This window comes from Dermacentor variabilis, chromosome 3 (genome assembly GCF_050947875.1).
Source record: "Dermacentor variabilis isolate Ectoservices chromosome 3, ASM5094787v1, whole genome shotgun sequence".
In the NCBI taxonomy this organism is placed as follows: domain Eukaryota; kingdom Metazoa; phylum Arthropoda; class Arachnida; order Ixodida; family Ixodidae; genus Dermacentor; species Dermacentor variabilis.
Window position 1 is genome coordinate 37,885,458 of NC_134570.1, and position 72,089 is coordinate 37,957,546.

Sequence of the window (72,089 nt, forward strand, 5' to 3'; positions counted from 1 at the left end):
CTCATCTCGAACCGCTTTCTGCGTTCGGCTTCGGCTGCCGCCGTCTCCTTAGGTTCGGTCGCACTGCTTCCACTCGCATCCGCACTACGCGTGTTCCCCTTTGCTCTCATGGGTGTGAACTTCGGCCTCTCAAACTTCGAGCCAAATTCACCCTTTTGACCGTCCTTAGCTCCGCGAGCCCGACGCGTCACAAACTCCTCGGCTAGCTCAGCGGCTTTAGCCACCGTACAAACGTCTGGCCTATCCAAGACCCAGTATCGCACGTTCTCCGGTAACCGACTATAAAACTGTTCTAGCCCGAAACACTGCAGAACTTTATCGTGGTCACCAAACGCTTTTTCTTCTTTGAGCCACTCCTGCATGTTTGACATAAGCCTATACGCAAACTCTGTATATGACTCACTTTTGCCTTTCTCATTTTCCCGAAACTTCCGACGGAACGCTTCCGCAGACAGCCGGTACTTTTTTAGCAGACTCGATTTTACTTTGTCGAAATCCTCTGCCTCCTCTCTATCCAAGCGAGCGACTACGTCGGCCGCCTCGCCGGGTAACAAAGTGAGCAAGCGCTGTGGCCACGTTTCCCGAGAGAACCCCTGCTTCTCGCACGTTCGCTCAAAGTTAACCAGGAACAAACCAATGTCCTCTCCAAGCTTAAACGGCCGCATCAGGTCAGTCATTTTGAACAATACTCGTTCTCCTGCACCGTGTGCCTGACTTCCATTACGAGCGCGTTCCATCTCTACCTCGAGACGCTTGATTTCCAAAGCGTGTTCGCGCTCTTCTTTTTTCTCTTGTTGCTCTCGCTCTTTCTGTTCTTTACGTTCACGCTCTTCTTTTTCTTTCTGTTCTTTAAGTTCGCGCTCCTGTCTCTCTTTTTGCTCTTTAAGTTCGCGCTCCTGTCTTTTTGACCTCTCCTCAATGGTCTCAAGGCATTCCGACAGCTCGTCATCGTCAGCCTCTAACTCAAGAATAGCCTTTAGCAGTTCTGGTTTTCTGAGTTTGTCTGAGACATCCAGACCCAACTCTCTTGCAAGCTCCAACAATTTCGGTTTGCGCAACGACTTCAAATCCATGGCTGCTCTGAATGCTGCTTTCTCTACTGCTTACTATTGTCTTGCCGCAAACTAACCCGGCAGCAACGACAACCACAATTACCAGCTCTGTTTCTGACACTAACAAAAGCCTGGCAAAGCTCAGAAGAAGAAAGTCCCGCACTCACCAAACCTCGCAGTCAAGAGTTCAGCGCAGTCGTTCCGCTGCAGGCAACCAGTCATCACACAGGGCTCGTTGCACTGCTCCCGGATCGTTGTTGAGCTGCTCAGCATACAGTCAACTGCATCTCTTCGCTGCTGGCCTCCGTTGTCGCGATCTCACCGCTGGCAGACAGTTATTTGAAGTCGGAGGCGATCTCACCGCTGCCAACCAGATGTTTGGGATCGCACCGCTGGTACGATCTGTTGGGAACTCGGCGCTGACGCCCGTGGTTGTACCTGGGTCGCAAGCCCCAAGGGTAGCGTTGGCCTGGCGGCCTGGGGTACAACTGGAAGCATCCGAAGGTCCCGGCAAAGCATGAGTCGACTGGTAACAACAAAACAACTTGTTTATTTTAACATCGCAAAGAGTTGGCGGTCAGGTTGACCGAAGAAGAGAGACGGGAGAGCACTTTACTCAGCAGAAGAAATCGGAGCCCCCCTTTTGGCGTCCGGGGGCAGCTGTTTTTATACTCTCGCAGTTGAGGGCAAGAAGGAACCCCTCAATAGACGAGCACGTGAATGTACAATGGGCTAATGGTGACGCACACTGTCGTAGCGCTGCCGTAGCACAATGTCGTAGCACAATGTCGTAGCACAATGTCGTAGCACACTGTCGTAGCGCTGCCGGTCGGGCACAATGACTGTAATGAGAGGATGATCCCTGCTTTCGCATCGCCTGGTTCGGGCACAATGACTGGAAGGAGAGGGTGATCCTTTGCGGTCGCATCGCCGCAGTCGCGCCTGGAAACACCTGGCGATGAGCGTTGCGGCGACGACGATCGGGCCAAAATGTCTGCCGCCCCGCCGCAGTCGCGCCGGCAAAACCACGTGTCGCAGGCGAAACGCAACACAGGCTACTCTTCTTCGTTACAATCGCCCTCCGCAGAAAAAGGCGCCATCCTGGCGGCTTAAGGCGATGTACGCACCTAAGGCGATGTACGTACCTACGCCGCGGCGTAGGTACGTCGATGGCGTGAGGGGCTCTACGATGTAATTGACGAAGGAAGTTTGCTCGAGAACGCGGTAGGGTCCTAGGTACTTTGCGACAAGTTTTGAGGAGAGGCCGGGTGTAGTAGCGGGTACCCGAAGCCATACGAGAGAGCCAGGCAAAAAAGTTGGTGCAGAACGGCCGGCAGCCGGGATTGCTGCTGCCACCGGTCCTCGGTGGAAAAAGAGCGGGCAAGCTGGCGGCATTCCTCGGCATGACGAGCAGTTTCAGATAGCGGAGTACTTTCGGACGCGTCAGGTGTATATGACAGAATGGTATCGAGAGTAGTAGGAGGTTCTCGTCCGTATAGGAGAAAGTAAGGGGAAAAACCAGTAGTTGCTTGGGCCGCAGTATTGTACGCATACGTCACGAAAGGGAGAACTTGGTCCCAGTTTGAATGATCAGAGGCGACGTACATGGAGAGCATATCGCCAAGAGTACGGTTGAAGCGCTCGGTCATGCCGTTAGTTTGCGGATGGTACGCTGTACTGGTGCGGTGAACGATTCGGCATTCGTGGAGTATAGTGCCTTCAAAGCATCGGAAAGAAAGGCGCGGCCTCTATCGCTCAGAAGTTCGCCAGGGGCACCGTGGCGCAGAACGAAATGTCGTTACAGAAACGATGCAACGTCGCGGGCGGTGGCAGTCGGCAGAGCAGCTGTTTCAGCATAGCGGGTCAAGTGATCCACTGCAACAATAATCCAGCGGTTGCCTGCTGGAGTGGATCGAGGGTAGCGGTCCGTATATGTCTATACCAACACGATCAAAGGGCCGACTAGGGCAGGTGCCTGGACGGCCTACGGTGCTTGGACGGCCGTTTCCGTCACCTGGGTATCGGGAGAGGACCGAGTGTTTAAAAACCGCTGTTGTGCGGCTGCTCAGGACACTTTCTCTCAAGCAGTCATGTTGGACTGATGTACTTTCTCAAGCAGTCATGTTCGACTGATATAAATACTGTAAATAAACCTATATTCCTCGTTCTCGATGAGAAGCAGTCCTTCCCTTCATCAACGTCCTCAGCGTGAATAAGTTGGACGACGGCATGGGCCAGCTACCTTCTAATTCATGCCCGACTCCAATCTTGACAACGGATCACGAGCGATGGGATTGAACCCCCAATCATAACATGGCGTAAAAGATCCCTTAAATTTCTCCGATGCTGAGCAGAGTCGAACAGTCAGAAAAGTTCCCCAAGGACAGCAGCCAGACGCGTTATGCAGGCTGTGCCACAAATGCACGGGGTTCATGCTGATTTCCAACGAACGCCTTTCAGACCATCGCTATATTAAGCTGCGCCGTGAATGCATATGCACCCCAAAGGTTCTACCTTTGTCTAAGAGTATACACTCTTAAGCAAAATTACAACTTTTGCCACAAAACAATAATGGTCATCTGTCGTATCCGCATTTTCTTTCTTTAACGCGGCGAGCCCGGTACTTCCCTGCAATGAACGGCATGTGCGTTATCAGCATGACACAGCATTCCCGACAGGAAAGTAGCGGGCACGGTGTTTTTTAAGAAAGGAAACAAGGAAACGCAAGGAAGGCATATGACGATTATAGTTGTGTGGCAGATATACACCTCAAAGAGTGTACCTCTGTCTAAGAGTGTAGTGCGGGCTCTCATGAGTATCTTCATGCGTGGAAAGTGCGCGTTCATGACATTCCGAGATCTACAAACGGTAAATGTTTTCGCATTCCCACACGTAAGCAGTCTTTAGTGTCTCTGCCAAATAATTTTTTTTATTTGACGCAGCTTTTACATAAACGTAGAGCGAATTCAAATTCCCCAACTTTACGAAAAATTCGTTATGGTTGGCAGATACGCTAATAGCATCTCAGAAGAAAGAAAGAAAGGTCTGTCTGAATAAACAGAAAACAGGCACATACGCCGAAAGGCTGCGTGTGCTTGCTGGTGAAGGTTGTCAATACTTTCGGGCGTAGGGAAGACGTGACCCGGTTGAACTATCTCGTGTTTCATACAAGTCATCTGAAAAAAAAAAATTCGCACATGGTTAAAGCGTGTATTTGTCACCAAAATTTGGAACCCACATTCACGGCTTGAAACCCCTCACATTCGTAGCACGCCAAACCACCGCCATAAGACGCGACAGCTCGAAAGGGTTCTTGCCTTCTACCTCTGTTGAACCACGGATCCAGGAAGCGTTAGGCCGTGTCACGCGCTTCTGACCTCGTGCGGCATTCCTCGAGCAAAAGCGCTGGAGAGATCGACCCACTAGAGAGGGTGGCCCACTATAGCGTCCCTGTTCTTCCCTACAATTACACGGTGAACGAGAATGCAGCCGTCCGGCGACACACTAACAGCTCCTCACTAAAGTGCGGATCACAGTACGGCTTGAGGCGCTCGACGTTGACAATGTCTCGTCCACGACGGCGCACGTCCAAAGACGGTTCAAAGGGTTCGATCACGTAGTTGACGAGGGATACGCGTTCCAAGACATGGTAGGGCCCTTCTTACTTGGGTAGTAGTTTTGAAGAGAGACCAGGTGCACCGGAAAGAAGCGAGAGCCACACAAGCGCTCCAGCAAGGAATGTGGGCTCAGAAGTGGTATCACCGGGAGTTTTCTTATGGCGCTCTTGGTCATTGGAGGTAGAGGCCCGAGCGAGATCGTGGCACTCTTCACCATGTCCTAGCGTGACAGACATGGCCACACATTAGTGTGTATCCGGCCGGTATGGTAGAACACTGTCGTGTGTTTGCCACGGGAGCCGACCGTACAGTAAGAAAACGGGTGAAAAGCCGGTAATGCTCTGAGTAGCGGTGTCGTACGCGTAGGAAACGAAGGGCAGAATGATGTCCCAACTTGTGGGTTCGGAGGCGACATGCGTGGCAGCCATGTCGCCGAGCGTACGATTCAAGCGTTCCGTAAGGCAGTTGGTTTGAGGATGGTGCGCCGTAGTCGTACGATGAACAAAGTGGCACTCTTTAAGAATGGCTTCAACTACTTCGGGCAGCAAGACATATCCGCAATCACTGAGCAGTTGCTGAGGTGGCCCAGGACGCAGGTTGATTCGACGATGCAGGAAGGAAGCAACATCACGTGCTGTAGCTGCCGGGAGGGCGGCAGTTTCGGCGTACCGCGTGAGGTGGTCGACTGCCACAATGGGCCAGTGGTTTCCATCCGTTCGGTGCCGTCAGGTCTGCTACCGTACCAGCCTCACGTTCCCCAGATGTTTTCTTGCATACCGTCGATAACGCGCTTACGCCAGCTCAACGCGGTCAAGTTGTTGAACTTATTCAACCTCTTTGTTGGGCGCACGTCAGCGGTTGTTCACCGTATTGACACCGGTCCCAATGCTCCGCTGCGCCAGCGTTCATACCCTGTTCCCAAAGCCGAACGCCGTGTCTGTGACGAACGCGTTGACAACATACTGAAATGTGGTGTGATCCAGCCTCCCACAGACCTTCGGCGTCTCCGGTTGTGCCGGTACGGAAAAAAGATGGCTCAATCAGAATTTGCGCCGATTACCGCCGGCTTAGCAAGATTAGTCGCAAGCATGTAAATTCTCTACTGCGCATTGACGACGCCCTGGATTGCCTGCAAGAAGCAGAGTTCTCTTTGTTGGATCTGCGCTCCGGGTACTGGCAAGTGCCGATGGCTGAAGCCTGTTGCGAGAAACGCCGAGACGTACTTGCGAAACGTCTTTATTCCATCTGGCCTACAGTCCGAGTCGGAGCAACGAAGCAAACTGTCACCTCACATCGCAAATGCTCAGAACACACAAGTCCCCCAATCACAGTCAATGCAACGCCGCAGCGCGTTGGATGCAGCGCTACCAAGCCTTCGATGAAACGCCGCCACGCGTTCGATGTAACACCACTCCACAACTTTTCTACGAGTGGCTCTTTCGCAGCACTTGCGCAGCATGCGGGAAATTAATTTCGCGATGCCTTCGAGTTCTCGTCTCTATTCAGAAAAGCCATCAAATTATCGGCATGTCCGTATCGCACGCGGCTTCCGACAATTACCAAATATGCACGTAGTGATTTCACCCGAGTCACTTTTCCTGGCAACCATTTAATAACTTGACCTTGAACTGAGCGCACCAAAACAGAATCACCGACAGAAATTGATCGCGGCATGTCGCGCCGATCGTCTGCAGGCACTTTCAGTCTCGGCCTTGTCCAGCAGTTCCCTCCTAACATTTGGTGGGCCTTCTTTCGGCCTTCTTTCTGAAATATCGGCCTTCTTTCTGAAAACAATTTTGTGACTTCGGTAATTTATACTTCTCAATATTTATTTGTTTATTTGCTTATAGATACATGGATTCAGAATGGTTATACACGATCAGAGAAACTCCTTGCTTTTCTACGTTTATAAATTTGAATTGCTTATAAATTTACGAAGAGCAAGTATAATAATCTTCACAGTATGTGCAAAAAGAGACACAGACGAAAGTACAGCGATGGAGAAGGGCGTTCTTTTTATTTTTTTCCCGCTCACTATGTAAAGTATACGCACAAGCTGGCCCCACAGCAAGTCCTATTACGAAATAATTAACGTCACAAGAAAGTCTGAAGCCACTAGCATAATGATTACGCAAATCAATGCCCGATCCATTATTTCAGTGGACGCTGAGCGATCACAGCGCCAGAGATCCATCTGGTGACTATTGCAGAAAACTCCACTGGAGTGAGCCAAACAAGACGCCCATGCGGTGACCAGTGTCACGGCCGTCTTGAATGCAAAACAACTCCCGTTGTGTGGGTCTCTCAGTCGTGCTCACATAATTTCATCGCAAGTCGTCGACGATCGGAAAACCAATCCACTTACAACGTGCCACTACGCGTAGTTTAATCGCAATTATATCTCAGAAACGCCCGCATGCGCGAAATTAGCTTAAGTGAACTTATCTTTTCCTTTCTTTCTGAAGTTGGGTGGCGAAGCTTCGATCATATACGCATAGAGAACAATGGGCAGAATTCGCGCACTCCGTTTGTTTTCAATAAGGAAGCCGGTATTCGCACACTTGTTTCAAATGAGCTAGGAATATAGTGGCCTAGCAGATAGAAATGCAATTTTTTTCTTCCACAAACGAATTTGCCCAGAGGTGATCTCCAAGCGGCAGTTTCTACATAGGGTGGTTCGTCCTCCTGGACGGCGTTTTGTACCGCTTTAATTTTCACGTTGTGGTTCCTTCCCTTTTCTGTGTCATCCCTCGAAGCCTTCGTTCAGTCGTTCTCCGCGAGATTCATGACGCACCAATTCCAGGCCATTTCGGTGTCACTTGCACCTACAACTGTGTCCAACGTCACTTCCACTGCGCCAGCCTTGCTCGCCCTCTACAGCGATACGTTGTGGCGTGCGAGCCCCGTCAGCAACGAAAAAAAAAAAAACAGCGGCGTTTCCTGCCGAGCCCCTTCAACCCCACGACATCCCTGCTGAGCCATTTTTTCGAGTGGTTTTAGATTTTCTCGGGTCATGTCCGTAATCCAAGTCCGGCAACAGGTGGATCGCTGTGGCTACGAATTACACGACGCGCTACGCAATTACCAGAGCGCTTTCGACCAGCTGCGCAAGTGACGTCGCGTATTTCCATCTCTGCGACGTCATATTAGTGCATGGCGCCCAACGACAGCTCAGGGATCGTGGTTGTACCTTACGTTCCCATGTAATTGACGACATTTCGCCGTTTTGCTCTACAAAGCACCAACTAATCCCTTCGTAACCTCCTGATGCCACTGGCAGGAGTAATTGAACTGGACCATCACCGACATGCCGCCCAAGTACGTGTTGCCAAACCACCGTTACTGGCCCGTTCGCTTATAGTTCCTCACGCAGCGAAGCTGCCGGTTAATCACCGTATTATCTTTTGTCCGGTCTCGACCCTGCGTTGCCCTTGGACGCTTCGCTTTCCTCGGATAGTGCTACGAGGAGCGTCTGTGCCCGCAACGCCATTGCCCATGCTGACCACGCCAGGCAGCTGGGCCGCACTCGTCTGTTGGCATCGCAAGAAGATCAAAAGCGCGTTTACAATCAGCGGCGACGTGACGTACAGTTTTGACGAATTTCCCTCGTGCTAATTTGGTCCCATTTTCCGTCGACTGAACTTGTCCTACGTTGAGGTGACGAAGGGAACGACGGCGGTACTCAAGACTACGAAAACTCGACACGGCACCCGTTTCTACATGACACTTTTAGCAGTTTTTGTAATACCGGCATCTTCCAATACCATCCAAATCTTGGAATAGGGGCGTCGACCCTGCGCAGATGGGGAAGACGACCGTGATGACGGCCGACCACATCTGCCACCGCTAATTTCTAACCAATTAGAGCAAATAAAGATTTCCTCCTCCAAAAAATCTTGGCCAATCCTCCGCAGTGGGTACCCGCCATTGAAGAAGGATATCCTATCCTATTTTGGCAGGACTCTATTCTGTCTCCACAAATGTTTTCCATTTTTAAATACATCATTTGTATCTACAAATGTAAATTTACATTTGTAAATAGTTTTATGCACGTAACGGGTATAATCATATAGTCGGTCACTCCTATATTTATGATAGAGGGAAGTATTAAATGCATTATGGTTTCCGAATAGCAATTTCTTGGCAGCAAGGAATACCTGTGTCTGTATATTCTCTATCAATGTTCTTGTGGGAACCAGGAATATGGAAAATAATGATACAAAGAAGCCCTAGTTTTTATTTTTAATGAACTTTTCCTGACGTCAAACTAACAAATCCTTTTGTAGGAAGAAAGCACGAGATGGTAGTGCGATAATTGAAGAAAATGTTTTATCTATAATGGCTCGTCCTTGCACATTGGAACGAAGCTACACGAATATACCACCAGCCTAACCTGTGCCCTGAAACATGATTTGGCTGTGATTGTTCTGAAAAATGTCATGGCCAGAATAGTTGTCACCACTACAAGGTTTAGTTGTAAAGAAGGCTAGAATAAGTGACCTTCCACGCACTCAAGCTTTCTTTATCTGTAGTTAATATAACAATTTCAGGCAAAAGGCACATATGTGATTATGTGTTTGCCCCCAAAAGCTGTTATGAACTGTATTTGCAAACATTACCTATAGAATTCTCACCATGCTTACATAGCATTCCTGAGTGCTAGCATCACAGTAACTTCTGAAACATGCAGTGAAGTGCGCATGTACCTGCTAGAGAACGCTATACTGCAACTTCATATCAAGGGCTATTCTATTGCTCATCACATGCTTACGCCCCTTAGGACAAGAAGTAATATACTGCCCATCACAGCCTTACACCTCACTGGCTAGAACATAATGTCTTACCGATAACATTTTCGAGTGGGAAGGCGTTACTGCGGATTAGAAGACCCGTATTAAAGGTCCAATATTCTATAAAACCAGCTTTTTGAAGGGTGCTACGTCATTAGCTATAGAGGCTAAAAAGACCTTGAAGCCATCATTTGCTCAAGGGCAATAAACCTCACGCAGAAATAAACAGATTACGAAACCTTTTTTTTCTCACTTTATTTTTTTTCACCTGTCACTCTTGTCAGGTGACCAGCTGATCACTTTCTCCGCATCATCAGGATGCAAAGCTTTGAACACAGAGGTCACTGTGGTTGTTCTCCCAGAAAAGAAGTCCCCGCTGCGCCGTCCAGCATCTTGCACAAAGGTCATGGCAATAAAGCGGCTGACCGCAACTGGAAAACACAAGAATTTCTTTAATTGAAGAGGTTTTATTCACAAGGATTGCCAATAAGTTTTTCTAAAAGGAAATGGTAAGCGTAGCACGTGTTGCCGCATTTTTTTCGGCATAAAGGAGACTAAACTAAAGGAATCCTGAACCACCTCTCGGGCTTGACGAAAAAAAAAAAAACGCACACCGCGGATATTATACGTTGCTGTGAATATCTCAGCAAAATTTTGCAGCCATGCGGGGCGCTTGGAGATTGCAAGCGAAGCGCGAAGTCACCTCTTTCTCACAGTTGATCCATTCAATAGAGGACTGCTCCTCACTCCACTCTGGGCACTTTATTTCGTAGTATAGCAGATTCTCATATGCTACTGCCATTGACCAATAGGTGATATCAATCGAGAAGTGTGTTTGGATCTGTGTGCTTCTTTCTACTGTCTCGTTGCGCATTTACCGACGCAGTTTAGTAAACAGGCTAAAACAGCCGAAAATCTGCTTTAGAATTTCCATAATTACGTGCTTCAGGAAGCCGACTATCTTCTGGTTACGCTCGGCCCCTATCACCCGCGAAGAAATTGAACATTGCCCACCCTGCCTATCGATATGATAGCTGTCGGGTCTCGCTTTTTTCGATTAATTTTGAACACTGAACTACCCTCGCACAACGCGAAACTTAAGGTCAGAACGAATGCACTCTTTCCACCGCGCGCTCACTCCTGGCTCCTTTGCAGGCTTCATTTCGCATTGAGCTACCGACAGTGCTTGAAAATGCGCAAGTTAGATGTAGCCACTATCCGTTGGTCAAATTGGCGCAAGCCTGACCGACGAGACGTTCATTTGAGGGATCGCCAGCTGCTTGTGCGCAGGCGCGAGTAAGAGCGGACGCGAGGGAGAAAATCTGGGGTATTTTGCTCCCTAAATATCTGTCCCTAGGCGTGCCGCCGTTGCAAAGTGGGATCGTTGGTTTACGTTTGGACGATTGCTGCTGGCGTGGTAAAGTAGGTGAAGCAGCGGGCACTGACGGCCGATTTGGCGACCGCTTTGTCAGACAGATTGTCTCGCACCTGCGACGCTCGTGCAAACTCACTCGCGGCGGATCATAGCTTTCTCGCACCTAACGGCAATGTGCCTTGTAAATAACATCACAGATATTTCTGTGGGAGCAGTAGCGACCGTAGTTGAGCCCGGAACGCACATATTTAATATCTAGACAGCAGAGCGCGTCAGCAACCGCGGTTGAACGCAAGTGGCTGAGAGGCCGCCGGTGACGATGACTGATTCAGCACCGGCGCCGCAGGCGCGAGAAGGTCTGTCTGACGTACCTTCAGAGGCAAAGTTTTGTCTGGTGTTGCAGAAGACGCGGGGCGCGGTAGTGCTGAACTTAGCGTTCACCGCTTGACATAATTATATTTACTCATTCGTGTTTTCAATAACTGTAACAACGTGTCATTATTTCACATTATTGGCGGCGACTCGAGTACACCAAAGCGGCAGCGGGGACACCAAAGCTAGAAGCCGGACTGGTCTGCGGGTTGGAGCTCGCAGAGGCCTGCGCGTGCCAGGGGTGTATATAAGATCGGCTGTGCACTATTGCGGACAGCCAATTTTTTTTATGCGAACTGACCCTGGCATGCTTGGGCCTCCGCGGCCCCAACCCACGGGCCGCCCTGCTTCCAGCTTTGTTACCCCCGCTACCCCTTGGGTGCCCTGAATATCCTGCGCCGCCTGCTTTATTATAACCTCAAGTGTTCTCCTGGGGCATCCATTTGCCGATTACGTATGCCATCCTGGAGCAGTTCTTGTAAAAAATCCAATCTATCGCCGAAAGTCACGAAAAAAGCGACCCGTGACTTTAACAGCACCAGTCATAACCTTGCCCCTTCAGACACAGCGATCTCCAAATGGGGCGTCCGTGCCCTCTGCTTCACCGCGCGGGCAGCCACCGGTGGAGCGTAAACAAACTTGACCGCACTCCGCAATGCCAGCATATCTAGGGGACAAACGCGCGCTAAGAAACCTCCTCCGTAGTGCCTAGGCAGAGTCATATATTCAAGGAGCAAAAGCCCCCAGATTTTCTCTCTCGCGCCCGCGCTTACTCGTGCCTGCGCACAAACGACTGGCGATCCCTCAAATGAACGTCTCGTGCCAGACCCAAGCATGGAAGCGCAAATGTGCACTCAAGCCCTGTAGTGTCCAAAAGCAAACGTTGCCCATACGCACTACATTCCCACGTAGCTGCAGTTTGCTGTATAGCGTTGATACCGCGGCTGTCGCGGGGTGCCGCGATGAGTGTGCTAGCCGGGTGCACTGCGGCTCGCTGAGGACAACCGCGTCGTAGGTGTCAAATTCGAAAGTAGTGGCGTCTACGTGAACGTCGAAAATCAAAATTTAACTGTGCGCCAAGGTGAGGTACAACAGGCGGAGCGCTGTGGGTACGCAGCGCTCCGTTGTAGCCTTTGTTGTGCAAGTCATTCAAGAATGGAAGGAAGCACCGCGAAAATCTGGTTTCCAAACTGATAGCCAATAACATGTTTCTGCAGAACGCACCGAAGTAGTTATTGCGGCTAAGTATTGCTGAAATACTACGTTTTAACTCCAACTGCATTTCTCGCTTTCAATACAAAGTGCTTCAGGGCTTGTTCGAGGTAGTCAAATGTACTTTCTTATTCTACATTTTACATCAAGGCTGTCAGTTCAACAAGAAGCACTTGAAACTATTATATTCCGAATTTCACGGTTTCCTTAAAGAACAACAACCTTCATATGGTTCAAATTAAGTGAGAATAGGATTACAGTAGGTGGTGATATGCTGGCAAATTTTCAGGTGTGTTGGACATGTAATGCCTACAATTGAATTTTGCTAATCCGCCGTTTCCTGGCTGCTTAGAGACGTTCTAAACGATATCCGTAAGAGGGAAGCCCGTTGCGCTTGTTTGAAGCTTATCCCATTTCCAACAAAATGAGAGAACCGAGAGCAGGCACGTACCCGGGGGGGGGGGAGCAGGGCAGGGGGCCCGCACCCCCCCCCCCCCCTGAAATCAAGTGGCATACCCCCTTCTCCCCACCCACGCCACCACTCCTCACACATTCCTAAAGCGCCACCAGATCAATGTTGAGACTTGGCAGCTATTCATCGGTCAGCATTTTGCTGCCTTTTTCACTCCTTTTGGATGGCGGTAGTTAGCGGCATCTCTTGGAATGTGAAAGCCAGTTTTCTCATAGATTCGGTGCCCGCGCGATTAACTGGAGATGCGTTCAGTTGTCACCATCTATTTAACTGTCACGCGCTATGCGCGTGACAGTTGGATAAAACCGTCATAATATTAATATGACGGTTCACGCGTCTTTGTGGTGAATGGTGCGCGTTATTCATATTTGTACTAGTAGAAGTACCCTCCCTCATTTGCACAGAAAGTTACCTTGGGTTTAACACCCAAGCCCTCTCGAGTGAGGCTAGCTTACCAGGACTCTCTGAGGAATTATCAGACATTGTTTAGGATATTATCGGTCTTAGTGAGATTAAAAGAACTGGTGAGGCATGTACGTTGCTGAATAACGGACCTGTCCTCTGCTATAGAGGTCTTCTAGATAAGAAGCATTACGGGGTAGGATTCCTAATCAATAAGGGTATAGCTGACAACATTGACGAATTCTACAGCATTAATGAGAGGGTAGCTGTAGTCGTAATCAAGCTTAATAAAAGGTATCGATTAAAGGTAGTACAAGCATACACTCTAACATCCAGTCACGATGAAGAGGAAGTAGATCAGTTTTATGAAGATGTTGTATTAGCGATGAGAAAAGTGCAAACTCAGTATACTGTAGTAATGGGCAACTTCAATACAAAAGGGGAGAAAAGCAGGCTGGGGAACAAGCAATAGGCAACTACGGCGTCGACTCTAGGAACACAAGAGGAGAGGTGCTGGTAGAATTCGCAGAAAGGAATAAGCTTCGAATAATGAATACCTTTTTCAAGAAGCGTAGCAACAGAAAGCGGACCTGGAAAAGGCCTAATGGTGAAACAAGAAATGAAATTGATTTCATACTTTCTGCTGATCCCAGCATAGTATAGGATGTAGAAGTGATAGGTAGGGTAAAGTGCAGTGATCATAGGTTAGTAAGGCTAGGATTCACGTGAATGTGAAGAGAGAACGAGCAAAATTGGCCAAGAAGAAACAGGTCAACCTTGAGGCAATAAGGGTAAAAGCAGACAAATTCAGACCAGTACTTACCAAAAAATATGCAGCCTTAGAACAGAGGTGATGACATGGTGATGGCTTAGAGATGATGACATAGAGCTAATGAATGAACCCGTAACTAGGTTGGTTTCAGAGGCAGCAATTGAAGTGAGAGGCAAGGCAGCACGGCAACCAGTGGGCGAGCTTTCCCAAATAACGAAGGACATAATGAAGAAACGAAAAAAAATGAAAGTGTCCAACTCAAGAGATACGATAGAATTCGCAGAACTGTCAAAACTGATCAACATGGCGAAAATAAGTGATATTCGAAACTATAACATTGAGAAAGACTGAAGAAGCCGTAAAAAAATGAACGCAGCCTGAAATCAGTGAGAAAGAAACCCGGCATAGGACAAACAAAGATGTATGCACTAAAAGATAAGCAGGGTAATATCATCAGCAATCTTGAAGATATAGTAAAAGCAGCGGAAAAATTCTAAGCTGACCTGTATACAGTACCCAGAGGAGTCAGGATACCTCACTTGGAAACAGTAATGAACAGGATACAGAAACTCCTCCTATAACTAGCGATGAGGTCAGAAGGGCCCTGCAAGACGTGAAACGATTAAGAGTGGTAGGAGAAGATGGAATAACAGTCGGTTTAATCAAAGATGAAGGAGACATAATGCCTGGAAAACTGGCGGCTCTTTATACGAAGTGTCTATCGACTGGAAGGGTCCCAGAAAACCGGAAGAATGCAGATATTATACTAATCCACAAAAAAAGGACACGTTAAAGAATTGAAAAATTATAGGAGCATTAGGTTGCCCCCAGTATTACATAAAATATTTACCAAAATAATCTCCAATAGAATAAGGGCAGCACTGGATTTTGTCAACCAAGGGAACAGGCTGGCTTCAGGAAGGGATACATTACAATGGATCACATCCATGTCATCAATCAGGTTTTTGAGAAATCCGCAGAGTACAATAAGCCTCTCTATATGGCTTACATAGATTACGAAAAGGCATTTGATTCAGTAGAGATACCAGGAGTCATAGCGGCACTACGTAATCAAGGAGTACAAAACACTTACGTAAAAAGCTTGGAAATATGCTACATGCGTGTGGTATTTGTTTGTTTGAACGAGGCGCGTGGGCGCCATCACTCCAGAAAAGAGGAGGAAGAACGAACTGGCCTCGCGCTCGGAATCTAACCGGTCAGCGCTGCAACCGTTGTAAATTTAACCTGTAAATAGTTTCTCGTCTTACTGACTCGTCCTTCGCGTAAGAATATCTGCACAGGTTCTACAGCTACCTTAATTCTACACAAGAAAAGCAGTGAGATTCCTATAGAGAAAGAGGTCAGACAGGGAGACAATTTCTCCAAAGCTATTCACTGCGTGCTTACAAGAATTCAAGCTATTAAACTGGGAAGGCTTAGGAGTAAAGATCGACGGCGAATATATCAGCAACCTTCGGTTTGCCGATGACATTGTTCTATTCAACAACAATGCAGACGAGTTGCAACAAATGATTGGATACCTTAACAGAGAGAGTGTAAGAGTGGGGTTGAATGTTAATATGCAGAAGATAAAGTTAATGATAAATAGCCGGACAAAGGAACAAGAGATCAGGATCGCCAGTCGGCCTCTAGAGACTGTGAAGGAGTACGTTTACCTAGGCCAATTAAACACAGGGAACCCGGATCGTGAGAAGGAAATTCACAGAAGAATAAAAATCGGTTGGATCGCATACGGCAGACATCGTGAGCTCCTGACTGGGAGCTTACTGTTATCATTGAAAAGTAAGGTGTGCGATCAGTGCATTTTGCCAGTGCGGACATGTGGGGCAGAGATTTGGAGACTGATAAAGAAGTTTGAGAGCAAGTTAAGGACCGCACAAAGAGCGATGGAATGAAGATTACTAGGCATGACATTAAGAGACAGAAAGAGAACGGTTTGGATCAGAGAGCAAACGGGTATAGACGATATTCTAATTGACATCAAGAGGAAAAAATGGAGCTGGGCAGGTCATGTAATGCGCCGGTTAGATAAACGTTCGACCATTAGGGTTATAGAATGGGTACCAAGAGAAGGAAAACGCAAGCGAGGACGACAAAAGACTAAATGGAGCGATTAAATTAGGAAATTCGCGGGCGCCAGTTCGAATCAGTTGGCGCAGGACAGGGGTAATTGGACATCCCAGGGAGAGGCCTTCGTCCTGCAGTGGACATAAAACAGGATGATGATGATGATGGTGGTGATGATGATGATGATGGAGCAGGTGCCCCCCCCCCCCCGAAAAAAAATCCTCGGTACGTGCCTGACCGAGACAAAAGGTTTTGCTACTCGGTAGAGTTTGGTTCCCCATACGTAGAGTGCACCACATATTAGTCACTTCTTCATCAACCACACTCGCCGCCGCATCACGCAACTCGAACTGAACGGACGCGTGCACCAATTCAACACATACGTAGCTGACCCCGACAACTGCTATCGAGGTGTGGTTCACGGCATTCCAGCGGACACACCCATGGAACATTTAATAGTCAACATGCGAGTACGGACACACGGAGTTCAAAGCGAATGAGCTCGGATGTTAGGCAAGTCATCCACGGCGCTCATCACGTTCACCGGTGGCTCCCTTCCCAAATGTATTTATTACATGGGAGGAGAGATTCAACTCCATCCATACAAGCCCACTGTTCAAATATGCACGGAATGTTTCCAAGCGGGACACCGACCGGATGTGTGCTCCCACCCGATCAACATCTGCAAAATATGCGTCCTGAAGGATCCCCCCGCCCTTGGACACGACTGTGCGATCAAATGCGCCGTGTGCAGGGTGGCAGGTCACGAGATTGGCAGTAACCAATGTCCACAGAAACTAAAGAACATTCGTTCCAAGAACACCAATCGTCAGTCCCGCTCACGAAAGCGAGTAGGCCAGAAGAAACCGCGATGGTTCAGCTCAGAGGATGAGGAAGAGAGCCATAGCCACAAATCCACATCTCCTAATGTCCAGCGAAGTAGGAGCCCATCCGGGGAGCCGTCCAGGGCTGCACAAGCGCCAGTGCCCCCGCAGCGCACCAGCAGTCACGAAAGCCTCAGGTGAGCTGGGCGACGGTTGTATCTCCCAATGCTCCGCAACACACACCAAACACACAGCGAGATCCCGGTTATGAAATACTTAAACAGGAAAACGCGCAGCTACGCGCACAACTTCGAGACGAGGAACGCAAACAACAGCGATCCGACGAGAAAATTAAGGAGCTAGAGGAACGCCTCACACGAAAAATACAACAGCTAGAATCAGATCGTAGACAATTGGCCACAGAACCAACACACATCACCGCAAATACGAACACTCGCACATGTAGTGAACCAAAATCACCAACACCAACACCGCAAACGCCAAATACCGAAGCGCCACCCGCAATGGCCCAAATCCAACTATTATTGGCAGAAACCTCTAAATCACTAATGCACAAGATGATAACCCTCGTGAATCAGAAACTCCTCGATTTCCAATCACAAATGCTGGTAGAATTCGAGAAGCACAAACAACAAGTGACGGAGCAGCTAAAGACCGCAGCCCAAACCACAACGACTAAGAAACGTGCAATAGCAGTCGGCGCCGGATCGGCCAAGACCAAGACGGCCCACCGCATAATTGATACGGACGGCTCGGACACCGAGATGTCAAAAGCATAAATAACGAGTGGGAACCATGGCTACTACACTTAAAGAGAAAACAAAACCAAACAACCCAGAACAATTAGAGATCTGGCAATAGAACTGCCGATCCTTCGCTAGAAAGGCGGCAGCCCTCCAACAGTTTATTAAAAGCTCTCAGGTAGCTCCGGACATAATATGCCTTCAGGAGGTTGGGCCCAAACCGGCCCGACTACAGGGCTATTATGTTCTGAGCGACCCCTAAAATTCTAATGTTGCCACGCTGGTGAGCAAGACAATCACGGCACAAATATTCCTGCCCCAACGTACCGGGGAAACAAATCCCGTAACGATCAGCGTGCTACCGCGAAAAAGAGGCAAAGCACACAGCATCATAACAAACATTTACAGCCCTCCCAAAAGCAAAGGTCTGGACCTACCCCAAATTTTATCGGACAGTAAGACCATAGCAGGCACCAAAGACCGGATTGTGATATTGGGCGATTCCGACGCGCCACATACAATGTGGGTCTACGCATCCACACTCCCTAAAGGAGCCCTACTTGAAAAATCGGTTGAGAACCTCGGCATGCAGACAGCAAACCACATAGGCACGCCCACACGCACAGTTAACAGCGTGAGCAGGGACACAACACCCGATCGCGCGTACACGCTAAACATCAAAGACGCACAGTGGGCATCGCTAAACGAAAACTTGGGCAGTCATCATGATCTGATTCGTATTTCACTCTCGACCCCCAAATTACGTAGAACGATTGGCACAACGAAATTAACCAACTGGTCAAAATATATGGAGCTCCAACGGAACCTCGACGCAGCAATGACTCCCGACAACATACAAGAATGGACAAAACTCATCCAATCAACACACAAGGACACTACCAAAACCATAGAGCGCACGTCGGATGCCCCCGTGGTAGATTCCCACCTAGTAAACTTGTGGGACGAAAGACACAGATTAGTTAAGAGTCGGAAAAAGCAACGCCTCAACAAACAGCTACGTGCCCGCATAACACTTCTGGCGGAGGAAGCGCAACGACACACAGACGAATTAGCGAAAAACGAGTGGGCTACGTTCTGCGGGTCCCTCTTGGGGACCTTGGGAACGGCTGGCACGTGGCGCATCCTTCGTGGAATGCTTGACCCGGATAGCACACGCACGGAAAACAACAAACGACTCCAAATCATATCGGACAGTTTCCCAGGCACACACGCGGAACTACTAGAGAAACTGAAAGAACGATACATCGGACCACCACTAAACAAAGATGCCCCAAACGAGACGCGACCATACCTTGGAAAGGCGAATTCCAAATTAGATGAACCTTTCACATATGCAGAAGTCTTTGAGGCAGCTCAAGCAGCCGCCAGAAACTCTGCTCCTGGCCGTGATGCCGTCACGAACGCGATGCTTCGGAACCTGGACGCTAGAGTCTTGACTAAAATCACAGAACTGTTCAATGAGGACAGCTGGCTCAAAGGCCAATTGCCCCAGAATGGAAACGCGCTAAAATTATTATGATCCCCAAACCTAAAAAGACCCCCTCAATAGACGCTCTGAGGCCCATTTCTCTCACGTGCTGCCTGGGTAAACTGTACGAACGAGTAGTACAAATAAGACTGCAGCGGTACCTTGAAGAAATAAGATGGTTTCCAAACACCATGATAGGGTTCCGTATGGGGTTATCCTGTCAAGACGCATTCTTACTGATCAGAGAAGAAGTTATAGCTAACATCGCCGGCGGAGAGGAAAGACTAGTGCTCGCACTAGACCTCAAGGGAGCATTTGATAACGTTTCACACAAAACAATATTGGAGGACGAACATACAACTACGTGCGGGCTTTTCTCGCCAACCGCACCGCCACAATAGGAATCGGTCAAATCACTTCCCAAAAGTTCAATATGCCCAGTAGAGTAACACCCCAAGGGGCAATAATCTCTCCTTTGCTGTTCAATATAGAGATGTGTCGCCTGGCGCGACAGCTGGACCAAATCCCCGATTTGGGTTACACACTGTACGCGGACGACATAACGCTGTGGGCAGCAAGGGGCTCTCTGGGACACAAAGAACAAGTACTACAACAAGCAGCCGAGGCAGTAGACGAATTCTCGAGGAGCAGTGGCCTCAAATGTGCCCCCACAAAATTGCAGGTCATTCGGGTACACTCGAGGGGCTACATATCCAACGGACCTGTCAACATCGTTGTGGAAGGACATACGGTCCAAGAAGTTAAGGCGATGCGGATCATGGGTTTCTGGCTCCAAAGTAGCGGGAACACATCCCACACCATCAAAACATTGAAAACCACCGCAAATAACATTGCGCAAATGATCCGTCGCGTATCTTATAGGAAAGTGGGCATGCAAGAACACGACACGCTGAGGCTCATCCATACACTAGTGATAAGCCGAGTCACGTACGGCCTGCCCTACCACTTCCTTAGTCGCGAGGAGGAAAGGCAGGTCGACATCATAATAAGATCAGCATACAAAGCGGCCCTCGGACTGCCCAAGGGGACGTCCACAGATCGCCTGCTAGCTTTAGGAGTACACAACACATTCGAAGAACTAAAACAAGCCACACTAATCTCCCAGAGGGAACGCTTGAGCTACACTCACGCAGGACGGGCCCTACTGACAAGGGCACATATTTCCCCACACCCACAATTTATCAGCGAGCACGTATTACCACTGCCAACCTCAACACGAGCTCGAATAACAGTAGCCCCCATACCCAAAAACATGCACCCTGAATACAATAAAGCAAGGCGAAAAGCACGTGCACAGCATATTACAACAATGTATGAAAATCCCACGTACAACACAATATACACGAACGCAGCCGCGTATTCGAACGTACGCTCGAACGCCAGTGATGCCCAAAAGAACATCAGGAGGTACGCAGTGGCAATCGTCGACACGAAAGCACAGTAACAATTTACGGCATCCGTCAAGGCAGGTACTCCGGCGGCTGCCGAAACTTTCGCCGTGGCAATGGCCCTCGCTCACGCGGAAGGCACCCAAAAGAGCGTCACCATAATAACAGACTCGCAAGAAGCATGTCGCCTTTTTCTCAGGGGCCACGTGACCAAAACATGTCACTCAATAATACCGACGAAATTCGCCCATCATCACCGGATCCTATGGTGTCCAGGTCATACAGGCCTTGAGGGGAACGAACTGGCCGATTCGCTAGCCCGAGGTATTATTAACCGGGCCAACTCGACTGGGACGGTCCCAAGTAGCCACTGTATTGACTAATCCAACGAATGCCCGGGAGATTCTCGCTCATCAGCGTGCAACCAGGAAAAAGTACCCTCCCCCCCAGCCACAACTCAGTGGAGAGGAAGCCGCCAGCTGGCGCAAAATTCAGACTGGGGTATTCCCCCACCTTAAATTACAGAATGCCATGTTCCCCACTCGCTACAGGCCCGACTGCCTGTGGTGCGGAGGCATACCAACACTACAACACATTACTTGGGATTGTGAATCACACCCGTTTGATAAAACACACCACACAATGGAGCAATGGGAGGCACAGCTAACCAGCTCAGACCTGGCGGGACAACAGTCCTTCATAAGGCAGGACAAGCGGGCGGCCGAGGCCAGCGGGGCCTTGGACTAAAGGGTCTCCGACCACTGCACGTAAATCGTTTAAGCCAATAAAAGTTTCTCTCTCTCTCATCAACCACAACATGCACCTTCAGCAAATTGACAAATTATTTACTAACAAAAATCAGCGCCCTCGGCTGTTTTCTTTATTTTCTCAGTCTTCATCTGCAATTGAAATGCAAAAAAGCTATTCGAAGCAGCTTTTGCTTAAACAAAGAAGTGAGTATTATTTACACTGATTATTTACCCAGTCTTCAAGCATGTGTGGACTCAAATGTACGTCGCGCAGTTCGAATTAAGCCACCAAATAAGATGAAGGTGAAGCTGAAAAAAGACAAAATTGCAGTCTAGTCGCATTCTATTTGCAAGCAATGGCGCAGATAACGTTTATAGTGTAAATATGAGCGTTGCCAATAATTATGGAAATTAGTACTTCGGCGCGTTCTGCAGAAACCGAGTTATTGGCAATCAATTTCGAAACTGGATTTCCCTATTAACAAGCTTTGTAGAAGGTTTCTCCTGTATCTTCTGTGAACTTATTATGAAGCGTCGTTTATATTTGAATGAAATTAGGGGGAAGAGTTGAAGGTGTAGTAAAAGTTTGAAGCGTCTGTAATTATTACAGCCTCAGCAGTCAGTTACGTAAGCAAGGGCTGTGGAGCGGTCGTGGTTTGGCTCACCGCCTCACTGCAATGCACACAAGACCAGTTGGTGCCGGATTGCCTATCTTATAAGCCACGCTCGCTTCTATGTAGGCGCAGTTGGCGACGTCTGCATTTAGGTGTGCAGAATGTCGAACGCTTTGTAGGAACCGGTGAGCACATCTGAGTGTCTGTCTCCGGTAACGCGACGTCCAAGGAAATAGCGTGAATGAGCAGGCAGCAGGGCCTTAATGGAAAAAAGAGAGCTGAGAAAACAAATTTCTTTTTTTCGCTCCAGCGGTCATAAACTTACGCCTTGGATCACATTCGGTTTTGTATTATGTTAGGCTCAACAACAAACGTCAAAACAGTGACCACATTTTTTTTATTTTGTGCAGCACTTCTGCGGGACATGCACATTCTCTGCCAGCAAGAAATGTCAAAATACTGAAAAGCACTTACCCTCATTTGGTGAGTTGGAAACGTTTCCACCAACTAGTTCGACGTCCCTACAAAGTTCATCCAGCCTGCATGTCCTGGTAACCCGCACCCAAAACCGTTCTTCCTCCGTGTATAGCAGGACCTGTAGAAAGAAGATTTCTTTTAGCATTCTCGTGTCTTACTACAAGATGTCATAAGTAAATGCCCATATTAGCAATATCTAACGTACGTGAGCATAGGAAGTAATATAATGAAATAGCAAAAAATTAAGGCTAAGTGATTTCTGTTGGTGTCCGCGGAAGCCGAGGCTCGCAAGCATTGCAGGAACACTGAAAATATCCGCGAAGAGATCTGCAAGTAGCGCATACTTGTTGGTACTGCCACCGTAGCTACAGATCGGCGCTACGTAATGAAGATGCGGTGGCGCTGCCATAGGGAGCGACTTTCACACGTGGGCACGTGCTACGCCGGCGAGCGGGCGCACCCACACCTCGAATGCCGCTGGATTTCCGCAAGTCCGTGTGCGATTCACTGTTCTACAACGAAGGAAACGTAGTACGCCCACAAACTGCGTTGCGGTAGATTACGCCGAAAGTCACAAGAGGCTGGAGTTTTCATTTTCACAAGTTGCGTGCTCGTGAAAGTATTGTCACGTGGTAGTGACTGTGAAGAAAGCAGCCAAACTAAGAAAGACGTAACTAGCGTTTTATTGGGCGAACTTGTGCCCTCAAAAACAGGATACATTCAAAGAACGGCGACAGCGGCGAACACAGTCGGCCATCGTCAAAAATCTGATCAACGGGTCAAGCGCGTCAGCTTTTATACATCAATCGCCGAATGTTCCAGACTAATCGTTGGGACCCGCGTGCCTTCCACAAAGTTCTACAGCATTCGCGTCAGGCGATGAAATCAGATAACATAAGGTTCGGCGACAACAGACAGCGGATAGAAGCATCGATAGCTTTGCAGAAACTTCGGATACACGCAGGCGCGTCCCGCGCTGTGTGATAACATTTGTTAGGCGGCGAAACGTGGTCGCCCGATAAAGATAAGTACACGTGTCAGTATAGTTGCAAGCAACGGGATTCTGCGGTGACAGACGAAAGTACGATTCCGTTACCAGCTCGTTGAACATGCGCCAAGCGTTTCGTTTCGTGAAAGTCACGCTTCTATGTTATTGACGTGAACTAGGCAACAAGTTGCTTAGGATCGTTATTAGCCTGTCGTTATAATTTCTTATGCCCGATTCATATGGTGCGAACTTGAGTGCGTTTTCGTACTTGCTAATCCGCAGTTGCGCAAATATAGGCCGTCGCATCCTTCGTGCACGCGATTTTTGGATGTTCGAAGTGCTGAACTTCGAAGTGCTGAACGATGTTCGAAGTGCGGCATAACACAGATGCGGATAGGACTGGGGACTCATCACTACGTGGATTGCAAGCACACCATTGCGACCTGCCTTCCTAATTTTTGTTTTGAAAAAGTAACGCACTCAAACACAAACAGCCGACACGAAAGCAGTTTCTGCGTTGCTTTACTTTGTTTTCACCGAACCAAATGCGAAAATCGCAGCTGCCACACTCGGTGCATGTACGCGAAGTTCGCATTTGCGGAAAGCGTAGCTGCGAAAAACGCAGTTTGAAATCGCGCCATGTCAAACAGGCTTTACCCCACCGTGGGAAAGCTCGATTAGGATAAGCCTTAAACATAGGCAAAGCGAGTAGATAGATGCACTTACGGGGCACACGTCATATTAGTAGTGTAGATATGCAACAAATTCGCATAATGGGGCTGCATAGTCATTGCAGTGTGAATATCGTGACCACGCCCAAAAGTTTCACATGTGCGAAATGAAATGTGCAGAATTGGCCATTCACGGAAGCACGGATGAACTCAATTTCGGCAATGCTTTACTCATAGGAGCAGGTCACACGTCTTATGAGCCTGCGTCCATCTTGACGTCCCAAGGATCAAACAAACGATTTCTAAAACATTGTGACGAAATGCGGCCTGTTGCGTACTCCAGGGTAGCGTACCGTACTGCTGCCGAGAAGTAGCGGCGCCTGCCTATCGAAGCTCGACCGACTTTTCCTATTGGGTAGCGTGGCGTTGTCGGTGGGCTGCAGGCATCCGGTAGACCATGGCGACCCAGCAGGGGCGAGTCGATTTGCTAGTGCGAAACTTGCACGGTTCATTCAAAGGTAGTTGAAACAAAATAAGAAAAGCATGAAGTATATCAAAGTACATTTCGGAGCCCCTTAAATAGGCTCTCTACAAGTGTGGGCGGGATCTTGCTTCCGTCGACACGTGACAGGCACAGAGAGAGGGCCCCTCCTCCTGCATTACCGAGCAAGGAAAGGAGAAGTCAACCCTCATTTCGACGAACCCTTGTAGATGGCCCTTTCGTGTGCAAGGTGCCTGACGTTGACCCTCGCAGGAGAAGTCAACCCTCTTTTCGACGAATCCTGGTAGAAGGTCGGGCGAAATTCCTGTCGCCACGTGGTGTCACACGCCAACCCTAACAGCATCTCCGGCAGGGGAGGAAGATCCTGACGTGTAGGGGCCAGCAGCCGCTGTACGAGGGATCGGCGTTTCGGTATCAGAATTCCCGGTAGAGGTCACAAACCCTTAGTTCGTAGTCGGTAGATTCCTGGGAGCGGTCATCCGTCCTCGTGGCGCTCTGGTGACTTTTCTCCCTGGTCCGGTCCGGTGAAATTGGTCTTGCAAGCAGGTCTCGCAACTTTTCGTCTCCTGCGTGGGCAAGCAATCACCCCAGAACAGTGCCGGACCCAAAACCACAAAGCAGCGAGCACAAGGCCACTCTCCCCCGAGACACACCCGGCTTTTTAAAAAAAAGAAAACCCGCTACACCTTTCCCATTCCCTACACGCGTCTTCCCCCCCTCAACACTAAAAACAGCCATTTCTTGAAAGCGTTAAGACGTGGTTATTAAAATCAGCTAACAATCGGCGTCACTTCGGAAAAACATATGAATTCGGAAAACGTATGAACGAACGAAAAAAATGCCACGGAAACCCGGATGAGCATGAGGCTTTCGATACTCTAGGGGCAACGACTTAAACCGTAGGCATTGCCGTTAAGCTTACCCTTCTTGTAACGAATATCGAAGGCGTACTGTTGAAGCGCCAAGCTCCAGCGCAAAAGACCGTTTTTAGTAGACATGGACTGCAGCCATGTGAGGGGACAGTGATCAGTCTCTATGGTGAATCTTGAGCCAGCGATATAGCAAGCTAGCTTCTGTACCGCCCAAACTACGCAGGCGCATTCCTTCTCTGATGCACTGTATGCTTCCTCACGAACTGAAAACTTTCTACTGGCATACAGTACAGGATGTTCGTTCTCGTCATCTCTCTTTTGACAGAGCACCACCCCCATACCCCTGTCACTGGCATCACACTGAAGAATGAATGGCTTAGAGTAGTCGGACGCGTTCAACACTGGCTGACTCGTTAGTGCCTTCTTCAGCATACTAAAAGCCTTTTCTTTTGCGTCATCCCACTTTACCGTTTGCGGTTCTGATTTTCTGAGAGCATCCGTTAAAGGATGTTCGTTCTCGTCATCTCTCTTTTGACAGAGCACCACCCCCATACCCCTGTCACTGGCATCACACTGAAGAATGAATGGCTTAGAGTAGTCTGACGCGTTCAACACTGGCTGACTCGTTAGTGCCTTCTTCAGCATACTAAATGCCTTTTCTTTTGCGTCATCCCACCTTACCGTTTGCGGTTCTGATTTTCTGAGAGCATCCGTTAAAGGACTCGCAATCTCGGAATACCACGGAATATATCTTTGGTCATAAGGAATGGAAGCCAAGGAATGATCTGATGTCCCGCTTAGTGCGTGAAGTTGTCTATTGCGGTCAGTTTAACCTCGGAAGGCCGACGATGGCCTTGCCCTATTACATGACCTAGATAAGCTACCTCCGCGCGCCCTAATTGGCATTTGGGAGCCTTAACAGTTAAGTTGGTCTCTCGTAGACGACACAACACGGTTCGGAGGTGTTGCATATGGTCCGCCCATGATGAAGAAAAGATAGCTATGTTATCGAGACAGGGAAGTGCAAAGTCCTCCATTCCTCGTAGCACCTGGTCCATAAGGCTAGAGAAGCAATATGGCATATTCTTCAATCCAAAACTCAGGACTTTCGGACGAAAGGTTCCCATCGGGGAAATAAACGCTGCAAGCCTGCTTACCCTCTCGGTCAACGGAACCTGTCAATACCCTCTGACTAAATCGAGCGTAGAAATGAAATTAGCACTGCTCACTTTCTCAAGCCTTTCCTTGATATGCGGTATTGGATAAGTCTGGTCCTTCGTGATTAAATTGAGCCTGCGGTAGTCTATACATGGGCGCGGCTCCTTTCCTGGGACCTCAACTAAGATAAGAGGTGAAGTATAATCACTCTCTCCTGGCTCTACACCTAGCTCTAACATCTTGTTTATTTCAGCGGTCATGACTTCATGTTGACGAGGCGAAACGCGATAAGCTTTCGAACGAACAGGGTCCGACGAGGTTAACTCGATATCGTGAACAATCGCGGTTGTCCTGCCCGGTGTGTCTGAAAATACGTCTTTAAATTCAAACACGAGTTCCCTCAGTTCGGCCCTTTGATTGGGATTCAACTCCGCCTGTTCTACTAACTTATCAATGGTCTCGTTAATGTCTTTTGTCTCCGTAACGGCTGTTAACTCTGGAAAGTCAACAGGCATTTCCTCAGGTTGGTTAATCAAAGAGGGTTTCAGAATCATTCGCTTTTCCCCAACTACAAAATGTTGTGTGCGAGCCGTCCTGTCATAGTAATGCTCAGCATTGCTTTGTGCCTTACGCATTTCCTGCTCAGCGATCACTGTGGCAGGGATTACGTTCAATAACTTGCTGCATTCTGCTTCGCGAGACAATTCAGGCTCCGTTACTTCCTGACTTCTTCATTAGCTGGCGTACCTTCCGCATCATTCCCTATAGGGCCGTCCGGTTCGGTACTGGTGGACGAATCCTCCTTCATACCTGTTTCCTCCACTACTGGACACTCATACACTGCCTTGGCCGCGGGCTCCCGTGCCTTGGAACGAGTTAAGGCTTGCACTATCCCTTCACTAAACCCGATTCCCCTGCGTCGTAGCAAATCCTGAGATTTGTTAGAAAACAAATATGGATACTGAGGCGGGAGATGTGCCGAGACGGCAGCTTCAGTGTCTAGTACTCCAAAAGGTCCTTCGATACGAATCTTGGCCACAGGGAGACAAACACTGGAGGTTTCCACAGCTTGCCTTATCCAAGCACATTCTCCCGTGAACTGGCCTTCCTCTACGTACGACGGGTGCACTACGTCCATTGTGGCTGCTGAGTCGCGAAGCACCCTACACGGTTTGCCGTTTACCACGAGGTCTCGAATGTATGGTTCTAGCAAGTTCAGATTTTCTGCGTTACTACTTAGTGACATCAACACTAGTTTGGGATTTCTGCACCCCACGGAGATATGCCCCGTTTGCTGGCAGCTGTAGCAAACTATTGGTTTCCTTGCCTCGAAAGCCTTTTTTCTTGCCTTTCTGCCCTCTATTCGGGTGACTCCTTTCCTCCCTCGCTTTCCTCGTCACTAGTGTTCACCGAATCTGACCTTTCCATTGTTTTATACCCACTCGACTTTGACCATCGCTTTGGCTTGTCGGGTCTGCATTTATTTATCTCCTCCATAGGAGCTTCGCTGCCTTCGTCCGCACGGCGAGTTACGTACTTCTCAGCGAGATCGGCCACTCTCGTAACAGTGTCTACGCCTGGCCTATCCTGAACCCAATACTTGATGTTTATTGGCAGCCGGCGGTAGAACTGTTCTAAAGCAACGCACTGCATTGTCTTTTCGGCGTCGCCGAGTGCACCCTCTTCTCTGAGCCATTCCTTCAGGTTTACCTCTAAGGTGTATGCAAAATCTGAGTATGACTCACTCTTGGTCTTCTCGACTTCCCTGAACTTTCGCCTGAATGCTTCCGCTGATCATCTATACTTTTTAGGCAGATTTGCTTTGACTTCATCGAAGTCCTCTGCTTCTTCCTTCCCCATGCGGGCGATAATATCAGCTACTTCACGTGGCAGTAACGTAAGCAAGTGTTGCGGCCACGTGTTTCTCGCGAATTTTGCCTTGTCACATGTGCGCTCAAACTCTACCAGAAAAAGACACATGTCCCCTCCAACTGCGTAGGGTGCCATCAAGTCTGTCATTCTGCGCTCGCTTTCACGTGCCTCTGTGCTAGGTCTTCCGCTATTTTGTGCTTTCAGAAGCTCAATCTCTAGGCGCTTCATTTCGAGTGTGTCGCATGCAACACGGTCACGCTCTTCTTTGGTCTCACGTACGGCGCGCTCGCGCTCTTCTTTTTCCTCTAGGCGCTTGCGCCTTTTTCTCTTTAATGCTCTCGAGGCATTCCGTCAGTTCCTCGTTGTCTGCTCCGGTCGCTTCGATCGCCTCAATGATCTCCGGCTTTCTCTTTGATTCGGCAATTTGGAGGCCCAACAATTTGGCCAAGCTCAATAATTCCGGCTTCTTTAGTGCCTTCAAGTTCATGGCTGCCCTTAGTGCTGCTAAACCTTCACTCTCTACAACCTTGACGTATTCAAACTTCCGTCAACGGTTTAAAGAAAAATCACCGCAATGTACTTTCCAAAAAATACGTAAAAGCCAAGTGATATCTCAGTGGAGAAAAGCCGTGCACTCACCATATGCAGTCATGATCCAGACACCTTCCTTCCGAACGTTGTCGCCAGGACGAAGAGGCTACAATATCGTAGTTGTCATCCAAGTTGGGGTCTCCAGGATTCCGTATCCCAATCGCTGCCAGTCAGTTTGTTGCGTACTCCAGGGTAACGTACCGTACTGCTACCGAGAAGCAGCGGCGCCTGCCTATCGAAGCTCGACCGACATTTCTTATTGGGTAGCGTGGCGTTGTCAGTGGGCTGCAGGCATCCGGTAGACCATGGCGACCGAGCAAGGGCGAGACGATTTGCTAGTGCGAAACTTGCACGGTTTATTCAAAGGTAGTTGAAAGAAAATAAGAAAAGCATGAAGTATATCAAAGTACATTTCGGAGCCCCTTAAATAGGCTCTCTACAAGTGTGGGCGGGATCTTGCTTCCGTCGATGACACGTGACAGGCACAGAGAGTGGGCCCCTCCTCCTGCATTACCGAGCAAGGAAAGGAGAAGTCAACCCTCATTTCGACGCATCCTGGTACAAGGCCCTTTTGTGCGCAAGGTGCCTGACGTTGACCCTCGCAGGAGAAGTCAACCCTCTTTTCGACGAATCCTGGTAGAAGGCCCTTTGTGCGCAAGGTGCCTGACGTTGATCCTCGCAGGAGAAGTCAACCCTCTTTTCGACGAATTCTGGTAGAAGGTCGGGCGAAATTCCTGTCGCCATGTGGTGTCAGACGCCAACCCTAACAGGCCTCAGCGCTGACGGCCCGTATATCGCTGCACGATGGCTGAAGCGATTGGACGGTCGAGGCCGAAAACACCGACGACGTGTAAGCCTCTACACCGCCAGCGTCAACGTAGGGAAGCTATCGCTCGCCGTTCCCATCGCCCAGCGGGGGCATCGCATCTATTGCTGGGTAGGGCGAGTAAAAGTAGGCTACAGTTATGTCTGCGGGCCTGTTGCGTAAAGCAGCAACCAGTACCAAACCACTGGCGTGATCGCGAGAAACGATCCGACGGCATTTCGTTTAGCAGTAACCGAAGCTCCTGGCCATAAGGTATGTCTGGAGTGTCTGCCAAAGTGTCTGAGAGCCTTTGTGAAAATTTCAAAGTCCGCGATTCGACTTATTTACGTGATTCACGACATAAGCAGCACACGAGCGAGCGTCTGGGGTGATCTGAAGGCCCATATGTTCGTGTCGAGTATGGAGGCGGCCCACATATTTAATGCGTTGATACACTTTGCTGCACTGTTCCTTTGATACGCAAGGTCGGGCGCGTCACGCTAGCGCAGAGCACAGAGACGTATTAAGTGCTCGTCTTTAAGTATCCGGCGCCGAGGTGCAGCGTGTGTCAGAGCAGCACGTTGTTCCTACCTCTGGGCACATAGGCGTGCCCGCCTTGCTTCAGTGCAACTAGCGTTTCGTCGGAGCTCTTCGGCCGTCGTTGTGACGATCAGCGGGGGCATGATAGTGCGAATCAGCACGTGGCGCACGTGCTGTTACATTTCAGGGTGTAGAAACACCGGCCCAGCAGCTACTACTGGGGCTAGAACGAGCGGGGAAACGCTGGCGCAGGCGCGCACGATCTGGACAGAGGACCTGCACCCCTCCATGGTCACGAAGATGCGGCGGCGCTGCCATGAAACGTAGTTTATTCAGCGGAACGCACTGTAGCGGCTCTCCCATTGTATGTGGCACAGCCGGCGCGGCATTTTGGCAGGTGCTTTCGGAATGCCTTTGTTGCATGGGCGGTTGTTCCAGTTACAAAGACGGAAGCATGGTACACGCGGGGATTATCTCTCTGGCAGTGCGTCTTGTGTAGAGACACATGGTAGAAGGTTGAAGTGTAGCTACACGTAACCTGCCGATGATAGTCGCTTGCCGCATGAAACCTAGCGCCGTGGCATACGCGAAGGCCTGCTTGCACTACCGTCCATTTATTGTGCTCCAAACATTCCGTCACACTATAGATTCCGCGTTATTTCACGGTAAGCTTGGTATGGACAATGCAAGAATGATGCGTACTTTTGTGGGAGGCCCGTTAGAGGTATTTCCTACTGCAGTGTGTCACACAATGCCATGTGTGCACCTGCAGTGAAGAGGCACAGCTGAACACACGCGACGTGAGCATGCTGTTGCAGGCGCAGACGCGAGCATGAGCGTTGTAGTCCGGAAGCATGAAAGTATAGTGCAAACGCGTTGGGGAACGTACGCGGGCGAAGTAAAATGCGCCGCGTAGTCAAGTTACGCACGCGTGAGTGTAACCGGGTTGCGCTATTGTTTTAAATTTGCCTACGTCTGCAAATATACGAGACCGTCATAATGCAGTAAACACCGTTAGGTGTCGTGCAGGCAGGTTTTCGCTATTCGGTATTCCGAATTCCGAATTATGCTTTTCGGTATTCCCATGAGTATCAGACTTACGTAACTGTGGACTAACGGCACACAACTCTGTCAACGTGCGTTTTTTCGGTGCGTACTTGTGCGAATGACGAAAGCTGTGGTAACGGCATTCTCACAGGCATGATTGTATTTGCAGCTGTGAGCAAGGCACGGAATTGTGTGCAGTCTTGTGTACATATTATTACGATATCATCGAACGATGCTCAAGAAACGAGCTGCCGCGAGAACGACGATGAAGGTACCTCTCTTTCAGCGTCTTTCAAGGTACGCCTGTGTTAGCCTTGTAGCACTAATACAGCGGCTCATGCACAACCTCGCAGATTTAAGTTGGCCCACGTGGTGTCGAACCCGCACATTAAAAGGCATTTGAACCTCGTTGTTTCCGCCGCACGTTGTCACATCGCGAGTGTGTGATGTATTGATGAGACATGTAGTGAAGGGAGTGTCACACGGTAAATCGTGTTATCATTGTGCAATTACGTATCCAGTGAAGATATGATGAGTCACAGTTTCTCTCAAAAGAAGAACCATCCATTGCGATAGCAAATTAGTAGACAGCTATACGAAGTAAGGATATTGGTTTTGTCGCCCGTATAAACATGGAAGCCTTTGCTCACTAACTAAATTAACAAGCACGGTTTCACGCTTGCACAGGTAAACATGGGCACACCTCGCTCAACTACCGCGGAAACTTACGATCAAAACGCTGCAATCGAGAAGCGTGACAGCAGCAGCGAGCTAATTGACCTTCATTCGGCAAAAAAGGTGAGGCGTGCAGACAGGACTCGAGAAGAGAAAGTGTTCGTGTATTTCACCTCTCTTGTCTCCTGTCAGCACGCCTCACCTTTTTTGCATAACGAATCCTTACCAAATAGCTCAGCTTTCTGTCGTTCTAAGAATTCACCTTCGTGCTGTCTCTCGCTGCAACGCCAACGAAAAGTCGAAAGGACATCGCGTACGATGCTACCGGCACTCCGTGTACTCTGTCCATTTCGCAGATCGCTTGCAAGATACGGCACCCGCGCGACCGCGCCGTAAGCAGCAGCCACCGGAGTAGGACGCCCCGCTCTCCCTCCCTCACCTCCTATTGTGCCTCGCGCGCGACAGAAGACGGCGCGATTCCGCCACGCCGTCCGTCGCGCGCGCCACACTGAGCCGCCATCGTCGGCTGAGCCTCGCGAACTTTGACTCGCGCATACAGCGTACGGCGCTCGTTGAAGATGCTATCGTTTTTGGAATTTATGCAGAACATCAAGGCGACGGCGACGGCAGAAATGCGCTTAGAGTGTCCATATAATTGCTATCGCAACAAAAAGAGAAGGGACAAGCCAGGGTTATAGTTCTTTTCGTTAACAATTTTTTCAGCGGCATTCCTACTGCCAGTTGCGCATGCAGCAGGAATTTGTCTGAATAAGCGTGCTCGAAGTAAGAATCGCTCTAGTGTAATTTCACATCGACAAAATTTCAAGAATGTCTTGAAAGACCTACCAGAGGAACGTTGCCGCAAAAATATCTTAATGCTAGTGCATTGTATGCCCCTTTACACGAAAATCCGTCGGCGTCGGCGTGGCCGAAAGATGATACCAAAATTGCCTCGCGGCGCAAAGAGTAAAAACGCATCAAGAATGCTCGAATTGACATCAAATTTCTCAGGGGGGGTTTCTGTAAACGAAGTAAATTAATGGCTTCGAAAAGGAAATGTGGTACAATTAGGTCTGGATGGGAACTGACCCTTGGCCTCCAGGATTCGAGACGAGCACCCTTCGCCGACGCCTCGGCGGCTCCACGGTTCTAGCTGAATCAAGGTGCGCCTATAGTGCATGCTCTCATGAGTCTGTTCAGGCGTGGAAAGTGCGCGTTCATGACATTCCTAGATCTACGAACGGTAAATACTTTCGCATTCCCACATGTAAGAAGTCTTTAGTGTCTCTGCCAGATAACGTTTTTTTTTTATTTAACGCAGCCTTTATATAACGTAGAACGAATTCAAATTCCCAAACTTTACGAAAAAAATTGTATACTTGACAGATACGCTAATTGCTTCTCAGAACAAAAAGAAAGGTATATCTGTATAAACAGAAAACGGTCACATACTCCATACGGCGATGCATCTCTTCGAAGCATTTCGATCCTATCTTTCATTGGATGGAGGTGCCGAGAAACAACCACCACATGTTCAAGGGCTGCCACCTGAAAAAAAAAGGAATCACAATTCAAGGCGTGTGTTTGTCACCGACATAGGAACTGATATTCAGGGCTTGAAACGTTCAGGCAGATGATGATGATGATGATGATGATGATGATGATGATGACCTTGATGAGTTTGGCGCTTACCTACTCGCGGGGATTGGCCAAGAGTCAGGCAGACTTTGCTTATGTGTTGAGAAAATGGAGGTAATTCTCTAAAATTTTGTTATATGAATTTAGCGAGGGAAAATCAAAACGGTTCAGTAGACTGTCATTCTATGAAGAAGAAAAAAAATCTGTAATATATAAATGAGGCAATAGAGGAGGAATGAAAAGAATAATGCGGTCATAAATGAAATAGGTTTGATTCAATAATAACTTTTTCTAAGGCGAAGCACACATTCCTGTGTGAGTGCCCAAGCACAGACGCTCCGAACGACAGCAGTACCGGAGTGTTCAATGGCAGGCAGAGCTGTCGCACTGTAATTTCTTATGTCATTTTCCTTATGGAGGAGAAACGCCGGCATTCCAGTAAGTAGTGCTCAATCGTCTCTAATGCTTTGCAATAATGGCACAATGGGGTTATTGCCAGACCAGATCGGTGCATGCAAAAATTTAGAGGTGGGACTCGACAACGTAGTCTCGTTAATGTGACTTCCGTTTGTCTTGTTTTGCAACATTTCCTGCTCCAAGGGAATTGTAAGTGGTGTAGTTCCAACGATGATTTAAGGATTGATTGTGATGTTAAAAGAATGTATCTTCTGAACCTGACGGACGTTATAAAACCCATCCTTGTAAGAATGGGAAGCACCGAGCCGCTGATAGAAGCCTTGGCCAAGCTGTCTGCCACCTCATTCATAAATATGCCTTTGTGCCCAGGTACCCATATTAATCGTAAACGTCTCAAATGGCTTGGAGCCAGTGAGTACAAAGTTTTCAATATGTGTGACTCGCCGGGAGCAGTAAGTGAGGTGCACAGCGACAAAAAATCTGCGATTATTACCGCGGTTGTCCTGGAAGAATGAAGCTTTCGTAAAGCTAGGACAACAGCTAGGAATTCCGCTAGGTATATAGGAGTGAAGTCGGGAAGCCGAATAGAAAAAGACCAGTCCAGTGATGATGAAAAAATTCCAACTCCTGCCTTTTCCTCACTCTGCGAAGAATCCGTTGCTATTATTACGTTAGTGTGGAGTTGATTCAAGTGATCCTGGAGTAAGCCGTTAGGAATATGCCAGGGAAGCTGCTTCGCATTATTTGGGTATAGGTCCTCATAAGTAATAACTAGTGAATTTGAGATGCTGTTTTCCGTGATTACATCATTTATATTTACGACTAACAGATTCAATAACGATTGTGATACAATGACTTGTGGCGTGTGAAACCGCGGCCATCTGACTCCAAAAAATTGGGCCTGTTGTTTGATGAAGATGGATTGCGATCTTCTTAGTGGGTATTCACAGAGCCTTGTACATGTTTGAACGGTGAGCATTTTAAATCTCATTTCAAGGGAAGGTAATCGTGATTCCTTGTAGAGCACAGCGTTGGCTACAAACTTTGGTAGCCCCAGACATAAGCGAAGCGCTTCTCGTTCCAGCAAAGCTAGTGGGCGTAGCTTGTAAGCCGCGGCGCCGGGGAATAACACGCAGCCGAACTCTAGTATAGGTCGGATATACATGCGGTAAATCATTATCAGTGTGTCTCTACGCATGCCACATTGATAATTGCTTATCCTGCGTAATATTCCCATTGCACGGGAAGCTTCTGAAGTTATACGTTCAACATGCTGACGCCAATCAAGATTTCCGTCATAAATAATTCCAAGGTACTTGATCTTTTCCACTTGTTGGATAGTGGAATGACGGTATGAAAGGGATATCGTAACTGGCTCTTGTAGGGGAAAGACAAGAACGGCGCTCTTATTTACATTAAGGGATAAGCGAATACTGTCCAGCCATGCTTCTAGCTCGCATAAGTATTCCTGTAAGCATTCGTAGAGTGACTGAATACCACCTGCTGAAGCAAAAAACGCTATATCATCAGCGTAAACGTACGTGCTTACATTCTGATGATAGGGAATGAAGCTGAGTAGGATGTTAAACAACAGCGGGGACAGAACTGCGCCTTGAAGAACCCCGCGCGTTTGTCTGAATTTTCCCAATGAAATTCCACTTTGTGCACAGTAAAACTCCCTGCCCTGCAAGAATTCTGCAGTCCACGTCACAGTAGTCTGGCAATCCAATATCCTGCATCCTTTTTATTAATTAAGGGTATTCCACAGTATCGTATGCTTTAGAAATGTCTAATGTGACTAGGGCAGCATATTGTTTTTGGTAACGAGCCAACTGAATTCGGCTTTCTTTGGCAGGGGCTCAATAATTCTCTTGTGGACACAAACTTAACCATACGGGCGTTTAATAATCTTTCTATTAATTTTACAAAATTTGATGTTTGAGAAATAGGCCGAATATTGTCCAGGACATACCCTTTGGTTTGGTCTATCAGCAGAGGGGTCACCTTCGCAATTCTCCACACAGGAGGGAACCATGCATGTTGTACTGAGTAATTTACGGCATCTAACAAGCCGTTAGGAGCGACTTCAAAGAGAAGTTTAATCATCTTGGTAGTGAGTCCATCGGGACCTGGGGCTGCAGCTGGTAAACAAGAAACGGCTTGGGACAATTCTGCCATGGAAAACTCTTTGAAATCTTATGAAGTGCCCTGTTCGTGAGGAGAAAAGGGAAGAGATGTAGCGAAGCGGGTTTCTAACCCTTGCGCGATTACATTTAGAGCGTCGGCTTTTTCACTTGTGGTTAAAAATACCGACTCCCAGTTCAAGGGGCGTGGAATCATTTCTTGCGATCTTATAAAAACCGAAATAATGCATGCTTATTATTTGCTTTTGAAAGGAATTCGAAATGTCGGACATTGTAATCGTCTTTTGCGTTACACACCGTTCTTTTAAATGTTCCAGCAATAAATTTATAGTTGCTCCAGTTTTTCAGAGATTGGCTATGCATGGATTGTTTCCATGCAGCCTTACGTCGCTTGTAGTCCCGCGAGTAATCTTCATTCCACCAGTTTGTAGAAGCAGTGTTTTTGCGTACCTTTAACTGAAACTCTGATCTTTTGCGCGAAGTATTATTGATTGAGCAAAAATCCTCAGCTTTCATTGGAGAATTTTCCATTGATTTAAAAGTGGTCTGCAAGCATTTTTTTAAATGTACGGTAATCCAGGAAAGAGTGGATTCCAGCCTCCACGGTGGACTGCGGAACTACCACTTCAAACACAACAGGAAAATGATCGCTGGTTGTCCCGACATTCACCGTTTCCCAAGCGGATGTGGGAAGACCTGTACCTGAAAATGTAAGATCCAGCAGAGATCTAAACTGTCCGCGAAGAAACTTAATTGATCCCGAATTTTGACACGAAAGGTTATTTGTGATTGCCCAGTCCCACAGACGCTTTCCGCACAGGTCTGTCCTGGATCCCCATGATACATGATGAGAGTTGAAGTCACCTGCCACAACTATATCTTTACCGCATTTTGCCATAACGGAGTCTAATGGCTGGGTATCCTGCCATTAGACATATATTGACTAACGAGAAAGGCCTATCAGGGCGAGTAATTTCTACTGCTAGAATTTCACATTCTGGAGACATCAGCTGGAATGATATATTTGCCCTGTGGCAAAACATACTTGAGACCATAATTAACAGTCCCCCACCTCTAGATGGGCGATCTACGCGAAAGGACCTAAAATTGCGCAGAGAAAATTGTTTTTCAGGGGACAAGCAGGTTTCTTGCAGTAAAATTAGATCTGGAGAAATTTGAGAAGATAGAACGTTTAAATCAGTAGAAGCAGCGAATACTGATCGGCAGTTCCACTGCAACACCCTCACCTACCTTCCAGTGATGAGAGCACCGCAGAAGCCACAGCCTCCTCCAATATATTACTTTTCGGGTTGAATTCAGGGAGGATTTTCTTGGATTTACTAACTGAGTGTGAAGTGGTAGCCTCAAGGGGAGAACACCTCCTTTTATGCGCCCTCACGTCAATTTCCATGTTTGAGGTACCTTGATAATCAGAGTTGTCTGGGCTATTAGTTGCCTTGGTTGAAGAACCTGGAACAGGCCTGACTTCCTCTATATGGGTTGCGGACGCGATCGCCCCATTTTCCTGAGAATGGTTTAAACAAGCATTCATGTCAGAGCATGATGGCAGAGAAGTAGCACTCGGTAATATTTTTTCTAACTTTGAGGATACCAGTCCATTAAAACATTCCGTGACGCTTTCTACTATGCGCTCCATAATTTTAGCCATAGACTTTTCAATAGCTTGTGCGATTACCTCTGACAGGCTTCCATCAACGACAGCTTGGGGTCGTGCTGTCACACTCGCATAACCATGGGCTCTTTCTTTTACCGCCACAATTGCCTCTTGGCGTGAGCAGCGCCTCTTGTCCATAACCTCAATTATTTGGACTTCTTGAGTTCTAGCAGGGCAGTTTGAGAAATCAGCTTAGTGGGCTCCACCGCAGAGGCAGCAAGAGTCCGACTCGACCGAGCAATTACTAACGGAATGGCTCCCGCCGCCAACGCAACAACGAAGGCTGGATTTGCAACCACCCATGCTGTGACCATAGCGCCAGCAATTGCGACATTTGACGCGAGGCAAGCGGGTCCACTCTGAATATTAGAGGCCAGACATTTATCTCAGTAGGGCAAGACATACCTGCAAACGTGGCAATTACTGACTCAGTAGGGACACGTGTATTGTCCACCATTCTGTTGCACCGGTAGACAGCAATTACTCCAGCCGCGGAGAGCTTTTCTAGGGTCTCTGTCGGACTTAAGGAGGAGTCTACACCACGAACTATTCCCTTAGTGCAGGCAAGATGCGGGGGAATGAAGGCACTCACTTGCATCGATCCAAATGATGAGCACTTAAGTCGTACACACACGCCTGGTCTGGCGAACGGCAAACGATCCCACCTCTGCCAAACTGTCGCACATCAGTGATGTGCAAGTAGTAATGCGTTGCCGCCTGAAGTTCCGCCTGCACTGCCTTCGGTTTGTTGAGCCGGATGGCTCCTCCATGCAGAGGCACCAGCGCCACAGGAATGCTGCTCAGCCCACTACGAAAGAAAGCTTCAAGAGGCATTTGATCAGGCGTTAGTGAGGCCGACCAGGGCGGATATCGCCCCGTGCCGTCCCCTGGAGAACTTATAGACATTTGTGGCACTATCTCCGTATCAGACAATGTAAATTTATCTTAAAACCCTGCTTGGTATCTGCAAAGCTGGACTAAATCCGCCCGACACTTAGCCAAAACCCCGAAAGCTCACTGTTGCGATCCGAACGGTCAGGATGATGATGATGATGATGATGATCATGATGATGATGATGAAGAAGAAGCCTCGGGTAATGGCACAAACCCACTGAGGGGGATAGGCCACGAATCGGGTGGTAATATGACTCAATAAATAAAATAAAATAAATTGGTTAATAAATAAATAACACGAAAAAATAAAGGAAAACAAATAATCCAAGATGTAAAATAAACTATGAATACATGAGATGAAGTATTGATCAATACTATAGTAAGCCTTGCGTAGATAGGAATGTTAAAAAAAAGGATATACTTAAACTTGAGTAAGGTAAATTATGAATAATAATAGTAAGATTTGAAATGTGAATTTGTGCTTTTACTTTTTGAATTTTCTAAACTGCAGTAGAAATAAATCAGTTCTTGAAACTAAAAACTATGAACAAGGCATTCTTTTTGTGCAACATAGGTAAATATAAATGGCTAGGCGAACGTTCCTGTGGCTATATCCCAAAACTGTTGCTCCAAGGGACAGTATAACAGTGCTGCTTAAAGGTAATCCTAAATTTTGAAGTGGAATTTATAGACATAGTTTTCGATGATTAGAAAACCACCGGCATGATAATAAAAAATGATCTATAGTTTCTGGTTCATTGCAGAGGTAGCATAGAGGGGATACCGCCAGACCACATCGGTGCAAGTAAAAATTAAGTGTTGGAATACGGCAACGCAGCCTAGTAAATGAAACTTCAAATTGCCGGTTAGGACACCATTGCCGGTTCCAAGAATAATTTAAGTGTAAAAAATCTGAAGATTTTGCTAATGATAAAGCTTTTTTGTCCTCGCTCAAAGAAAATTGCCGATATCTGGCTGCAGTAATATGCGCACTTGCCGGCAGCACAAATAGCGCAGGACCTGCTAAAGAAGCTCTTGCTAAGGAATCAGCTCTTTCATTAATATGAATGTCTCGGTGGCCAGGGACCCATACTATATGCACTAAACTTAAGTGAGGTGGAGCTAATGAATAAAACGTGTTTCCGGTTGGCGACTTTGTAGACACAGTAAGTGCGCGGCATACAGATAGAGAATCTGTGACGATAATAACTCCTGCAATATGAATGGGTAATTTCCGCAAGGCAAGAACTATTGCCAGAAGTTCGGCATGAAAAACTGATGTGTAATCTGGTAGGCGAAGTGAAAAAGACCAATTGAGGGATGGTGAGTAGATACCCACACCTGCCTTCTCTTCACACGAAGAAGCATCGGTCGCTATTACGTTTATTTTGAAACGGGCCAAATAATCTTGTAAACGGTCATTCGAATATGTTGTGGCCAGAAATTTCGCATTGTGTGGAAAAATGTCGGCAAATTCAATTTTCAGTGACCCCGGAGGCCTATGGAGCGGAATTATTTCTCTAAGGCGAACATTTAAAGGTGCTAATTGCGCTTGCACAAATACAACTTGCGGGGTATGGAACCGTGACCACGTGGTCTCAAAAAATGTACCTGCTTCACTAATAAATGCATATTGTCCACGTCGTAGCGAAGAATCATAAGCTCTTAAGTAGGTTTGAACCGTAAGCATGCGGAATCGTGTGTGAAGAGTAGGTAGGCGCGCTTCCTGGTATAATACGTTATTAGCAACGAATTTAGGAAGACCTAAACATAGTCGAAGAGCTTCTCTTTCTAACAGGACAAGGGGCCTTAACTTATATTTTGCACTTCCGGAGAATAAAACACAACCAAATTCTAGAATCGGTCGTACATACATACGATAAATCATAATTAATGTGTCACTTCGCATACCAGAGCGTCGGTTACTGATTCTACGTAGTAAACCTACGGCTCGTGTCGCCTTCGTTCCAATATTTTCTATGTGAGAACGCCAGTTCAATTTTCCGTCATATGTGATACCCAAGTATTTAAGCGACTCTACCTGAGGAATGGTTCTCTGTTCATATACTAATGATAACTGTAACGGCCTGGAAAGTGTAAAAATAAGGACTGCACTTTTGTTTACGTTTAGTGACAGGTGCAGGTTGTGAAGCCACGTCTGTAGAGTACAGAGGTACGTTTGCAAAGACAGGTGAAGGGAATTGATTTCTCTAGCTGTCGCGAAAAATGCAATGTCATCTGCATAGACATACAGATTCACATCCTGGTGCAGTGGTACTGAACTCGTCAACAGGTTAAATAGTATATAGGAGACAGAACAGCCCCCTGGGGCACCCCTCTTGTCTGATCGATCATTCTTGAAGAAAAGCCGTTTTGAAAACAATGAAATTTTCTGTTTCTTAGAAATTCAAAAATCCTTGCCGTTATATATTTCGGAAAATTGTAGGACTGTAATGTGTCCAGCAGTAGAGAGTACTCAACGCTGTCATAAGCTTTTGCTATGTCAAGTGTCACTAAAGCGCTAACTTCTTTTCTATGCTGAGCAAGTTGGATGCGGCTTTCCAAATCTACATGCGCACACCAAATGGAGAGACCGGGCCGGAAACCTATTTAACTTGGGCTCAGTAACAAATTTTCAGATATATGATCCATAATACGATCATATAAAACTCTTTCAATTAGTTTTACCATATTTGACGTAAGAGAGATAGGCCTAATGTTGTCAAGGTTGTAGCCAGCTCCTTGTTTTTTAAGCAGCGGAATAACTTTGGCTGTCCTCCATTCTGGTGGAATCCAAGCATTTTTTAGAGAATAATTAACTGCGTTGAGAATTCATCAGAAGACATTTCAAACAACATTTTTAGCATGGCATTGGAAATGCCGTCAGGACCTGGAGCTGAGGCAGGCAGACATCTAAGGACATTACAGAGCTCTGACACTGACTTCCCGAAGTCAGCGATGGGAGGTCTTAGTGGCCCAATCGGCAAACGTGATGTTAAGCGTTGCGCTAAGCCCTTTCCTATGAATTCTAAAGAAGCAGATAACTCGCGTGGTGAAAGTATTATAGATTCAGTATTCGCTGGTGTTGGCATGAATTTTCTATATCGAAGGAATCTGAACAGAGCTTTTTTGTTGCTGGGCTTAGAGAGGAATTCATGATGTTTTACGTCATACTCGTGTTTGGCATTCGAAACTGTTCTCTTGAACGCAGCAGCTGCGAATTTGTAATCACTCCAGTTACTCGGGCACTGATTGTAAAGTAATTTCTTCCACGCGGCTTTTCGTCTTCTATATTCCCGCGTGCAATCCGAATTCCACCAAGGAGAGGTAGTATTTTTGCTTATCTTAACATTAAATTGGGACTTTTTAAAGGAACTTTTTACTACTGCGCAAAGCCTCTTGGCTTTGATGTCATTCGGTAGCGTTTTCTGGGTACTGAGTACCGTTTTCAAGATACTCTGAAATTTCTGGTAATTGACAAAAGTACGCGTCGGAGACTCCAGGGGAATAACAGGGCAGACAATGTCAAACCTAATAGGTAGACGGTCACTATTTGAAGCTGAGTCGACAGTAGACCAGGAAGTTACGGAAATTTCTGAACTGGCAAATGTTAGATCCAATGCCGATTTAGAAAGACCCTGAATAAAGGTAGCTGACTTCGTGTTTAAGCAACAAAAATTTTGATTAATTGCCCAGTCGGATAATCGCTTTGCACATGAGTCCGTTTTGAAACCCCAAGACACATGATGCGAATTAAAGTCTCCGGCTATCACAATTTCTTTCCTACAAGAGTTGACAACGGTATCGAGGGAACGAGCATCATGCACGCCTGTGGGAAAATATGTATTAACTAAGGAAAATGGGGAACAACCAGGAATAGTTACATCTATTGCTAGTATCTCACACTCCGTAGACATATACTGGTAGGAAATTTTTACTTTGGGGCATATTTTAGTTGCTATCAAGAAAACAAGTCCTCCGCCTCTCGATGGACGGTCCAGTCGAAATAAACGATAATTTTGTATATGAAAATCTTGCCCATTGGAGAGCCAAGTTTCCTGCAAAAGGATAATGTCGGGAGAAAGTTGTGAGCAAAAATATAATAAATCAGTAGCTGCAGAAATAATGGAACGGCAGTTCCACTGTAATACCTTTAAATAACCTATGATGAATTAATGCCTGCTTTAGAAACCGCTTGCTCTAAAATACTGTCTTAAAATATCTTTCTTCAAAAGACTGTCTACCGTACTTTGTTGGTTTTGATTGAGAGTCATAGCTGGAAGAGTTAGGATTAGAATCTGACTTGGAAAGACTATCTTTCACAAACTTTTTGGTTTTTGAGTGCGGGACAGAGATTGATGAGTTATCGTTAGGTGATCTTGTGCGTTTAAGAGTCGGGAGGTTCATTTCTACATCCTGGTTGTTTTCCGACACTGATCCAGACAAGCAGCCGTTGTCGGTCTGCTGAATTGAAGTTGATGGCCTCGCATTGTCTGCGTCTTGTACAATAACTGATGAGGGATCCATTAGTTGTTCAGCATTCGATGTTAGGGTCTGTGTAATAATCTGCGAGCTAGCATTAGAACTCGCTAAAGGACTGAAAAGCTGAATCATTTGTGATGTCAACACTTGAGCTAGAGTCTCCGACAGGTTTGATGTTAGTCGTTCCACAGCTTTTGACAACGCCTTTTCGACCGCTGTCGCAATAGAATCGGAAAGGGCTGAGTCTGCAACCATTTGCTGACGGGCTGTCACTCCTGCATATCCCTTAGACCTCCCCTGGACCTCAACAAGAGCATCACGGCGTGAGCAACGTCTCCTTTCAATTAAATCTACAATTTGCATTTCCTGTGATCTTGCAGGTCAGTCCGAGTAGTTGGCCGAATGACCACCACCACAGAGACAACATTTCTCTTCTTTGGAGGAACAATCACTAAAACTGTGGCTGTCTCCACAAGCACGGCAGCGGGGTGCAGATCTGCAGCCTCTGACGCTGTGGCCAAATCGCCAGCACTTGTTACATTGCAGAATGCGTGGAGCTAGAGCTTCTACCTTGTAAATTAGGGGCCAGACCTTGATTTCTGTTGGCCGCATCGTTCCAGCACATGTAACTATGACTGACTCTGTTGGTATCTTCTTATTATCAATCACTCGACTGCACCGGTAAACGGAGATGACGCCAGCTACCGAGAACATTTCTAAAATCTCCTCAGGGGTTAAAGTGACGTCCACCCCTTGTACAATGCCTCTGGAGCATGCGAGATGGGGTGGTACGAAACAGCTCACCGGATGGGAAGCGAATGTGGAACAATTCAGCAGTTCTTTGACACAGGTGTGGTCTGGCGAGCAGCATAGTATGCCACCTCTGCCGAATTGATGGACCTCTGTGATTTGACGGAAGTGGGGTGAGGCCTTCTGCAATTCGCCCTGAATCGTTTTTGGGTTTTTCATATTGATCGTTCCTCCGTCGGTCGGCACCATGGCCACAGGAACAGTGCCGGCTCCACTGCGAAGAAAAAATTCAAGCGGCAGCTCCTGAGGAGCTACCGAGGCTGACAACGGGGAAGCCCCGTAGCCAGGTGATGCTACAGACATCAAGCAAGGCTAACACAAAAACACATTAGAAAAAAATATATATATAAAGGTTATGTGAAATTACAAGCTGACCAAAGAAAATACCAACCGATACTTGACCTAAGCCCCCAAAGCAGGAGAAGCCAGAACCGAGGAACGCGATTCCTAAGCGCAGAGCAAGCACAGCCGCCACGTCACCCAAGCTGCGACCCAAGCTGCGACCTGCGAACGGAGACGGGGCAGAACACGTCGTGAGACAGGCGTTGTTCTTCGCCACGCGGAGGATGATGATGATGATGATGAAGAATCCTCAACAAATGGCACAAACCCACTAAGGGGGATAGGCCACGAATCGGGTGGTAATATGATTGAATGAATAAAAGAATTTGGTTAATAAATACCACAAAAAGTAAAATAAATATATAATCCAAGATGAAAAATAAACTGTGGATACATGAGTAAAACTTGTGATCAATACTATAGTAAACCTTGCGTTGATAGGAATACTTAAAAAATAATAAATAATAAAAGGAAACCTATACTTAAACTTGGTTAAGCTAAATTTTTGAATAACAATACTAGAAGGATTTAAACGGTGTACTTGTGCTTCTATTTTTTTTTAATTTCGTAGACTGAAGTCGAAATAAATCAATTGCGGAAACTAAGAACTGTTAACAAGGCATTCTTTTTGTGCCACATAGGAAATTATAAATGGCTCGGCATACGTTCCTGTGGCTGTATCCAAATACTGTTGCTCCAAGGGAGAGAATAGTAGTGCTGTTTAAAGGCAATCCTAAATTTTGAAGGGGAATTTCTAGACATAGTTTTCGATGAACAGAAAATCGCCGACAAGATAATAAAAAATGATCTCTAGATTCCGGTTCATTGCAGAGGTAGCATAGAGGGGATACCGCCAGGCCACACCTGTGCAAGTAAAACTTAAGTGTTGGAATACGGCAACGCAGCCTACTAAATGAAACTTCGAATTTCCGGTTAGGACACTGTGATGTGTGGTGCGCGACATGGTGCGGTGATCGGGACGGTCAGGAGCAGACGACGCTGAGTGCACGCGCGCCGATGTGGAAGAAGGAAAACAACGACGCCGAAAAGCGTCCGGCACGATGATGATGATGAAAACGTTTTATTTAAAGAAAAAAAAGGGAGAGGGGAGTTAGAAGGGTGGTCGGTTTCCTATTCCGGAATTCCGTGGTGGTGGTGGTGAAAACTTTTAATTGCTGCAAGAGAGTTTGGGAGCCACAGAGTGGCCCCGCTACATGGTCGGCGTCCCTAGTCCGGGACATCGCATGACAATGCCCCGTCTCTCGCCCGTTTCACCAGAGCCCTTTGGGACTCAAGCGAGGAGCAGTTGAGGAGGGCAGTCTCCCATGCCTCTCTGGAAGGGGTAGGGGAAGGGGGGAGGTGGGGATTTTGAGTACATGCCCACACCATGTGGAAGATATCACAGGTCTCCCCACAGTGCGGGCATCGCCCATCCGTGTTAGGATCGTAATGCTTTAAGATTGCAGGACAGAGCAGAGTACCTGTCTGCAGGCGCCTTAAAGTACGCTCCTCCGTCTTACTCAGCCCCTTGGCAGGGGCGGGAAAAGGCGGTGGTTGTCGCTATAATGCGTTATTATTTCCCTGAATCGCAGCAGCGGCTGGTTAGTCTCCGAGCCAGAAGAGCTGGGATGAGGAGCCCGGTAAATAAGCGCTCGGGCAGTCGCGTCAGCGGCCTCATTACCTCGTACGCCCTGATGGCCAGGAGCCCAAATGATTCTTTTCGGTGTTGGATCAGTGGCAGTCCGTCTTAGAATGCAAGCAGCTAAGGGGGAGATCTCTCCAGCCAAGTAATGATCACATGCTTTTCGGGAGTCCGTAATGATGATTCTCGAATTGGCGTGGGCGGCAGCAAGCGCTATCGCTACTTCCTCGGCTCGCATTGAATTCGGGGCTCGAAAAGAGAGTCCATCGACGTGCATTTCCTGGTGAACAACAGCGGCCGTGTAAAATCCCGTGGGCGACGGCCCTGCTACGTCTACATAATATACACCGGGTCGGGAGCCGTGTTGTCTCTCAAGAGCCCGAGCCCGCGCTTGTCGTCTGTTTTCGTGCATGTCAGTGTCCATGTTACGGGGGAGCGGGGAGACCCAGAGCATATGGCGCCACAGTACTGGGATACGCTCTGTCTTCTCTGGAGTGCAGTCGTGTTGGATGTGTAAGCGGTTTAGCAGGCGGCGCCCAGGGGCCGTCTGCATGAGCCGCGTGTCTTGGTTCCCGAGGTGGGCCTCCCGCAGCTCCTGGTAGGAGTTTAGCACCCCCAATGCCTTCAGTTTGGCATTAGAGGTAGCCACCGGGAGATCCAGGGCTCGCTCGATCTGGCTAAGGCCGCCGCCCTAGCTCTTTCCACGAGGGCTCGCTGGTCCTTGAGGGTTGAGCTGGACAGGGCTGCCTCCCATCCTTCCCACGTTGGCTGTTTTATAGTTTCTAAGGCACTATTAGCCTGGCAGGCCCATACCATATGGTACAAATCTGCTTTCTGCCCGCAGAATTTACACTCGGCCGAAAAAGATTGTGGCTCAATAGCATGTAGCTTCACTGGGTTATTAAATGACAGGGTTTGTAACCTTCGTAAATGGCATTCTTCTGTAATGTTGTAATACGTCTGCATAAGTTATTAATGGCACTGGGAAGTCCGAGTCTTCGGGGAGGGAGGAGGAGGGACCCCGGGGAAGAAAAGCTCGGGCGGCAGCGTGTGCACGCTCGTTTCCCTCTATACCCTCGTGACCTGGCACCCAAATCAGCTCTTTGCGCGAAGCGAAGACCCCAGATTGTTTGAGGATCCTGCAAGCTAGCGGTGCAATTCGGCCCCGCGTGTAATTTCTATATGCAGTTTGCGAGTCTGTAATGATGTATTCTGAACTAGGATGCGAAGCCGCCATGGCGATCGCCGCCTCTTCCAATTCTGCAATTACCCCGTGCCGAACAGAAAGTCCATTGACCGTCTGCCCTTGATGCACCACCGATATTGTGGAGACTCCTCCCACCGGACCTGCAGCATACACGAAGAAGGCCCCCTCTAATTTAGAATAGATCTGGTCCATCTTCTTGGCTCTTGCCCTCCTCCTTGCTTGATGATATTCTGGGTGCATGTTTTTAGGAAGAGGCAGTGTCGCGAATTTGCCCCTCCACTCTTTCGGAGCGTCTTGTCTTGTTGCCGTATAGTAAGGACAGCCGATATTTAGGTCCTCTAGTACCTTGCGTCCTGTTTTCGTTCCTGCCAATCTGGCATATTGACTTAATAGGTGGGCCTCAATTATCTCATCTGTTGTATTGTGCGCCCCCAACTGCAGTAAGCGCTCTGTAGATTTTTTGACCGACAGTCCTAGTGCCTTCTTATATGCTGTTCTGATCATGACATCAAAATGTTTTAAATCGCACTTCCTCATCCGAAGGTACGGAGCTACGTACACAATTCTGCTGAGTATAAAGGCTTTGACCAACCGAAGAGTGTCGTTCTCCATCATCCCTTTCGTTTTATTGGTGATACGTGTGATCATTCGCATTACTTGTTCGCATGATGTACGGAGTTGAGTAATCATTGCTGCGTTGACACCCTTGTTGTTAACCAGTAATCCCAGGATACGCACTATCTCCACTTCAGGGATCGCAGCGTCGTGCACCCTAATTTTGACCGGGGCTTCATCTTCTCGTCTGCGCATGATTAGAAGTGCCGATTTTTCCGGAGAGCAGCGCAGTCCGCACTCCTCAGCATATTTTGGACTGTCGAAGCAGCCTCTTGGAGCGCCTCTTCCATCTGCCCCAGACTGCCCTTCGTCACCCAGACCGTGATGTCATCTGCATAGAGGGCGTGCCGAATTCCCTCTATGCGATCGAGTTGCTCAGGCAAATTTATAAGAGCAATATTGAAGAGCAGAGGGGAGAGGACGGCTCCTTGTGGCGTACCCCTGGTGCCCATAGGGATTGGCTGGGACCTAAAATCTCCAATTTTTACATGAGCCTGTCTAGTAGGAAGTCTCTGACGTATTCAAAAGTCCTTCTTCCACACTGTGTCTTCCGCAGGTTCTCCAGGATCTTTGAGTGCTTCACATTATCGAAAGCGCCCTTGAGATCTAGGGCTAAGATGGCTCTGCTACTGCGTTTGTTGGGTGGGTCAATATCTTGAGCTGCAGCAGTACGTCTTGCGTGGATAGGCGCTCTCTGAAGCCAAACATGGTGTGGGGCATGTAATCGTTTTCCTCCAAATACGCTGAAAGTCTGGCGTGCACTGCTTTCTCCATCAGCTTGCCGGCACATGACGTGAGCGAAATCGGACGGAGGTTGTTAATATTTACCTCTTTGCCCGGCTTAGGGACAAAGCTGACGTCTGCCGATTTCCACGCCAGGAGCAGCTTGCCAGCTTTCCAGCACTCATTGATATAATCCGTCAGCTGGCCTAGCATCTTCTTGTTCATGTTGGCGAGCAAGCCGACTGTAACTTTGTCCTGTCCTGACGTCGTACCTCTTCTCATAGTTAGTAGCGCCGCCTGTATTTCTTCTACTTCGAAGTCTCTGTCTAGTTCTGGATTATCTTTGCCTTCATACTGCAACACAGGCTCGTCATCTTTGGTCGTACAGAGGTATTTGCTCGTCAGGGCTGCCACCAGCTGCTCATCCGTACCCTCATAGCCGTGGAGGGCTCTCTTAAGGTTCCGCTGCTGCTCTCCGCTCGTCTTGCTGGGTTCGATGAGGCATCGCAGGAGGCTCCACGTAGACTTGACGCCAAGCCCGCCTCTTAATGAGTCGCACTTGGTTAGCCAGTTGTTTTTGGCTAAGGTCCACGCGTATTCCTCCGCTTGTCGTGTAATTTCAGCGATCTTGATTTTAAGCTTGCGATTGTGTTTTTGCTTTTTCCACCGTCTGGTGAGGCCTCTCCTGGCCTCCCAGAGGTGGAGAAGGTGGTTGTCGACTGCCGGGACATCCTCTGAGGTGTGCAGCGTTCTCGTAACTTTCTCTCTGGCAGCTAGAAGTGACTCAGCCAATTGCTCATAATCCTCAATAGGCGAGTCGAGCTGAGGACCCTTGGACTCTCGAAAAAGCGACCAATTCGTAAGCCGAGCTTGACCCCTGTGTTTACGATGCTTGTTGTGGTCTAGGCAAATTCGGAGTATATAATGATCACTGCCTAAGGTTTCGTGCGTATTTTGCCACTCGCAATTTTTAACATTTTTGACTAGCGTTAAATCTGGGCATGTGTCCCTTGAAACGCTATTGCCTATTCTTGTAGGATGCTGCGGGTCCGTCAGAATAGTAAGAGCCATATCCGATATTGCTGCTGCCAGTTTCCTGCCTTTTACGTTTTCGTTGTTGTAACCCCAAAGAAAGCTGTGCGCGTTAAAATCCCCCACTATAATGAGAGGCGCAGTTTTTGCAGCCTGCATTGCTTTTCGAAAAATTTCGTCAAAGACTGCTGTCCTGTGTTTAGGGCGGCTGTATATGTTAAGTACGTACGCCCCTTTACTGGAACGAGTGTTAGGGAGGATGCGAATAAACACATGTTCTATTTCAGCATTAAGTTCGAGGTCTATAGTTGAAGCCGTACTGTCTTTATGTACAAGTATGCAAGTCGAAGTGTTAGTTTGATGCGTACTGTACGACCTGAGTTTAACTGCGACATTAACGTCCTGTAACGCGATTACATCCGGCCTCTCATCTAGACAGTCCACATACTGTTGCAGAGATTCCCGCTTACGTTTAAAACCCCTGCAGTTCCATTGTAATATTGTTAACTTAGTTTGACGAGCCATATTGCAAGCTGGAAGAGGTCAGTCCTTGTTCTTTACTCAGGTCAAGCGCATCATCGGACGCAATCTGCCTGGTGCCCATTTTTCCTGTCAATCTGGGTGTCTTAGTGCGCGAGCATTCAGCGAATTCTTGTAACTTACGGTCAATCCTAATCTCTTAAGCATGGAGTTTTGAGAGATGTGGCTCTAACATTTTATGAATTGTCTGCTCTGTCATTCCTTGTAAGTTCTGCTCAATTTTTTTGCTTATCGTCTCTTCAATTCTTTCTACGCTAGCCTGTAGGCTTGGTAGCATGCGACATTCCATTTTCTCGATTTCCTCTCGCATGCGCTTTTCCATGCTTTCCATCCATGAACTGAATTTATTTGTAATTGCGTCCACATCTGCGCGTGTCGTACACTCCTCTGTCGAGGGTGCAGCCGCCAACGCTACGCTGCCGCCCGACGCTCCTCGGCCGAATTCTGACATACGAGGGGGTGACTTAGTCGCACTACCTGACGGCAGCGGGGGAGGGTTGTCCTCCTCCATCGCCTGAGCTGAGGGTACCTGAAGTGCTCTAGAGTTTCCTGTATCGTTCGCTGCAGTCTTCTCTCTAAGTTGTTGTATTTCTAGTTTGAGCCTTTCGTTCTCAGCCCTAAGTTTCTCATTAGACAACGTGAGGGGAGGGGAGGCAACCACACTGGCCCAGCTCACCTTGTTGCTGCTCGTTTTGTTCCCGGGACTGTGTTCTGGCTCTGGCCCATCGTGCTTGTCTGCTGGACGACCGCCTCCTTTAGGGCCCCCTCGGAAGGCTCCTGCATGCGGTCGAGGCGAAGGGGTCGCCCCCTGCGTCCGAGCTTGCAGGTCGGTGGCTTCGCTCCCTCCAGCGTTCCTGGAGTGATGTTGCTGACTGGCTTTTCCATTGACGGGCTTCCGCTTGGCCCCAGTTCCAGCACCGCCTCTCCTGTATTTTTGCGTGCACTGAATTGATCCCGTGGCATGAGGGCCCCCGCAAATGAGGCAGCTGGGTTGACACTCGTGGCCCTCTTCTAGATCCGTCTCGCCGCAAGCCTGGCATCGACCGGCCTGTGGATTAGGGCAAACATCGGCGCGATGTCCGATCGTGCCGCAGCGGGGACAGGCTGGCGTCGTCTTGCGGTAGAGGCGAACCGGCACAGCTTCGCCCCAATAATAAACATTGAAAGGCACCCTCCGGCCGTCGAACGTGATCGCTGCTACGTTGGACTCTCCTAATTTTCGGACTCCTACTACTGGAGCCTCTGGCGAATAAATGGCTTGAGTAATATCCGCTTCAGTGGCTGTGGGATCCACTTGAATAACACCACGGCTTGTGTTGTCCGATGACTTGAGGTAGGCTTGAACCGCTCGGGCCTGTCCGCCGAGTTGGAGCTGTCCGATCGCAAGGACCTGACGAATAAGTTGGGCGTTCTTGATGCCAATAATAATTATATTCTGGTCCCAGGCCGGCCAAACAGCGAGCGCCTGCGACGCCCGCGGAATGCCAGCAGCAGCGTACGTTGCTTCCCCGATCTGGTTGCTGCCCTTAAATTGTGCGAGGTTCAGAGTTCCCTTTGGTTTGATGATGACCACAGCGTCGTCCGCTCCGAATTTCGGCATGACTTGTGGCTTCCAGCGTTTACTTTGAGCGTGCTTGCCAAGAGCCAGAGTGGTGACGTGGCCGTCACTGCCGCCACCGTGGCTGCGTTGATGTTCGGAACGGGCGCGCGTCGAGGTTGCTCGCTCCCACTGTTCTAACTTTTTCTGGATGGTATACTCCGTAGTTTCATCAAAAACTGGCGTCTCCGCGGTCGAAAGCTCCATTTCTCGCATGCTGTCTGGGTCATAGCCCCGTACGAGAGCCATGGAGGCCGCGTCTGGTGCCGCGTCCGCGGCTACCGCGCCTACGGCGTTCGCGTGGTTGAAGAATAGAGTCCCGTATAACTGCAAAAAATTGGCCCACCTGGATAATAATGATGTTCACGGGTTCCTGGTAACTTCACGGATGTAGTCCAACTGGTTTCGGGTGGTGCAGAACAAATGTTTGGCGGCAGGACATCGATTCGATGGAGCCGACGTGAAATGCGTCCACTCTCCTTGACAGCTCGCCCGCTTCTACCCGTCCGGCACGAGAACGCGCGGCGCATGAAAAACAACAAAACGAAGAAAAGCAACCAATTAGAAAAGACCACGGGGCGTAAGGCAGCCCATCCGAGAATGCCAAATCGGCCAGACCAGAAGAAGAAGCGTGGTGCGCTGGCAGAAAGAGAGGAGACGCAAGGAGACGCAGGGGAGACGCCAGGAGAGTTCCAGGAAGCAACGGCAGGAGGAGGTCAACCACCGGAGCGGGCGTTGAAGACGGGCCGTCGGGTTCCCGACCCGAGCCACCAGGACTTCACCCGACCGGGGCCTCCTGCCAACCTGTTCCTGTGCGGCGCCCGTCTACCTGAGCGAGCCGCCAGCTGCTCAAGGCCGGTGAGCTTCTGCGCCAGTGGGCAGGACGAGAACAGTCGGGCTCCGGGCCCGAGTTCTAAGCCAGCTACCCGGCCAGAACGCCACCCCCGTCTGTCGTGCCGCCTGCTGCCCGAGGCCGGCGTTCGAGCTTCTGTGCCCGTGGGCAGGGCAAGAGCAGTCGGGCTACGGGCCCGAGCTCTACACCCAGCTGCCCGGCCAGAACGCCGCCGCCGTCTACTCCTGCCACCAAGCCGCCCGCTTTACCTCGCCTAGCCAGAGCTGGCGCGCTCCTGTCGCCCGGTCGGTCAGCTTGCATCGCGACCTATGGTGAGACCGGCGCCACTCCTTTCGCTAGCCTGTCGCCGCGTCGCCGCGTCGAGACTGTTACGCGTCCCTGCCCTCGTGGCAAGCCCGGACTCGCGTACTCGTTAACCGCATGCTAGCCCCATGTGTGTTTCTTTCTGCGATTATGTCTATTTGAGTGTTTCTTTTATGTGTTCTATTTTCTTCTACTTATTCTAAGCTTTTTTTGTTTCATTAAAAGTTTGTGTGTGGGTTCAAACCAACGGCTTTGTCCTCAATTGGTTTCTCGGAGGCTCCGCCTAAGAGAACCGTCATAACCTTTTGAGTGCACGAACCTTTATCCCATATTAGGGTCACCACAGACACCAATTCCGGTTTCAAGAATAATTTAGGTGCGAAAAATCTGTACATTTTGCTAATGACAGGGCTTTTTTGTCTTCGCTCAAAGAAAATTGTCTATATCTGGCGGCAGTGACGTGCGCCGTTGCCGGCAGCACAGATAGCGCAGGGCCTGTTAAAGCAGCTCGGGCCAAGGAATCGGCTATTTCATTAATTTGAATGTCTCGGTGGCCTGGGACCGATACCATATGAACTAAACTTAAATGAGGCGGAGCTAATGAATAAAACGTGTTCAATGTTGTCGATTTTGTAGACGCATTAAGAGCGCTGCATACAGACAGAGAATCTGTGACGATAGTCACTCTTGTAGTATCAACGGGTAATTTCCTCAAGGCAAGAACTATTGCCAGAAGTAAAGGGACGCACCTTCGCAATTCAACTGCTTCAGCAGTCCCCGAGCAGCGGCTGATGATGATGATGATGATGATGATGATGATGATGATGATGATGATGATGGCCTCATGTTATGGCTCATACCCACACTGGGGGATTGGCCAAGAATTGCGTTGTTGTTGTTGTTGTTGTTGTAGCCTGTGATGCGTGTGGCTCCTACCCACGATGGGGGATTGGCCAAGAAATGGGTGGATTATTCGAAATTATTATGGAGCATAAATTTCCTAATAGCTTTTGAAATAGCATTGAATAGCGCAGAATTACCTGTTAAATAAAATCAGGAAGGTTATATTGAATGAGTAATAATTAATTTAAAAGTAAAAACAAAAAGAAAATAATTTAGCAGGGCATTCGTTTAGATTCCGTAAGGAATGTTCGGACAGCGAAGCATGCATCCCTGTGGCTGAATCCCAAAGTGGACGCTCCGAACGAAAGAATTGCAGGTTCTGTCAAGTCCAGGCCAATTCTTCACCGCTCTGCGCGAGAACTGCCCCACCGCGCAGAATCGGGGACCGCCTCTTCGAGTTCGGAACTGCTGGCTCAAAGCACGCGAGAACGCCTGGTCAGGTACAATGACATCACCAAGCACTACCAGCTAGGCAGGCGGTTGCTGCCCCCACCTCACCCCATGCTGAAACGTCGCCAGGCAGTCATCTGGCGACAATTGCAAACACAAACATTCCCCAGTCCGGTGCGATTGCAGCACATTTTCCCCGCGCAATACCCGAATGCTCTTTGCAAATTATGTCAGGACACTAGAGCGACGCTGTCACACATGTTGTGGGAGTGTCGGGTTACATCAGCTACAATGGCAGTAGCTCCGGATGCTCTTGCGTCGAAGTGGGCCGCCGCTCTGCGCAGCTCCAACCTCAAGACACAAGAGTGGGCTGTCCAGCAAGCCCGAGAGGCGGCGACGAGGCAAGGCCTCGAAGTCCCCTCATGGGAGACCTGAGCCCTGGTCATCAAATTTGCCGGATTCAGAATAAAGTTGTTTCCATCCATCCATCAAAAAGGTATTTCCAATTATCTTTTTCTCACCGCAGTAAAGCGGGGACAAGATAGAAGAAAGTGGTGTATCGTCTCTTTCTCATTACAAAAAGAACAGAGGGGGGAGGGAACCAAACCCGATCGGTGTAAATAGAAATTCAGCGAGGGAACGCGGCAGCGTAGTTTGGTGAGGCAGACCTCAAGCATCTTTGTGTCACAGGATTCGCTATGCCAGGGAAATGCCAGGTGCTTATACTCTGGAGAAGCAGTCAAATGTGGGTTTGATAAGGCTAATCTTATTGATCGCATCCGAAATCTTGCCGCCGTGATCTGTGCTGTCACTGGTAGAATAGGAAGAACAGGGCAGGATAGTGATGCATTTGCCAGTGAATCAGCAGTTTCATTAAAAAACAAACCTTTATGGCCAGGCACCCAAATCAAATGAACACATTGCACATGGGCAGGAACTAGTAAGTGGAAGAGCTTTAGCATGAGTGACTCATTAGTAGCGGTAAGGCAAGAGCATACAGAAAGGGAGTCAGTCAGAATGGCAGCCGTTGTAATCATTGGGTCTAATTTACGTAAAGCTAGGATTACTGCTAACAACTCGGCCAGAAAAATAGGCACAAAATCAGGCAATATTAAAGAAAAAGACCAGTCGAGTGCAGGACAAAATATTCCAATGCCAGCTTTTTCCTCGCACTGTGAGGCATCTGTTGCAATGATAATGTTTGTTTCTAGGATGTTTAGGTAGTCTCGCAACATGGCGTTTAAGATGCCGTAAGGGAGTAGTTTCGCGTGGTTTGGGAAAATGTCATCGAACCTGATATCTGGGTAATTTGAATGCGTATTATTATGAAGCACCTCGCGAATTTGCACATTTCGTGGTTCAAGTAATGTTTGCACAAATATAATCTGTGGTCTATGAAACCTGGGCCAATGAATAGGAAAAAATAATTTTGGATCAGAGAGTAAATTAATTTGAAGACGGTTTAATGGGGATTCATATAGCGTTAAGAAAGTCTGAACGGACAGAAGGTGAAATCGGCATAATATGGGTGGGATTCTTGCCTCCAGGTATAATACGGCATTCGAAACGTATTTTGGGAGGCCTAAGCACAGACGTAGCGCCTCTGGTTCCAACAAAATTAGCGGCCGGAGCTTGTGTGCTGGAACACCTGAGAATAAAACACATCCAATTTCTAACACCGGACGAACATACATCTTATGTACCATCAAGAGAGATTTTCTTCGCATACCTGTTCTTCGATTGCTCAACTTGCGCAAAATGCCCATTGAACGAGCTCCTTTTGTCGCAATATATTCAATATGCGGCCGCCAGTTAAGATTTCCGTTGTAAATAACTCCAAGGTATTTTAGTGACTCTACTTGTGGGATATATTCGAGATGATGGATGGATGGATGGAAAAACTTTATTTTCGTCAGAACGCATGTGCGGACGATTCCGTGCTAGATGGCCATCAGCTCATGGCTGACGGCGACCTGGGTGGCCCACTCCACGGCCCTGGTCTGGACGACCGGGTCCGAGCTGGCCAACACGGCCTCCCACTGCTCGAGAGAAGGATCACGCATAATATCCGCCGGTGGCGGCGCTATGCTACAGCTCCATAATATGTGGTCATAGGTGGCCAGTTCCTGGCACCATTTGCATTCCGGCTGAACGTCCGGGTAGATTTTGTTTAACACGTATGGGTTATAGAAAGATCTCGTCTGCAATCTTCGCCAGACGCTTTCCTGCGCCTTCACCAATTGCTTGTCCGGTGGAGGGTAAATTCTCCGCTCAAGTTTGTAATGGTTAGTAATGTCGTGAAAGGACACCAGCCCATCTCTCGTGGACCTCCCTGGAACGTCCGGCTCACCTGCTCGGCTGACGAAACCTCGAGCATTCATGTGAGCCGCCTCGTTCCCAGGGTTCCCAGAGTGGGCCGGTACCCAGACAATTTCCACCTCCGTAGTCCCTCGCCCCGTGGCCCGATTTAGTAATCCTGCCGCTGTGACAGAGATTCTGCCCCTCGCCAAATTTCGGATGGCTGTTTTAGAGTCGCTGAAAATCAGGTCAGCTTCAGTATTACCTATAGCTAGAGCTATCGCCACCTCCTCTGCAGTTTCTGAGGAGCGGGTTTTGACTGATCCAGAGGTGACTAAGCGTCCCCGCCCGTCACCACCGCAACTGCAAATGCGTCCTTGTTCTTATACTCGGCGACATCTACGTAGACTGCCCCGTTGTACTTCCCGTACTTAGCATGTAAAGCTCTGGCTCTTGCCTTCCTACGGTTCTCGTGATGTATCGGATGCATATTTTTAGGTAAAGGTTTTATGTACAAGCCCTTTTGCATTTCTCGCTTCACCTGAGTTTTCATGTCCCCAGCTGGAGGATCAACTCCAATGCCGATCCCTTCCAATATATCCCTCCCTACTTTCGTTTTGGAAAGTCTACTGAGTTGCATCGCCAAGTGTGCCTCCCGCAGTTCTTCCAAGGTGTTATGCACCCCTAATCCCAGCAGCCTTTCGGTAGAAGTATTGTTAGGCAACCCAAGGGCCGCCTTATACGCCTGTCTAATCATAGCCTCCACCTTGCCTTTCTCCGTCGCGTCCATCTTCATATAAGGCGTCGCATACACTATTCTACTGAGCACAAACGCCTGTACCAGCTTACACAAGTCCTTTTCCTTGACGCCTTGTTTACGATTGGCGATTCTCCTGATAAGTCGCACGGTAGCATTGACAGTATTTTTGAGCCTTTCCAAGGCCTCCCTATTCTTCCTGTTAGTCTGCAGATACAGCCCCAGGATCCTGATCGTGTGGACCTCAGCGACCGGTGCACCCCCCACTTTCACCTTCAGCGGTGGTGGCGGCACATAGTGCCTCGCATGTATCCCTCTTGGTTTATGCCTAAGCACAAAAAGCTCAGACTTGGGCTGAGAGCACGAGAGTCCTGCCTCCCCCGCTAGCTCCTCCACAATATTCACTGCCTGTTGTAAAGTTTCCTCCAATTGTGCGTCGCTTCCCCTTGTTACCCATAGAGTAATGTCATCCGCATAAAATGTATGTTTAAGTCCCGATATCATTGCCAGCCTGGGCGGTATCTTGATCAAGGCGAGATTAAGCAAGAACGGCGATAAAACCGACCCTTGTGATGTCCCCCTGCCCCCCCCCCCCCGGGAAAGGATCCGATTTAAATTCTCCGACTACAATCTCCGCAGTCCTATCCTCCAGAAATGATCTGATGTATCGGAAGGTTCTACCCCCCGGTCCTATGTCCGATAGGTTCCTTAATATTGCCTCATGGGTGACATTGTCAAAGGCCTTTGTGAGGTCGAGCCCCAAGATAGCCTTGGTGCCCGTGCCGTACCCAGGATCAACCACGTCCTTTTTGAGCTGTATCATGACGTCCTGCGTTGATAAATTAGCCCTGAAGCCAATCATCGTTTTAGGTATCAACTCCTTGTCCTCCACATAACCCTGAAGCCTGTTGAGGACCACATGCTCCATCAATTTGGCCAAGCAGGACGTCAGCGAGATGGGTCGAAGATTCTCAATACACATCTTCTTCCCTGGTTTAGGAATAAATGTAATCCTAGCATGCTTCCACTCTGCCGGGATCTCCCCGGCCGCCCAATATTTGTTCATCAAGTCCGTGAGCGCCCCCACTGACTTGAAATCCAGGTTCCTCAGCATTTTAATGAGAGTTAAGCGATATGTATACTGGGTCTTTGACAAGTGAAACGCTCTCACGCGCTTCTGACCACGCGCGGCGTTCCTTGGGCAAAAGCGCTGGAGAAGGTAGCTCACTACAGCGTCCCTGTTCTTCGCTACAATTACCCCGGGGAACGAAAAGGCAGCAGAACGGCGACCTAACAGCTCCTCAATTAGAGTGAATCATAGTATACGGCTTGAGGCGCTCGACGTTGACAATGTCTCGTCCACGATGGCGCATGTCCGAAGACGGTTCAACGGGTTCGATCACGTAGTTGACGGGGATACGCGTTCGAAGATACGATAGCGCCCTTCGTACTTGGGTAGCACTTTCGAAGAGAGGCCAGGTGCAGCTGAAGGAAGCGAGAGCCACACAAGCGTTCCAGGAAGGAAGGTCGGCGCAGAAGTGGTGTCACCGCGAGTGTTCTTCTGGCGCTCTTGGTCACTGGAGGTAAACGCCCGAGCGAGATCGTGGCACTCTGCACCATGTTTTGCCGTGGCAGAAATGGGCGCGCATTCAGATATATGCAGCCCGTATGGTAGAAATGTGTCGATGGTGTGCCGCAGCTGCCGACCGCAAAGTAAGAAAACGGGTGGAAAGCCGGTAGGGCTCCGAGTGCCGGTGTCCTACGCGTAGGCCACGAAGGGCAGAATGACGTCCCAATTTGTTTGGTCGGAGGCGACGTACGTGGCAAGTATGTTGCCGAGGGTACGGTTGAAGCGTTTCGTAAGGCAACTGGTTTGGGGATGGTGTGCACGCATGCCGTAGTCGTACGATGAACAAAATTAACATGGCACTCTTTAAGAATCGTTTCAACTACTTCGGGCAGGAAGACACATCCGCGATGACTGAGCAGTTCCTGAGGTGGCCATGACGCAGGATGAATCGACGAAGCAGGAAAGAGGCAACATCGCGCACTGCCGGGAGGGCGGCAGTTTCGGCGTATAGCATGAGCTAGTCGACTGCCACAATGGGCCAGCGGCTTCCAGCCGTTCGGTGCCGTCAGTTCTGCTGCCGTACCAGCCTCACGTTCCCCAGATGTTTTCTTGCATACCGTCAATGACGCGCTTTCGGCAGCTCAACGCGGTCAAGTTGCTGAACTTAATGAACTTTCCGGGCTTCTTTTGACTTCGGCCTACCTTTGTTGGAGCGCAAGTCTACTGTTGTTCACCGTTGTAATGTTTGGAGTCGGGCATGAATTAGATGGTAGCTGGCCTATGCCGTCGTCCAACTTTTCCAGGCTGAGGACGTTGTTGAAGGCAAGCACTGCTTCTCATTGAGAACAAGGAATATGCGGATTTATTTGCAGTGTCTACATGAGAACGTTAGAGTTCATCAGTTTAACATGACTGAAAAAGGAATGCACCCTGAGGAGCCGCCGTCGGCTCGTTAAATACACTCTGTCCTCCCTAGATCCCTAGGTGAGGGAAAAACGGCCGTTCAATCTGCTACAAACTCGGAGCGTTCAAAGCCATCGTAGCCCACCCGCCTTTAAGGGGGAGGGCTACACGCACTTCCGCCCAGGTTTTACTGACCACGCCGAGGTGAGTGGGTTCTCGGAGACACGGCGCTTTTCCCCGAGCAGACGCCTCTTCATACCAGTGTTGACTCTGCTGGCAATGGTCGCCGCGTCTGTCCATGACTTCTAAGCTGCGTGAGACGTCAGCGCAAAATATCTTCCAGGAGCTCCCCGGATTTCCACCGCTTCTAACAACCCGTGGTGGCCACGGCGAATCCACGAACAATAGTTTGTCCGCCGACCACGTTTGGTCATAGCGGCGGCGCTCGCTTGGGGACGCGGCGTATTGTTGTTTTCCCAGAACGAGTCTTCGCAGGGGGCCGGGTGCGTTCCAAGGTCTGGTTCTCCGAGTATCGCTCGCTGGGAATATTTTGTAGGTCGGTACCCTTGCAGGTTTCGTAACTGCTCCTCTATGGGCCGGAAAATCGCGACTGGCCAGTACTGATAACAGCTGGGCAGGAAGAGAATGGCTCGTGGCAAGGGAGGGGGGGGGGTGCCTTGGCTTGCAGCGACCAGGTGTGAAATGATGACACCGCCCCAAAACATCCAACAAGGACAGGCAACTGTAAAACAAACCCCACAACACAGCTCTGCGCTGAGATGACGTATCGGGGATCTCATTTTAGACCCGCTAGGCTTCAAAGAAAACATAAGTGCAGAAACAAAAAATGCTGAATTTCGCTACTACAATTTGGAAGGAGTTTCGTGCTGACAAATTGGGCAATCATGGAGGGAGTCCTGCTAAATGAGAGGGGATCTTCTTGGCTTAACAAAATTGACAATAACAACCCCAAAATTTAGGTGGGATCCCTAAACTCAGAATTAACCTGCTCAAACCATCCGCATTGCTATGCAACTTTCCCTTCTTTTATCTAACGGAGAAGTTGTACTCTTGGAGAGTGAGGCTCCATCGGAGCGAGCGGCTGTTTTTCTGTGACATTTGATTGAGCCACGTCAGAGGACAGTGGTCGGTCTCGAAGATGAACTTCGCTCCGTACAAATAGCACAACTTGTGGGCTCCCCAAACTAAACAAGCACATTCCTTCTCCGAAGCGCTGTAGGCTTCCTCTCTTACAGTTAGTTTACGACTGGCATAGAGTATAGGATGTTCCTCGTTATCGTCGCCGACCTGACCAAGTACCACGCCCATACCCCTGTCGCTTGCGTCGCACTGAACTATGAATTCTTTTGGGTAGTCTGGCGCGCGAAGCACAGGACAAGAAACCAATAGCATTTTCAAACTTTGCAAAGTGTTCTCTTTCTCCTTATCCCAGTGCACGCTATTCGGTGCCCCCTTTCGGAGGACATCCGTTAACGGACTTGCCATTTGAGAGTAATTCGGAATATGCCGTTGATAGTACCCCACAAGTCCCAAGAATGAACGAATGTCTGTTTTCGTGCGCGGCTGAGAAAAATCTCCAATCGTTGCTATTTTCAGCTCGGCAGGCCGTATCGTGCCCTGACCGACAACATGGCCCAGATAAGTAACCTGCGATCAGCCAAACCTACACTTTTCCGCCTTCATCGTTAAGCCGGCTTCCCTAAACCGTGAGAACACCTGTTCGACGTGAGATACGTGCTGTTCCCAGCTGTCCGAAAAAATTGCTACGTCATCAAGATATGGAAAGGTGAACTCCTGCAAGTCTTTTAGTATAATATCAATTAACCTAGAGAAGATAAACGGCGCATTCCTCAGCTCGAAGCTGAGGGCGAGAGGGCGAATAGTGCCTACAGGTGAGATAAAGGCAGCATAGCGGCTGGCACTTTCTGAAAGGGGAACTTGCCAGTACCCCCGCACGAGATCTATAGTTGAAATGTATTTAGCAGCGCTAACTCTTTCAATTTGTTCCTCAATGTTGGGTATCGGGTATAGCTGATCCTTAGTGATCGCATGTAACTTCCTGTAATCAATACACGGACGAGGGTCCTTGTTAGGGGTTTCTACCAGTATTAGCGGCGACGTGTAGTCACTCTCAGCAAGCTCAATAACACCCAACTCTAGCATGCGCTGTATCTCTGCCTCCATAATTTCTTTCTGCCGTGGAGACACCCTGTAAGGCTTTGATCTTACGGGTTCGATTGATGTCAGCTCTATTACATGCGTTATTAGTTCGGTTCTAGCTGGCCGATCGCTGAATCTGTCGAGATATTCCCCTAACACCCCTTTTAGCTCATCTAGATGCTCGGGTATAAGAGCGTGCGAGTTTACCGAATGTTTTACTACGTCTTCTAGGCTGATTTAAGAGTTGGAGGTCACCTTATACTCCTTAATCTCGGTACTAGTGTCATCCTGCTCTTTGATGGTACAGTTAACGACTCCGCTCCGCTCTACGTACGGCTTCATCAAATTGTAGTGATATATATTCACATCCTTCCGGCGACCGGGCATTTTCAGAGCATAGTTAGTATCTGAAAGTTTGTGCAACACTTTAACGGGCCCGTCCCAGTGAACTTCAAGCTTGTTCTTTCTTGAAGGTTTGAGGGTCATTAGCGGGTCCCCGGCGTTAAACGTACGAAGCCTCGCATTCTTGTCGTAATAGAACTTGACGTTCTTTTGAGCTACTCACATGTTCTTTTCGACTAGTTCTTGGGTTGCACTTAGCCGTTCTAGTAGATTTAGCACATATTCTACCACTGTTGGACTCTCTCTTGTTTCCTCCCACATCTCTCTTAACATTCTCAGTGGAGAAGGGAGTATCCTCCCATACACTAGTTCTGCTGGCGAGAACCCTGTAGCCTGATGAGGAACCGTTCGCAAAGCAAACAAAGTGGCCGGAAGGCAATTCTGCCAGTCCTCCTTGTGCTTGTAACAGAGCGCCCGCAAAACTCGCTTAAGCACTGAATGTCACCTCTCTACACTATTTGACTGAGGGTGATAGACGGAACTGTGTATCAACTTTACCCCGCACTTTTGCAAGAAGGTGGAAGTCAGTGCGCTGGTGAATACTGACCCTTGATGCGCCTGAATTTCGGCTGGAAACCCAACTCGTGCGAAAACTGTCAAAAGCGCATCTACTACTTCGGTGGAGCTGAGCTCTTTCAGAGGGATTGCTTCTGGAAACTTTGTAGCCGGACACAGCATGGTAAACAAGTACCTGTAACTCGACTTTGTCTTTAGTAGAGGCCCTACCATGTCTGTCACAAGTCGTCTGAAAGGTTCTGTTATTAAGGGCACTACCTTAATGGAGCTTTCCATGTTTCTCTTGGTTTACCCGAGCGCTGGCAGGCGCCGCATGATCTTACAAAGTTTTCTACGTGTTTGAAACAGCCAGGCCAGTAGTATTCCATAAGCAATCTTTCCTTTGATTTGTTTATGCCAAGGAGGCCAGACGACCCATTTACATGACAGAGACTCAAAAGGGTCCTCCCTGTAATTAGTAGGTATGACTAACTGATCTAGAATCCTACCCATTTGATCTCTGTAGTGCCGATACAACAATCCTCCTCTCTCTTGTATCGTCACGTTGCGCCTAGCAATGCCTTCTTTAGCTGTGTGATGTAGTTTAGCTAAGCTGTCATCCTTCTTTTGCTCGGCTGCCAGTGACTCTTTGTCTACCCGTAAGAGCTGATCAAAGTTATTTGAGGCTGGTGATAGTAACGACCCTGTCTCACTTGCGATTTCGTCAGCTGGCTCTTCCTGCAGGCGTGAACTTCAACACCCTAGTGATCCGCTCTAATTGAGCTGGTCAGCTGGCAGGTTTTTCTCCACCGTTTTTTCGTCCCTCGAGCGTAGCTCGGATTCGGTTACTGAAGTTACCTCTTTTGCTACTTCCGCTGGAGCAGGTTTTTAATTTTCAGCCGAAAGTACGCGATTTTGCGAGCTTGGCCTCGCGTCAACGCCTCGCCCTCTCCCAGTTTAAGCCCTTTGTCACGTAGTAACTGATCCGACCGATTCGAAAAAATGTAAGGGTACTGAAGCGACAAAAATTTGGAAACTGCAGCTTCGGTCACTAGCTCCCCGAGCGGCCCACTGATTTTGACTTTGGCCATGGGCAGACACACGCTGTGTTCTTCTACAACCTGCTTAATGCACGCTACTTCTCCAGTGAAGTCATGTACCGTCACGTAAGACGGATGCACAATGTCCATAGTGGCGGCACTGTCTCGCAGCACCCTGCATGATTTGCCATTAACTTGCAGGTCGTGAAGATACGGGCTTATTAAGTTCCATATTCTCGTCTTTTTCATCCACGTAGGAGAAAACTATATGTATACGTTAGGCTTCCCGCAGTTTACAGCGATAGTCCGAGTTTGTGGCACTTATAGCAGCGGATCGGTCTTAAAGATTCGAATTTTCTTTTCTGCTCTTTTTGTACGGTTGCCCCGCTTGATTTCTCCTCGCTCTTTTCTGAGGGCTTTTCCTCCACGTCGACAGGCTCCGGCCGTCTAGTCTGCGAACTCTTTTTGAACGGAAATGGTTTCCGCGGTCCATTCAGACCGCCCCTATTTCCGTCCTAGGCGTTCAGCTTTCTACGCGTTGCGTACTCTTCGGCTAATTCAGCCGCCCTACCCGCCGTGGTTGCTCAGTGGCTATGGTGTAAGGCTGCTGTGCACGAGGTCGCGGGATCGAATCCCGGCCACAGCGGCCGCATTTCAATGGGGGCGAAATGCGAAAACACCCGTGTAGTTAGATTTAGGCGCACGTTTAAGAACCCTAGGTGGTCGAAATTTCCGGAGTCCCCCACTGCGGCGTGCCTCATAATCATAAAGTGGTTTTGGCACGTAAAACCCCATAATTTATTTCAGCCGCCCTTTCCACAGTCTTTACATTTCCTCTGTCTTGCACCCACAGCTTCACAGATGGTGGGATGCTTTTGTAAAACTGCTCTAGACACATGCCTTCAATGATCCTGATTCTGCTCTCGTACGCTTCCGCGCTCTTCAACCACTCGACTAGGTTGGCCTTTAAGCTATATGCAAACTCCGGATAAGCTCGCTATCCTTCTTACCTGTGCTTCTAAATATCTGCCGAATTCCAAAGACTAGCCTTAACCTTTGCATAATCATATGCATCCTGCGCACTGAGTCTGGCGATTACTTCAGGAGCATCACACGGCAACATAGACAACAACCGCTGTGGCCACGTACTCGGACCGAAGTTCATCTTCTCGCAAGTCCTTTCAAAATTTTCTAGGAACAAGCCTATGTCTTTTCCGACCTCAAATGGCTTTAACAGCCTGTCCATGCGGTATGATCTTGCCTCACTTTATCGTGCCAGAGCCCCTTCACTTCCTTGAGAACACTCCAAACGTTTGCTTTCAAGTTCAAGTTGCATTTTTCTTAACTCGCGATCTTTCTCGCGTTCCTCTCTCTCCCGTTCTTCTCTTTTCCTAAAAAGTTGTAAACCGATTTCAACGTCTTCCTCACTGGCCTGTTCGGAAATTAGCTGCAATAATTCCGATTTTAGCATTTCCTTACGTAACCCTAGGCCCAGTTCCTCACCAACAATCAACAATTCGTCTCTCAGCAGTGTCCTTAACTCCATGATTGCTGCTTTACTGCCTTGATCCTGCTCTCTAAATCTACCTAGGAAAACACAACCTAGCTAACAATCAACAATCTAGCTTCCCTTCTGTTCTAAGCAGAACAACCACTAAATGAAGCCTAGAGAGTCAAAGCAAGAATCAAGCACTTACCGCAGACACAGCACCCGTCCAAGCACTCCTGATAATTGGATGATTGTAGCCGTAGACCACCTGATAATGCCGGGCGAAACATCTGCAGGGCCGACTTCCACTGCGAAAGACGTCGCTTGCTTCTTTCTTGGCCAGCACGGTCACCAGATTTAACTCCCCTCGAGTTTTTTCTCTCGGGCTACGTCAAAGATCAAGTATACCAGATACCAACCACAACATCAGAGAACCTATAAGAAAGAAATAAGGAAAGTCTGCAAGTCCAACCCGTATGCCATGATCAAGAACGCCTCGGAAAATGCGCCTATGGGATGCCATATGTGCATTGGAGCAGGCGCATGGTGACCTTTTCGAACACGCATTATAATCAAAGGGCGCTTTTTGGATTAAAGGTACACTGGAAGATCATTCCTGCCCTAACGCCGCCTCCCCCACCCAACCCCATTACACTCCGTCGGCAGGCTGCCAGCTCTTGCCCATTTCAAGCATCAAAAGATAAAGCTATGTCCTTGTTCTCTTTCGTCTCTTTAGACGCTTTATCGCTTCGGCACCGCTCGGCCAGCAGCATGCACTTGCACGGTCATTTGCACCAGATACCTACACCAGGCATAACGCCCTTTCACAAAATCTAGTCAACTCTAACAATCCCAAGTCGTTATTTGCAGTCAAGATGCACTGGTAATTTGATGCATTTGTTTTTTGCACTGAGCCCCTTTTGCACCTATCTTGTTGACAGGAAATGTAACGGCATCAAGACTATACTGTCACTCCATGCACACCATGTGTATTTGGAAATGTTTATTTTGTTAATTGTGCTTTTCTTCATAGCCTCTTGAAGGGAAAATATGCATTCTGGTCATACTATGTAATCACTCTGCCTGAGCTTCTAAAAGGCAGCGTGCACCATCGCCATATAAGTAACTAAACAAAGAAACAAACAAATTAATTAATTAAACATTTAATAGAATGTGGGCAGTGTAAAGATGGCAAAGTTCGGCTAAAGAAAAGTTGTTCTTGATTGGTGCTACTGAAATGGCTAACAATGATTTTTTTTCTTCCTTGGTGAGTAAAGCTTTGATTTGGGCGAGTTCTTCCATGGCTATTATAAAGGCACACCGCGACTGCGACGGAGACAAAGAAACACAAACCACAACACAAGCGCTGAATAACAACTGGTTTTATTTGCACCAAATCTGGTCTACTTATGTGCAAAAGGCTTCTCATGTAGCACCGCAGTTAGCACAGGATGCCAAGTCTCAAGGTAGTGACAAGGCAGCTGTAACAACCAAGAAATTGCGCCTTTTGTGAATATCGATGCAGCACGCTTAGCTACATTAATATGTGCGTTGTAGCGGTCATCTTTTTTCTTATGTACATAATACAAAATGCCACAAACGAAAAGACTCACTGTCCTGTTCATTCACCTATTGCTTTTTACAGAGTGCACAATGTAAAAAGGCTATTCCTTGAATATCTCGTGCCACGGAGAGCAGAAGATAACCGGCAATCAGTCGGCGACGCGCCGCTGCCTTGTGAAGCTTCCGTAGCCAACCAGGCCAAGGTAACGTTTCCCTCTAATTATTCAGGGATTTCAGGCTGGATGGATGTTATGAGCGTCCCCTTTGGAACGGGTCGGTGGGTTGCGCCACCAAGCTCTTGCTATTATACTGCCTAATGTCCTACCTAGGTTAAAGAATAAAAAAAGAAAAAAAAAACACTGTGAACTCCCACACCCAAATTTTCTGTTCCCCTATTGCGAACTGTGCTTTCGTATGCCTCCGTTTTTTGTCGTTTCCCTACTTTTCTTCCACCAATCCTCCTATCGCCTCTTACTAATGCCTATTGCGGAAATGTTTACTTTTACACTGCTCTCGTTGAACCCAAAGGCTTCAAGGAGGCCAGCGGTGCCTAAATCGGCCGCTGGGTAGACGTCTTCACATTCTAATAAAACATGCTCCATAGTTTCCCTAGCTTTACCGCAGCAAGCACATGCTTCTTCTTCCTTCTTATATCTCGCTTTATAGGTACGTGTTCTAAGGCATCACGATCTCGCTTCAAAACGTAATGAGCTTCGCTTTGAGTTATCATAAATTGTTTCTCTCCTGATTTTGTTTTTTTTTCTCTTAAGTAGTTACTCACGGCAGGTTTCTTTTCCATTGCCGCCACCCATGAGATTATTTCAGCCTCTAACTTTTTGCTTGACCTTCTTTGTTGCTGTGTTGCTCACCCCACAGGCCGCATACTTGCTACTAAGCTTCCTAGTTCTTTTCCTCCACTGCGAATTGTTGTCGTTCCTGTACAGATACATGACCACTCTCCCAGCCCATTTGCATTCTTCCATATTCCTCAGCCGTTCTTCATACTCAATTTTACTGCGAGCTTCACTCACTTCAAAACTAATCCAGCCTATATCACCCTGCACAACTTCAGGCCAACGGCGGCGGCAGCGCCACCTCGCGAAAGGAGACGTCAGAGGGTCACGTTCTCGCGCCGCTCCCAGACGGAGTTTTACAACTGAAAAGTATCTAGTAGCGATGCCCTCTCTAGCCACCGCAAGCGCAATTCCTTCCCTGCATTCTCCCATGCCGGACCGCGTATTTACAATTGCTAGTAGGTACAGTGGGGCGTGGCACTTACGGAGACGGCGGACGTTTGCGCACATGCGCGAGTAAGAGCGGGCGCGAGAGAGGAAATGTGGGTAGTTTTGTTTCTTGAATATACAACTCTGCCTATAGGGACTACGGAGGAGTTTCTTGCGCGTGTTGTATGTGTTTATCCTATAGGCATGCCGGCAGATGTCGTGGGGCGTACTAGTCCTGAACCTATAGCGTCGCAAGTCACTGGACATAATTATATTCATTCAACCTGTCATTATTTCTCATTATTGCGGCGCCTCCCAGACACCAAAGCGGCAACGGGCACATCAAAGCTAGAACCCGGACATGGTCCATGGCTTGGGGATCGCCGAGGCCTGCGCGTGCCAGGAGAGTATAAGATCGGCTGTCCGCTATCGCGGACAGCCAATTTTTTATGCGAACACCCCCTGGCACGCTTCGGCCTCCGCGGTCTCAACCCACGGGCCGCACTGCTTCCAGCTTTCATCCCACCCTTCCCGTTTCGGTGCCCTGGAGATCCAGCGCCGCCTGCTTTAATATAACCTCAGGTGCTCTACCGAGGCCTCCGTTTGCCGGTTATATGTGCCCTCCTGGAACAGTGCTTGTCAAAAATAAAATCTATCGTCGCGACTGAAAAAGCGACTTGCGTCTTATACAAGACCAGTCAGAACATTGCCCCTTCAGACACAGCGATCACCAAATCGGGCGTCGGTGCCCACTGCCTCACCGCGCGAGGCATCCAGCGGCGGAGCGTAAGCAAACTGAACCGCACTTCGCAATGCCGGCTTGCCTAGGGGACAAATGCATACAACACGCGTTAAGAAACCTCCTCCCTGGTGCATAGGCAGGCTCACATATTCAAGGAGCAAAGACTCCCAGATTTTCACTCTCGCACACGCTCTTACCTGCGCCTGCGCAGAAACGTCGAGCGCCGTGAGAAACGCCCCGCCCCGCTGTACCTAAGAGGAATTGTAAAAACGCTGCCGGCATAGAGTTGGTATACTGACTCTAGAGGACAAGCTACCTATAGGGCCCGTGCATTGAAATCGGGAACCGCAAGAGCGCCGACATGTTGCTACGCGCTGGGGTTGCCAGCTACTGAGACGCTTGCTAGACTTGGCGACAGTTGTCAGTTTTAATCTGGCAACCGATAGCTTCTAGCAGTTAGACCGACGACCGACGGAGGCGGGACGGATGGATGCCGGCAGCTAAAAGTTCTGTTTTGATTTCTAATTGCAGCGGCGGGAAATATGAATGTAGGTAGGGCCAGCATAGAAACGTAGGTTGCAGAGAATCGGAGCACTAGGAAGCCAGGCGAACACTCAGCCAAAATAGGGCGATAAAGTAGGTCGTGGCCAACACATAACAGTTAGCTCCAAAAGTTTAATAGTTAGGGCTAAAAGTGTGTTTTTTGCTTTTTTCCCCTGGTTGTCGGTTTGGTTATTTTATTAGCTTTCTTTGTTCTTCTAGAGATTCGCAGTGGTCTTTATTATGGTTAATTTTTTCCTCGTTTTTATATTGTTAAATAACAGTAGGACAAGAGAATTCATGAGACGGCCGGCTAGAAAAGCCAAGGAGGAAGGCGGGGACCTAGTCCAGTGTGGGAGGTGTGAACGATGGTGTTATTTGGATGAAACGGTATTCAAAACTATGGCGGAGGCGGAAGGGAACGCCTTCGTGTGCAGAGTGAAATGCAGAGGACAAAGGAGGAACTCGAGAAAAAAACACGAAACGCGCAGAGTTTGAAGAAAGTGTCGAGAGAATTGGGCCTCAAGAATGGAAGCTGTAGAGCAGAAATGGAGTGAGGAGCGAGAGAAAGGGCTGCAGTTGGAAAAACAATTGAAAGAGATGAGAGAGAGAGAGAAACTGAGAGGGAGGCACAACAGGAATTGAAGGAAAAGGAAGCGAGAGGATCACGCAGTGGGGCAGAATGAGGGAAGGACACGTTAACGTAAGGACCGCGTGAGACACAGGTACAGAGGGGGGAAACAACAGGAGGCAGAGAAGGCGAGGAGGCAGGGAGGACCCAGCGGACACTGTTAGGATCGGCCTGCAGGAGTACTGCTCTGCAAAGCTATTTCAGCCCGCTGCACGTGCTTCGATCGACCCGCGGTGCTGGCGCCCTTCGGAGAACCAGCGAGGACGACAGTGCTAATCCACCATGCGCCTCGTTCGGAGAATCGGTGATGACAGCAGGTGCGGGCCACGTTTGCACCCAACGTATTGTTGGTTGATTTGCCGTGTCGTCATGGTCTCTCTGCAGCAAGAAGAGCTTTCCCTAACAAAAGCGGGCTTTGCGGTACGGGGGCCCCAGGATTCGTCACAATCTGGTGACACTCGTGGCGACTACAGGAGAAATGCAGCTCTGGAATTTAGAGGCGCAAGACAATGGGCACCCGGCGGCCGCGCTGCGGGGGTCAGCTCGGAGAACCGACGCGCCTTCAAGACTCAAGATAATGGACAACCGGCGGGTCGACTGCGTTGACGATGACGTCAAGCGGTTCTCTCACCTAGGGAACTAGGGACCAACAGAGTGTCTATAAGCAGCTGTTGTCGGCTGCTAGAGTGTGCTCGTCATCGTGCACATCGTCGTGCTCGTGAGCTGCGTGCTCGTCAGTGTGTTCGGAGCTTCGTGCTCGTATGCTGTATGCTTCGTTTTACGGGCTCCATTTGGGAGTCGCGCTAGACTGTGTAAACGTATCACTTGTTCAAAATGTAAATACTGTAAATAAATCCTGCACGCCTAAGTCCCGACGAAGAGTCAAGGTCCTCCCTACCACTACGACCTTCAACCCCTACAACTACGACCGCCAACTCTTACAACAAACACAGGAGTGAGGCACAATTTGCTTGAAAACAGAGCTGAAGACAGAAAGGTCTGGGTCGTTGGTAGCTCCAACGTATCGCGAATGCAAACAGCACTCCTCAGAACAGTTCAGTACGACAGACGGGCGAAGGTCAAATACATGATGGGTGTACGATTCGAAGCTGTGGCGGAGAGATCCAAAAACGAGCTGAAGCAAAATAGGGAGGGAAAAAAGCGTAGTAATTTTGCCCGCTGGGGTGAATGATGTCCTGCAGAATAGAGGGCGAATGCTGGACAGACCGATTCAACAGGTAGTGGCGAAACAAAGGGCGACCTTTGAGGCGCTGCACATTGCCATGTGTACTGTCCCAGAGGTCAAGGGACAGGGCCCTTTCATTGAAGAACACGTAATGACGGCCAATGTAATAATTTGGGAGCTGGGGCGAGCCCTCAAGTGTGATGTGGTGGATGTGAACAGAATGGATGGCATTCACTACACCTGCGGGATGGCAGGTAGGAACGAGGGTGGGTCGTAGGGCTCAGGCTTTCTTGCAGGCACGCAGGGCAACCCTGCATGCCAAAACATAAAAGATAAATGACAGGGGAGGGGGAGGCAGGACAGGAGCACGGAGGAGGAAGAGGAAGAAGCAGTAAATGTGGGACTCATCAACATGCAGGGGGCAATAAATCGCATTAAGTGGGACGAAATAGAAGAACAATGACAAACGGAAAATTTTCAGGTTTATGGAGTCGCCGAAACCCATTTCAGAGATGAGGAAGAGCCACCATTCATTGAATGATACACCTGGGTAGGGTGCAACAGAAAAGGGAAAGACCGCAGAGGAGGAGGCCTTGGGGCACTAGTGAAGGGACAGGACTGGGAAAGAGTAAGGGTAAGGGAGAGCTGCAGTGAGCACATGTG

The 72,089-nt window shown here is 48.5% G+C and overlaps 1 protein-coding gene across 7 annotated transcripts; it reads right to left on the reverse strand.

Moving 5' to 3' along the window:
- Positions 1–9,707: 9,707 nt before the first annotated feature.
- LOC142575428 (uncharacterized) lies at positions 9,708–53,100 on the reverse strand. 7 transcript variants are annotated; one of them, XM_075684796.1, is made up of 5 exons: positions 52,304–53,100; positions 44,651–44,763; positions 33,652–33,747; positions 22,476–22,596; positions 9,708–9,890 (listed from the first exon to the last, which is right to left on the reverse strand). In XM_075684796.1, exons 1-5 carry the CDS (start codon positions 52,485–52,487, stop codon positions 9,724–9,726), a joined length of 681 nt encoding a protein of 226 aa, XP_075540911.1. In that variant the 5' UTR covers positions 52,488–53,100; the 3' UTR covers positions 9,708–9,723. The 7 variants fall into 7 exon arrangements, 4 of the variants coding, with proteins under 4 accessions (XP_075540911.1, XP_075540912.1, XP_075540913.1 ...); XM_075684797.1 differs by lacking the exons at positions 44,651–44,763; positions 52,304–53,100 and adding an exon at positions 44,350–44,471; XM_075684798.1 differs by lacking the exons at positions 44,651–44,763; positions 52,304–53,100 and adding an exon at positions 38,666–41,278.
- Between the last annotated feature and the right edge of the window lie 18,989 nt (positions 53,101–72,089).

Coding starts and splice junctions, on each gene's coding strand:
- LOC142575428 (XM_075684795.1), bottom strand. CDS start 52,206: ATGGCTCTCGTACGGGGCTATGACCCAGACAGCATGCGAGAAATGGAG. Junction 44,764..51,036: donor ACAAAACGAGCAGCAACAAG/GTGAGCTGGGCC, acceptor CTCCGTTCGCAG/GTCGCAGCTTGGGTCGCAGC.